The following is a 72,089-nucleotide window of genomic DNA, read 5'->3' as shown; positions in this document are numbered from 1 at the left end:
TTGTGTGAGAGATTATTGAGGTACAATAATTGTCTAGTAGAGCAATCGAAATATAAATTAACTTCCAACGGACCCAATAAGTTTTACTGATATCACAATAATATTTTCAGCTATTTGAATAAAACTTTGTCTATAAGATTACCAATTTATATAAATTACTTTAATTTTTACGCCCAAAACGTCCTATCAAACTATTGCTCCACTCCAAGAGACAAAAGGCTTCGTGTTTATAAGCATGAATTAACGCGTAATTATTGTTTAAATAAAAATAATTTTAATTATTACGGTTAATGTGAAATTATATATAAATAATTTAGTAAATATATGAAATATATGGGATAATACAATAATTTGAAAATTAATTTATTTGTTGAGATATGGACAGTATTGCCATTTAAAAAACGATATATATAAAGATAGAATATAGAAAAAAGATATTTGTTAAGTGCGAACTTATGGTCTTACTAATTTTTTAAACAATCGAAGTTCATTAGTTTAAATAATTAAATATACATTGATGGCATATAAATAATATGAAAACATTAATTTACGTACCCTTTCATAATATTTCTTAAATTACATTTTTCCTAACTATACATGTTATTGTTTCTTTGGGTTTAATAAGTATGTCTCTTGGTAGACGAATATTTATTCGTGTAACAGATCAATTGTGTTCATATTTACAATAAAAAGTAGTATTTTTAACATAAAAAAATAATATTTTTTTATTGATGACTCAAATAGAACATATGTCCCACAAAATTGACTCATGAGATCGTCTCACAATAATTTTTATATTAATTAATTGTTTTTGCGTATGAGATTAATAATGAAATGAATGGATTTTAACAGTCACAAAGCATAATTTAGGTAATACGAAAATATTTAAATTTCAATATAAAACAGAAAGAGCATAAAGAATATGATAATCATATTATAAAAAATATAAATATATGTTTGCTAAAATGTTTAATTGGCTAAAATTTTAACCTAATAATAAATAGAAAACGAATCAAATTGACTGTTGATTCCAGCTTTGGGGACTGAATTAATTGTCACATGGGCTACTTATAGGAGACATTAAAGCAATATGGAAAATATAATTTATATTTTAATATATTATTCATTTATATATATATGAAAATAAAAATAATATGTGGATAACGATTACCATATGATATATACTACTAACCTTTATTGAGCTCCACTTATTTTGAAGATATTTACTCGAATATGGATATAGACTATACTTAAAAAATAATATATTATATTATATATAATTTATAAAATAGTTTTTTTTATTATAATTAATTTTCAAACCTATCCATTCTTCCAATAACAGACCAAAAGGTGATTCTCAAACATTTAAAAAAAAAATCTAAATGTTTCTTGTTTGGCTAGGCATTATTTTAATGTCATTCTGTAAAGGCCTTTTTCATACAACTATTTAGTATAATAATAATTGAGTAGCTCTTTTGTGAGACGGTCTCACGAATCTTTATCTGTGAACGAGTTAACCTTACCGATATTCACAATAAAAAGTAATACTCTTAGCATAAAAAGTAATACTTTTTCAGGGATGACCCAAATAAAAGATTCGTCTAATAAAATACGACCCGTAAGATCGTCCCACACAAGTTTGTATCATAATTAATAATAATTATTATTATTAGGAAATACTTGATTAATCAATAGAATTGATTATCATAGATTTCACACAATTTATTTGAGTTCAGACGTGTTAGTTCATGGTCATAAATTCACCTAAAAATCAATATATGCAACTTTTTTTTATTTATTGATTTCATTATAATAACTAATTAAAAAAACAATTTCAAATCCAAGATGGGGTTATTTTTTATTTTTTTTGTCAAACATTAAAATGAAATTTTAAATCTATGGATTAAAATTCAATTCCGATTTCTAATCCAAATCCCATTTTTTATTCATCAAAACATAGTTTTAGAAATTCATGTATGTCACATTTCCAACACAACAAATTATCATTATAGAATTGTTTATTGATTTATAAAGTTTTTGGCTATGTGCAATGCACCTAATGTTAGTTAATGTCGAAAGTGAAACCTAGCAATGCACGGGCGATTCGATATGGGCGTAGACAGCAACAACTCCCTCTTTGTTATATATATATATATATATATCTTATCAAAAATATAAACCATATATATGTATAATGAAAATATTATAAAATTGTTTTGCTGACATATTATAGATTTTGGTCATTTAATTAATCAAGTTTATTTTTTTATGTTAATAAATTGTTTTTAAAGAAATGATGTTATGATATCGAATATGTGTGCAATATTCGACAATATGTAAATACTAATATCTGCATCACTTTAATTCAAAAATATTTTATGCCTTAATAATTAGTATTATGTCTATATTTGTTTTGGTAAAAACTTGTGTGAGACGGTCTCACGGGTCGTATTTGTGAGACGGATCTCTTATTTGGGTCATCCATGAAAAAATATTACTTTTTATGCTAAGAGTATTACTTTTTATTGTGAATATCTGTAGAGTTGACTCGTCTCACAGATTAAAATCCGTGAGACGGTCTCACATGAGATCCTCTATTATATGCATGTGACTGTTAACTAAATTTTTTTATTTAAATAAATACATATATGCGTTTACCTGAAATTAAAGTAATAATTTCGAATAGGAGATGTGATATGGTTTTTAAAATTATTTATTGTTGCAGCTTAAATAATACAAAGAAAACGTTCTTAAGAAGACTTTTTTTCCAGCTAATCACATCTGGAAAAGTGCGATTTTGTTTGTCTTAGTTATTCTTAAATAAACATATTCGGAATCAAATATCATCCTCGTAATCGTTACTTGATACACCTTTTGGTTTTGAAAAAAAGCAAATCAAGAAGATTTTCGAAGAAATCACTTTATATATATATATACACACACAGTTTTAATATGTTGCATACCCACTATCGTACACACTTATGTAAATACCGATAAGGAGTCACTCACCTATTAGATGCATCGGTGCTCAAATAACGTAACGATTATATGTGTGTAAAAATAAATTTATAATGAATTTCATGGTAATAAACATAAGTTTGTTGTTTAATTTTGCCTACTGAAGAAAGAATTAGAAAAAGAAAACAAAAAAAAAAAAATTGATTATATAACAAATGAGTAGATCTTTTGTGAGACGGTCCCACGAATCTTTATCTGTGAGACGGATCAACCCTACCGATATTCACAATAAAAATAATACTCTTAGCATAAAAATAATATTTTTTCATGGATGACACAAATAAGAGATCTGTATCACAAAATACGACATGTGAGACCGTCTCACACAAGTTTTTGCCCACATGATTAGCTAACAAAAAAAAAATTCAAATTGTCAAGAGTTATTCCCCAAATTTGGTCACATTTTATCCCGCCAAGAAGTTAAAATCAAATCCATGTTGGAACTATAAAAAATTGTTGATTTTTAGTGTTATGTGTGTGTGTGTGTGTGTGTGTTTTGAATGGAAAATGATCGTGGCACAAGGTAGTTCATATTTTTGTGTGCTTACGATTAATGGAGCATTGTTGAAAATAAAATATAAGGCCAAGTCACTTTCTAATCTGAGATGTATAAGTAATTTTAAATAATTTTGGAAGATTGCATTCCAACTGTACACAATAAAAAGGTTGTCTTTGACCTATTGGGACTTGGATTTTGGACCAATTCGGCCTTTTTTTTTTCCTTTCTCAATTAAATGATTTAAAGCAACACGCAGACTCATCTAAATCACTTAAAATGTACATCCATATTTATATTTATCACACTGTTTTTTATTGATTATAAAACAATATGATAAATATATATATATATATATATGTATGTAAATCTATAGTGGATATGAGTAAACGAGATAATTGAACGAAATATCTTTGTTAAATTCTTTTCGAGTTAATATTTCTCTGTGTAACGTATTTGAATATTTCAGTATCTCAGTGAATACGCAAGTTGTGTCTGTGAAAATTTTCGTTTACCTAATACCCCATTTATAACAGACTTGAGCATTTTAATGCCACTGATATATTTTTGTCAGCATGTATACTCATGTTTCTATGAGCAATGGCGGAGTCGGGAATATAACTTTGCTCGGGTTAGAATTTTTAACTCTATAATCTTTTAATATTTTAAATTGATTTACCCGATCTAATATCACATTAATATAAAATTATACAAAATTTACTTACAAATTCTCGAACAAGAAATTGGGCCACCAAGACGAGCCACATGAGCCAGAATTTTAAATACTATAATATTTTAAATTGATTTACCCGGCCTAATATCAAATTAATCTAAATTTTAAACACATATTAATTTGGCCACCCGGGCTTTTGAGAAAATTACTCCAAAAACCCATCAACATTTTTTCGTTTATTTCATTCTTTTTTTCGCGTTCAATATATGATTAGTTGACGTGATTAAATCGAAACAATTGTGAAAAACTTTGATTTATAATAGAAAAAAGAGAATTTTTGGAAATTAATTGACTAAGACGTTGAAAACTTCAAATTCTCATTGAGCTAATATCGTTACAAATTGGGGTATGTTGGGGTTAGTTTAATATATTAGCTAATTAATTCCAAAAAATGCTCATCTTCTACTATAAATCAAAGCTTCTCACAATTGTTTCGATTTAATTGCGTCAAATGTTCATATATTGAACGTGAAAAAAGAATGAAAAACACGAAAAACGTAGATTGATATATAAATTAATTTTCTCATAGAGATAAGGGTCTACATGCTCAAGAAATATAACAAAATGAATAAAATGCTAAAATCCTTTACAGACGGGGTATAAGCTCAATAATAATTTTCACAAGAGTATTGACACAATTTGTATATTAACAGATGGACTGAAATACTCAAATCCATTACTCAAAGAGTATTATCTCAACGAGAATTTCGTGAAGGTATTTGACACAATTATCTCGTTTTCAAACTACTATACAACTTAAAATATAAAATTTTTATTATTATCATCATCTCCCACCTTTGATAATGCAACCACTACTCAATGTTTCTATATGACATAAACACGTATAAGGGTGTTGAAAAATGAATTTAATTATTTAGTTAATATTTTTTTGGAGGAACGATTTAAAAAAAAAAAAAAATTGAAGAGACTTGAGATTGAGAGGATATTGACATGCAGGACAAATCTTATCCTATTTTTTTTATTTTATTTGATAAATTCATGGTAAGTCTTCCATTTGCAAACTAGCATATGTATTGCTTCGTATTTTTAACATTTGATTGATTAATGGGCCAAAACGATAAATATTGGCCCATTGAATCATGAACCGCAGTTGTGAAGCTTCCATAACTCAAATACTGGTCAGTTAATAAATCTACGAAGTCCAAAAAAAAAATGCAGCAAAGATTCCCAGCACCATCCGAGACTGGTGTTTATCTTCTCGTCGAGCGCCGAACCATCGTGAGAGACACCCTTCAGTGAGGCCGCGACGCTGTTGTGCGGTGGCTTAACAATATCACATCTGATTATGCGATTATGTGATATTATTATTGAAATTAATGCATGTCTTTTCTACCAACACATGTGCTAGGCATATGCAGAAATGAGAAAATATGTTCTCATTCCACAACTCTAAATGTGTTTTATGGATCGACTTTGACGACACTACATTCAAAATATCGGGATCGTCTCTATTGCATAACCCAACATGAGATTGGCAGTAATGAGTAGCTCATCAAGGACCTCGCTATATCAAGCGAAGTGCGATTTCTTTCTCCATCAACACCATTCTGCTGAGAGGTACCATATGTACTTAGTTGGTACAAAATATCATGCTCTAGAAAATAATCTTTGAACTCAATAAACGTACTCGCTACCTCAATTGGATAGAAGACACTTTAAAGATCAGCATAGTTGCCTTTCGGTTTCCGCATGAAATTCCTCGAACTTTCCAAAAGTTTCGGATTTTCTATGCACAAGATAAACGTATTCATACTTTAATCATCAATGAAAGCGACAAAATATTCATAACCACATATGATATCAAACTAACATAATTATGATGTTGAAATTCGTTGATAGATCCATCTCGATAATTTCAGTTACTGTGGTAAAATAAGGCACAACTAATAGTGTTTTATATCATTACATTATCCAAGTATATTGATTTTTCATCTTTGTATTATACAATTTTCATCATCTCATCTACGAGTCAAGCGATGCCTAAAGTTACAACCTCGCGAAACCTTGGCCATGGACTACCCGAGAAGCACATCGGATTGCAAAATTCATTACGAGAAACCCCAGGTGAAAGAACCATTTAAGCCCATTAAAGGCCTAATTCAGATTTTACAAAATTACTAGTCAAACTCTTGAGCAAAGGTGTAATGCCCAAGAATTTTGTTATCGTAATCTTAAATAATTTGTTGATAATTGAGGTGATTATAGATTGAACGGATCAGACCAGGAAAGCCGAAAAGAAGAATTGAAGTTATGTGCGAGGAAGGAGGTTCGCGCATATGCGCGACCCCGCCAGGCGCATAAGCGCGAGATAGGCAGAGCACCTCGCGCATATGCGCGACATTGACCGACACATATGCGCGAGGGTGGCCGAGACATATTGTCTATGCGCCGAGACATATTGTCTCGCGCATATGTGCGAGACGTGTTGCTTAAAGGAGTTAGCCACCTAACCTTACATGCATGATATATATATAATTGTTGCCATTCCTTCAACAAATTCAGAGAGAAAAAGAACGAGACTTCAGGGGAATATATCAAATTCTTTGATAGGGAAATTGATTTACGAAGAATCCAACCGTCTGATTTTTAATCCGACTTCAGTACTGAGTTTCTATCGACGAGAGCTTCAACTGGACATTGAGTATGGACATATTTGAATTCGAGACTTCGACTTCGTCAGACCGAGAAGAGAAAGGTATAAATCAATGTTGATCCGGGATTGCACAACTCGAGTTTGATTTAACTTGAGCTTCCCAAAATCACATAATGAATTGCCATTGCCTCGATATGTTGCAATGTTTGAGATTGATATGCTTATTCTATTGATTTATAGTTAAGCATATGTTATGTGAGGAGTCATGGGCGGATATGCCTAGTCCTTGCGCTAATGTGCCTGATATTTGGCGGATATGCCAATTGGCAGGATATGCCAAGTCTGTGGCGGATATGCCAGGACACCGGACGTTTGGTCGTATCGATGTTGCCTAGAAGTAGAGCAACTCCTATTGTCGAGATTCGATATGGACAGGACCAAAGTCCGTAAATAAGAACGTACTGCCACCTCGATCGGGAGAGTAGGTGGGAGATTGTTGCGTTCTTATTTAGATCGGGATCCCTAGATTAGGACCGAGTCGAGTCAGAGAGTATGAGTCAGAGTTTGATTTACAGATTAGAGATAGTCGAGTCTGAGATGACGAGTCCATAGTTTATTTACAGCTTTATATCGATTTATGTTTTTCAGATTTGATACATGCTATTGATGTCTGTTTCATGCTTTTATATCTGTTTATATGATTGTATGTATACATGATTTATACTGAGATGTATTTCTCACTGGAGTTATCCGGATGTTGTGTCTGTATGTGTGCATGACAACAGGTGGGACAGGATCAGGAAGATGATGAGAGATTACGGTTAGCGTGGAGATCCGGGCTCAGAGGTAGAATATGATTCGGCACTTGATGTAAAGTTGTTGAACCCTAGTTTGAGCTAAAGAGATGTTGTACAAGACTTGTACTTTTATGTTGACATGTATATCAGATTAAATACATTACGTTTCCGCACTTGCATTTTAGAAAAAACAAATTTATGTCCCACACTACTTAATTGTTATATTGAATCTTAATAATGATTAAGAAAATGAGTTAGCGTCCGGGTCCCACAAAAAGTACCTCAAATTTGAAAAGAGGTCGGGACAATACGAATACACGAGCCACCTCAGAGTATCTAACATCGAAATTCAATCTTTTTACTTATTTATTTTTTATTGGATAGAATGGAGCAACACCATGCATGTTGCAGCTACATTTGTGAGGCATATTGGAAAAGTGCAGATAGATTTGTGTTTTTCTTTTCAACCTTTTATATTGTTAAAAGGATAGATAAACATGTTAACCGCAACAATTTGGTTGCAAAATGGCACAAAAACTTCATGACAAACTCAACAGAGAAACGAGTTTAGGCTACCTTAGACTTGAGTTGCATTATCATTACAAACTAAACTTTTGATAAAAATATAAACGCTCGATCCTATTATTGGTATCAGAGTCAAATTTACGTGTTCGATTCTCATAAGTTGCAAAGTAATACAATTACTGAGAGGGGATTTGTTGATGAACGACAATTCAAGTCCATGTTGTACAAGTGATCAAAACACAATATTTAAAATGAAACATACTAGATATATATAATATTTTAGTATAGAAAGCGCTCGATCCTACATAATCCATCGATGATGTGAAATAGTTAGAGAATTGTTCAATAACAAGTGTTGTGATCATATATTGTTATGGCATGTGAACAACGTTTTTATTATTATAAACAAAGCGCAGCACTCTACCTCATCCCCAAAGAAAACAAGTGTAGTTCCACCCATACCTCAATAAATGGTAATGTTTAATTAAGTGGAGGATGATGACTATATATAATATGTTTTAAGAGCTAAAATTTATAACTTTAATAATTAATTAATTAAATTTTAAAAATAAATGTTGGAGGGGCAGCTGATTTTAATCGTTTTTAGTATCTGTAAACTATAAGTTAGCTAAATACTCTTGATTTAGCAGAGGACCTTTTTTAATTGACCAAACTTTCTTTCATCTTGTAAAAAAAAATAAAAAAAATTCAGTTCCATTATATATATATATATATATATATATATATATATATATATATATATATCTTTTATGTTATCAAATTTCAATCTCAAACTGCTATAATTGTTTGGTTATTTTTTCCCAATTTTAATCTTTCTTCTAACGTACTTTTGATGTGACACTTATGCAGCGGTGATGTGGTACTGAAGTGTGCAGTCTCACGTCAGTACTCTAATCGATAAAAAAAAGACTAAATTGCCAAAATTGAAAAATATATATGATAAAAATTGAAATTAGATAACATAGATGATTAAAATTGAGAAAAAAAACTTATAAGGCAAAAAAATTACAAAATTTTCAATTCTATATTTTAATTTTGATTCCTCTACCTAAAAGATTTTTATGTCCCTAGTCCTATTTTCTTCTCTATATGTTAAACAAAACATAAATAAAAATATTTTGAATTATTTATAATTCCAAAAAAATATTTATATATTATTCATGCTGTAACAACTATAAAGCTCTGTCTATCTAACCAAATAGACTCCTTCAAAAAGTCCTCATTCTTTCACCAACTTTCTTCCTCCATCGAAGGCCCGATTCACATTCTTTAATGTATCTTCATCCATCTCTGTTCAAAATCCTCAAAATTAACAAAACCCAAAAAAGAAAAAGAAAAAGAAAAAAAAAAACCCTTCAATAAATATTCTTAATTTTTACAATGAAAAGTTGCTGCAGATTATTGATTCTACCAGTTCTGGTTTTCGTTCTTCTTTCTGCGCTTTGCAATGGCTCAAGACCAGCAAAAAATGGATTCGAAATCAGACCTAAAGCTCAAGATTCAGGCCATTTCTTGAACTTCATGCCCAAGAAATGGATACCAGTTTCCGGTCCCTCAAGAAAACACAACGATCTTGGCTTGCAGAGCTGGAGATTCCCATGAAGACTGAGGATTTGCATGTGAAAACATAAGGCGACTGAAATGGCTCCTTTTTTTTTGGTAATTTATTTAGAATTCAAGAAGAGCTAATCAATTATTTCTTAGTGAAGATTGTATATATACATATATAATATAGAATTGCTTACTGTTTTTGGGCTGTGTGTTTTGGTTTTGAATTGATGTATTTTTGTCCAATCCATTTTTCCTCGTGGAGTTGAAGTGTTGAACCAAGTACCATTTTACGATGATAGTTGTGATAATTGTAGCATAATATTTTTAAGAATATCGTATTAATTATAGCATAAATTTCAATTCCTGAATTCAGATTAAATTCCATCCATGTGTGTGTGCATGCATATTATAAAACAGTGGCATATTTGAAAATTTTTACTTGAAATTAAGTCCTCACTAAGTTAGGAGAAAGTTTGATAAAATTAGCAAGTAGTTATTTTATTTGTTATATTAATAAGTTTTTGTGATGATCATGTTACACTTGATATATTATTGATTTTGCATAACTTTAATAAAAATTATTTAGATACATGGATATGTTAATATTACTTGTACATAAATATTTTAAAATTAATTGAATCCAATTATTTATTATTATTATTATTATTATTATTATTTATTTTGGTATGCCCTGGTATATAATTTATAAGAACTTCTAAATAAAAGATATCAACGTATTCATTTTTTTCAGGAAAAAAGATATCATTGTACTGTGGGTGAAATTTTTTGTATGATGTAAATTATGTTGGGTGCAATGATTGTCTCTGCTTGGTAGAGCAATCAAATCGTGGTGCTTGAGCTGTTGTGCGGTTTAAAAGATTTGAGTTGCACCATTACCACTAGCTATAGCTTTTGGTAAAGCGACAAACGCTCGATCCTACAATTGGTATCAGAGGCAAGGTCACGGGTTCGATTCCCATTGATTGCAAAGAGTGCAATTATTGGGAGGGAGATTGTTGAGTGCAATAATTATCCTTGTTTGGTAGAGTAATCGAATCGCGGTGCTTGAGTTGTTGTGCAGTTTAAAAGATTTGAGTTGCACCATTACCACTAGCTATAGTTTTTGGTAAAACGGCAAACGCTCGATCCTACAAATTAAAAAGAGACTACTTGTCATATATTTATTGTAGAAATTATGCATTGTTATTATTATAATAATAATAATTATTATTATTATTTGGTTTTTATTGAATTAGTTGGAGAAGGGAAGAGGAAATATACTGTAGATTGCTTGATCAATCATTCGAATTCATGTACAATGATTTCTATCATGTGACATCTTCCATCAATAAAACTGTACATAGCTATATTTATTGCAGGTAAGGTGATATTTTATTTTCTGAGCACATAATTTGTTTTCTTTTTCCGTGAAATTTTGTTATTATATACTTTAAATATGAATATGAATATGAAGTAAGAGACTGTTAATTTCAAATAAAATTTTATAAATTTTTTAAAATCAATTTCGATTATTAAACTCATTAATGGGTTTAATTTAGATGTACCTAATCAACTTAGTATTTTTAAAGCTGAATAAGTTTCAATTTTCATTTGTAATTTTTATACAAATATATATTAATTAATTGTGGTTTCATAGCAATTTCAGAAGGATTTGGATATATTCATTTACTGACACAAAAATAGGAACAGCCCTAATACATCTAAACTCTATCCGCACACAGTAAAATAAGAATTTTATAATATATATTTTAAAAAATAAATAAATTGTTCAAATATATCATAATTTAATACATAAAAATGATTTCAATGACAATGGGTATATTTATTATGGTTCAATATTTTTCCCACACAATTATATTATAACAATGATATATTCTGAACAGTAGATTAAAGAGAGATACTACCGATGATGAATATTATGCCACTTGTTACTAAAGTGGTGATTTGTTGGTTGGAATAATCGTTTTTTAGTAGATCAGTCGAAACATGATATTTGAATTATTGTACGTTTAAAAGATTTGAGTTATATTGTTATCACTGACTATAACTTTTCGTAAAACGACAAACGTCCAACAAAAAAACGAATTTTTTATCTTCGTAATTAAGTGCGTAAGAGATTACATCCATATCGTTGGGTGCAATAATTGTCTCTACTTGGTAGAGCGATCGAACCGTGGTGCTTGTGCTGCTGTGTGGTTTAAAAGATTTGAGTTGCACCATTACTACCAGCTATAGTTTTTGGTAAAGCGACAAGCACTCGGTCCTACACATATATCTAGCTTCACGAAGTAATTAAAATGAAAGTAATTTGCCAGGTAGGATGATCTCAAGATAGCCCGAAAACGGTGAATAATTACATCAAACATTTGTGATAATCGGTTTAACAAGCATCACCATGTTTGTTTAGAAGTTAAATACAGTATGATCTCGCATGATATAAAACCGAATTTTGAGCTCGAATTTGGCTCGTTATTTTCAAGTTTAATTAAATTCAAGTCGAACCGAGCCAAGATTTGAAGTTTTAGTTCAAGCTAGCAAGGTAATTCAGATTTTAAAAATATGATAATATAAGAAATATCTTGCAAAAATTATTAATAAAACTCAAAATTTGGCAACCACTTGAATGGTTATTTATTATTTGGACCTCTAATTTGAGGCTAACATTAATCTTCCGATCACTTTGTTATATGAATATCCCATTTAAATTTAATAAAGACAGTGCAGGTTACAGAGAATACGAGAAGTAGGTCCATTTCAAATAGAAGAGAAAACGACATTTCGAAGAATTGAAACTATATAATTTTTTTTAAAAAAAATTAAAATGAAAGCTATCAAATTTTTAAATTGAAAAAATGAGAGAAAATAATATATAATTATACTCTAAGTAATAGTGTGCGTGTGTCTATATATATTAATATACATAATTGTTTGGTGCAATAATTATCCCTGTTTGGTAGAGCGATCGAACCGTAGTGCTTGAGCTGCTGTGCGGTTTAAAAAGATTTGAGTTGCACCATTACCGCTAGCTATAACTTTTGGTAAAACGGCAAGCGCTCGGTCCTACAATTGGTATCAGAGCCAATGTCGGGTTCGATTCCCATTGATTGCAAAGAGTGCAATTATTGGGAGGGAGATTGTTGGGTGCAATAATTGTCCCTGCTTGGTAGAGCGATCGAACCGTGGTGCTTGAGCTGCTGTGCGGTTTAAAAAGATTTGAGTTGCACCATTACTGCTAGCTATAGCTTTTGGTAAAGCGGCAAGCGCTCGGTCCTACAATAATAAACATTCATTATGGATATTTGTGTGACATCGATTGAAGTGACATCTATCTATCAGATAACGACAATTACAACAAATGGATCACATGTGCTTTTTCTTTTTTACAACTTAAATTGACCTGAATACGTGGACATCCAATCGTGTTATATATCTATCTCTCGACTCGACCCGAACATAATTGGAGCATCACCCTTCAGTCATACGGGCCTCTCCCATTTAAAAATACCTGATGACTTGCCAATCAATACTTATGTAGCCCCGAGTAATGAAAAGTAATTGAAATATATGAATGTTAGGTTGTATTTGGATTGATTGATTGATTTGTTTTGGATGAAACTTGTTAACTCGATACAATGACCTGAATTTAATTTCATTCAAACAAACCAAGATATTTGCAATACTTGGTTTCAAATATATTAATCCAAGCACATCCATGTCAAACACTAGATTGTATTCTACAGATAAGGAAAGTATCTCATAGATGAGATAATATTTATTGACTAAAGTGTTGGGTGCAATAATTGTCCTTGCTTGGTGGTGATACCCCCATAAGGAACCGGGTCATGGATGACCTGGGATATTAATTAGACCGCCCGAATCGGAGTCAACACACCGGGCACTTCTCCTCTTCCCAGGCAGTCATCATAGGCCGGGCTTTCATACAAGTACCCGGGTAACCTACTACCCGGGCCACCTTGAGAATTGCACCACACTCGAGTATGATTGATACAAGCCGTCTAATCTGTCAGAACTACTTGGACTTGGAGTGTCCTAGAAGTCCTCTGAAGCTAGTATGGGCAACCGACTTACCATACTTAGTAGGTGGCACGAGAATCGAGGTACCTACCCCATTTTCTACTATAAATAGCAGGTATTAATGTCATTTAATGATTCTGAAATCTTTGAACTCTAAAGCACTTAAATATTTTCTCTCAAATATTGCTTGTGTTCATCTGAAAACCTGCTGACTTTAGCATCGGAGTGGCCACGTCAGACACCCCTCCAGCGCCCATTCACAAGTTCTTTTCATTGTTTGCAGGTGCTATCACAGCCGTTATCTTCACTCAAAATTCCCAAACAATATAAATTGTTGATTTGATCCGTTGGAGCTCCTAACCCGGCTCACCCATTGCAGCGAGATCACGTCATTGGCGCCGTCTGTGGGAAATCGAGATTTAGACGTTGATATGGCTCGTACAACAAGAACTAACCAAGATAATTCTCGGGCCCAGGAGGATGGAGGGCAGACTTCGAGACAAGGTGGTGTTAATAACACCGGACCAAATCTCATTACCATGACCCCGGAGGAGCTGAAAAAAATTGTATCCGATGCAATAAAACAAGCTAGGGCCAGAAAAGAAGTTTCTCAGCATGTTACACCACCCGAAGATAAACAGAAGCATGAGCAGGAGCAGGAGATGAGGGAGGAGGAGGAGAGACAAGAGGCCGAGGAGTCCAGTGCCGGGTCCAAATCTCCGACTGTGGCAGAGAAGTTGCTGGAGCTGAGACAAAAGATGAAGGTCCTGGAAGGACATTTGGAGAGCCGGAGCACTTCCCGGGCAATCGCCAAAGGATGCACATTTGCTGATATTATTGTCCAGGAACCTCTTCCCGGAAATTTCAAGTCTGTCAAAGTGAAAGATTATGATGGTAACGCAGACCCGGAGGAGCATCTAGCCAGGTTTGAGAATATGGCCATGCTGCACTGTTACACTGATCGAATCAAGTGTAAGGTGTTCCTGACAACATTGGTGGATTCGGCTCAAAGATGGTTTGAGGGTTTGGCTCCTCAAAGTATTAGTTCTTTCAAAGACTTCTAAAAGGTGTTTTCACACCATTTCAGCAGCAGTAAAAAGTATAAAAAGACTGCTTTCAGTCTCTTTGAAGTTAAGCAGAGCTCGGAAGAGAGTTTGAGGGCTTACATCAAAAGATTTAATAGAGTGGCTCTTGACGTTCCTACTTGCGCCACCGAGACAAAGACGACTGCATTCACCCAAGGTTTGAGGGAGGGTGAATTTTTCAAGTCATTGACCAAGAAAGTGCCCGGGGACTTCGAGGATTTATTATCCCGGGCAAAAAAATACATCAATATGGAGGAAGCTCAGAAGTAGAAGAGATGGGCTGTGAGGAAGGAAAGAGGAGACCGGGTATCTAAGCCCGAGGAGAAGGGACAGAGAAGGGGCAATCCAGGGCATTTTTCTCACCATGTACCCCTAAAGATTGCCCGAGAAAGGGAGATACAAGAATGCAGTAGAGATCTGGCCCCATATTATCAACTATCCCGGCCCGAGAAGAGAGGATTCTGCACACTCCACAAAGTATGCTACCACAACACCGAGGACTGTAAAACATTGAAGGGAGACTATGCCCTGCCTCCCGCCACGGGACCCAGTCAAGCCAACAAGAGACCAAGATTGCTTCCTTGGATATCTCGGCAGCCAGGATCTAGTGCTCGGGGAGGAGATGTAAGGGGCAATGTAAGGAATGAGCCCGGGAGAAGGAGGGATCCCGAGCCCGAGAGAAAGAAGAATTCGCCCCTGCCATGGGGTTAATCAAAATTATTTCTGGAGGATCCACTGATGGTGACTCTAACCGGGCGAGGAAATTCAAGAGTAGGAGGGACTGCATGGAGGTGGAAGGGATGAGGGGAAATGAGGCGGTGATCAGTTTTGGCCCGGAAGATTTAAAGGGGTGAATCTACCCCACAATGATGCCCTGGTGATCCAAGCCCGGGTGGCAAATTATGACATTTTGAGGGTCTTTATTGACTCGGGAAGCTCTGTAAAAGTAATTTTTAAAGATGCCTTTGTGCAGATGGATTTGCAGGGTTATCATTTGGAATCTGTGGAAACCGCACTTTTTGGTTTTGCTGGCCATGTGGTTTACCCTGAAGGGGATATTGTCCTACCACTAACTCTGGGCTCCCAAGACCTCAAAAAGACGGTGATGACTTCTTTCACTGTGGTGGACTCCCCATCCTCGTACAACATCATTCTTGGGAGGCCGGCTATGAATGAATTGAGAGCCGTGACATCCACCTACTACCAAAAGATCAAGTTTTCTGTGGGAGCCCGGGTTGGAGAAGTCCGGGGAGATCAACCTTCTTCCCAGAAATGCTATGTGGAGGCAGTCCGGGCTGACCAGAGCAAAACCAGGAGGGAAGGGAAGAAAACGAGATTTGATGAAGGGGGAGGAAGAGTAGTGGAGAAGGGAGATGTTCATTTTGTGGCTGAAGAGGAGCAGGAGATGATATAGGTCGGACCAGGGCAGCAAATCCGGGTGGCTCGGGATCTCAGTACATCCACCCGGGTTAGTCTGATCAATTGTTTAAAAGCTAATATTCATGTGTTTGCCTGATCCCAACAGGAGTTGATAGGGATCTCACCCCTGATATCGGAGCATCAATTGAATATTCTCCCGGGATCTCACCCGATAAAGCAGAAGAAGAGACACTTTGGTCTTGAAAAGGACAAAGTTATTGATGAACAGGTGAAGGAGCTGCTGAAGGCCGGCCACATTCGAGAAATTCAATTTCCTACATGGCTTTCAAATGTGGTGCTGATACCTAAGTCCACCGGGAAGCGGAGAATGTGTGTAGATTTCCGCGACCTCAACAAGGCTTGCCCTAAAGACCATTACCCCCTGCCCAGGATTGACCAACTGGTGGATTCCACATCGGGCTTTGAACTGCTGAGTTTCATGGATGCTTACCAGGGATATCATCAAATTCCTTTGGCAAAAAATGATCAAGATAAAGCCAGCTTCATCACCTCGGGAGGTACATTTTGCTATATTGTAATGCCTTTCGGGTTAAAGAATGCAGGGGCTACTTACCAGCGTCTCATGAACAGAGTATTTGAGAAACAACTGGGTCGGAATGTGGAGGTATACGTGGATGACATCCTGGGCAAGTCTAAAGAGGTTGCAAATTTCATTATTGATCTGGAATAGACCTTTGCCACTCTAATGCATTACGGGATAAAGCCCAACCCTGCCAAATGCATTTTTGGTGTCAAGAGTGGCAAGTTTTTGGGTATCATAGTGACCGACCGGGGGATTGAGGTAAATAAGGAAAAAGTCAAATCCGTGTTGTTCATGCCATCTCCCCGATCTGTCAAAGAGGTACAGAAGCTGACCGGGAGGATTGCTTCCTTGTCTCGATTTATATCCCGGTCAGCACATAGGAGTTATCTCTTTTTTCAGGTTCTAAGGAAGGCCCAACAATTAGGGTGAGATGAAAAATGTGAACAGGCCTTCAAGGACTTGAAGATTCACTTTGCAGAGCTCCCTGTATTGGTGAAGCCGGAGCTTCGGGGAAAAGCTATTCGTTTATCTGTCTACTACGAAGTGTGCTGTCAGCTCGGTTCTAATAAAAGAAGAAGGCTCTGATCAAAAGCCTGTCTACTATGTCAGCCATGCTCTCAGAGGCCTCGAGATCCGTCATAGTGAAATAGAGAAGATTGCTTTAGCCTTGATCATGACTATCGGAAGCTACGACCTTACTTCATGTCACATCAAATCATTGTTCTTAACAATAGTCCTCTTGGCAGAATCATGACTCATTCAGAAGTATCCGGACGGATGATCAAGTGGACACGTAGAGTTGGGAGAATACGACATTGAATACAAATCTCGGGTTGCCATCAAAGCACAAGCCTTATCAGATTTCTTATCCGAGATGATTCAACCCGCAGAAGAAGAAGTATGGAGAGTATTTGTGGATGGGGCGTCTAGCCTTGCGGGTTGTGGGGTAGGGGTTGTAATAATATCTCCCCTGGGAGAAAAGATTAAATTGGCATTAAGTATTGATTCCCGGGTAACCAATAATGAGGCCGAGTATGAAGCTGTCCTCACCGGTATCCGAGCTGCCTGGGAAGTTGGAGCTTCCCAGATTATCCTGTATTCTGATTCACAGCTCATCACTCAACAGATAAAAGGTGTTTATGAAGCTAAGGATGACATGATGCTCAAATATTTACAGCTCATTCGAGCCCAAGCAGAAATCTTTGCTGATTGGAGTATTGAACAAATACCCCGGGAGGAGAATGGCGAGGCAGACGCTCTGGAAAAAATGGCTGTTTCTTTATCAGAAGTTAGCACACGGGAAGTCTTGCATGTTTCTCGGCTGATCCTCTCCACCGAGGAAGAAATATTACCAGTACCCGAGGACTCCTGGATGACACCTCTGATTAAGTTCATTATGAATAATGAACTACCCGACGACAAAGCTCAAGCTCAAAAGATTAAGAGATAAGCTCCCAGGTTTGTTCTCTTAAATAATATTTTGTACAGGAGATCATTCAAGGGACCTCTTTTGAAATGCTTATCGGAGAAGGAGGTGGATTATGTCCTCCGAGAGATTCATGAAGGGGGTTGTGCTGAGCACCTCAGAGGAATATCTCTAGTCCGGAAGACAATGCTTGCCGGGTTCTGTGGCCAACTCTTAGTCAAGATTCTGCTCGGGTGGTCCAGGCTTGTGAGAACTGTCAACATCATTCAAATTTTCGACACAAACCGGCCACTCTCATGAAGCCTATTTGGGCATCTTGCCCCTTTGATCAGTGGGGCATGGATATTGTAGGCCCTTTCTCAATTGCCCGGGCTCAGAAGAAATTCTTGCTAGTAGCTGTTGATTATTTTTCCAAGTGGGTAGAAGCTGAGCCCTTGGCTAAAATCACTGAGCAGGAAGTTTTAAAATTTTTGTGGAAGAACATTGTTTGCCGGTTTGGAGTGCCCAGAAGACTGATATCGGACAATGGAAGACAGTTTTAGGGCAAAGAAATTACGTCGTGGTGCCGGGAAATAAAGATCACTCAATCTTTCACCTCTGTTGCCTATCCTCAAGCTAATGGCCAAACAGAAGTTGTCAATAGAATTATTGTACAAGCACTGAAAACAAGGCTACAAGGCAAAGGAAAAGATTGGGTAGAAGAAATACCCAGTGTTCTCAGGGCTTACAGAACTACTCCTCGGACACCTACTCAAGAAACTCCTTTCAACTTGGTATATGGTTCTAAAGCAGTCCTTTCAGTTGAGATCGGACAAACTTCTTCCCGGGTAGAATCTTACCCAGATAATAATGACCAAAGCCGAGCCATGGAATTGGACTTGGTAGAAGAAAAAAGAGACCGAGCATTCATTCGAATAGAGGCATACAGGAGCCGGGTTATGAAATCATATAACAGAAAGGTCCGGATCCGAGACTTCCAAGTAGGGGATCTAGTCATGAAGAAAGTCAACCCTGCTGGGGATGTTGGGAAGCTGTCAGCTCGGTGGGAAGGACCTTATAAAATCACCCGGAGAGTCAGCTCGGGATCTTTTTATTTAGAAGATGTTCAAGGACATTCTCTCAAAAGGTGTTGGAATGTATTTAATTTAAAAAAGTACTATGTATGACAGATGTAATCATTTGATGAAGAAATAAATAAAAGATATATTTTCTCAGAGAGTGTTATGAATGTTTCTGTTATCTTATCCCGGGAGGTACTAGGCCCCGGTTATGAAAAGCCCAGGGCACTACACCCTGGCTATGGGAACCACACCTCAACCATTCCCAAGTCCCAGGACATGTTCTCCGGCCCAAGGCTCCGTACCTTGGTTCTTAAAAAGCCAGGGCACTACACCCTGGCTCGGGGAACCACACCTCGACCATTCCCAAGTCTTGGGACATGTTTCCAGGCCCAAGGCTCCGTACCTTGGTTCTTAAAAAGCCCAGGGCACTACACCCTGGCTCGGGGAACCACACCTCGACCATTCCCAAGTCCCAGAACATATTCCCCTGCCCTAAGGCTCCGTACCTTGGTTCTAAATAAGCCCAGGGCACTACACCCTGGCTCGGGGCACCACACCTCGACCATTCCCAAGTCCTGGGACATGCTCCCCGGCCCAAGATTTCATACTCTGGCCAACTCATACGATGCAAAGTCTGTGCCTCTACATAAAGGGTTTATATCTCGAACATCAATTAGAGTACAAGGATTATAATGCAGATTCAAAAGCTTAGCAGCCCGGCCACTTACTGAAGTTCCCGGTTATTTCTCGACACTTAGAAATCTTTTAATTTATTGAAATATAAATATTATGATTATGTTAGAAGACCGGGTATATGGTAGGTTGTTATTACAATAAGAATGAAAGGAAAGTAAGATTTCATTGATAAAGAGCCCGAAGGCAGAAAAGTACAAATTACTAGAAAAGAACAAAAATTACAATCCTACTCTAAGTCTACTGAAGTGGGTTGTCCCCGGCCTCTTCGGGAGCCTTCTCGGCCTCCTTATCAGCAGCATCGTCCTTGGGAAGGGAGTTGATGGCTTTGTCTATGTACGGGAAAGCCCTCCCTGCCTGCCGGGATAAGGCCTTCTTCCTCAAACTGCTCCCGACACTTCTCAAAGCCGAATTTGAAATAGTTATATGACCTATCTTCAACAGCCGCTTGGAATTCCGCAGATTGAAGGAAGACAGTCCTCCATTCCTCTTGAGTCAGTTGCAGGAGCCTTAGCCTATCCTCGGCAGCAATATCTCGGTGCTGCTAGACGCTGGCTTCATCCTCGAGGAAATTGACCCGGGATTCGAGAAGGGAAATTCTCATTTGAAGAGCCTTTTCCGGGGCTAAGCCTTCATCTCGGGCAATATTCGAAGAGGCCAGCTGCTGATTGGCCATGTCCAAAGAGGCTCGGAGCTCTGCATTTTTTTCTTGGTGGGCCTGAGTAGCCTGGGCCAGCTCTCCTTGCATTTTAGCAAAAAGGTCTTGACTGGCCTTGGCTTGTTTACCCTTCTTTGTGGCCACCGCAGCCACCTCTTCAAAGACTGACACCAGCATTTGAGCGGCCTGTGAAAATATATATATATATATATATATATATATATAGACATATACATATACAAAGAAGGAGAAAAATGAGAACTTACAGAGAGAAGTCGGTTTGAGCCTTCCAGAAATCTACCACTCACAAAAGTACTCTTTAGAAAAGCCTCCTCGGAAGGGATTAGTATCTTCTTGAGGCGCTTAATGCCGGTGGCAGTAGCTCCCTCAAAAAAGATATTAGCCTGGGAAAGCTGATCGGTTGGAGGGAGCTCTTGGCCAGGTTCTTCATTGGACTGTTGGCGGAAGTGAGGAGATGGGGCAGATCAGGAGGTGCCCTGGCCACCCTCGGGAAGGTCTTCAAGAATGACCAGCTCAGGGCCCGCAGTAGCTTTTCGTTTCCTCTGACTGAGAGGAATGAGATCTTCAGATTCCTCCGAGGTCTCAGTCATCACCCGGGAAGTGTTATCCCGGGGAGGATCCTCCCGGGCAGCTTCAGCTCTCCGGGCTGCCGCCTCTGCAGCCCGTTGCTTCTCTTCTTCAGCAGCTGCTCTGCGAGCCGCCATTTCTTTATCACGAGCCGCCTTCTCAGTTGCTCGCTTCCTAGCAAAAGCTACCTGCATCTCGGAGTTATTTGCATAAAGAGGAGACATGGTTATGACAAAAATAAAGATAAAATCAGAGATCAAGGAGATAGAGAAGAGAAAAGAGTACCGGGTTGAGGGCCCGAGCCCGCAACCTCGTCAATCACCCGGTCCAAGTGGTCCTCAGCCCGGGAGCTCAACACATAGGCCACTAAATTTTCGTCTGAGATAAGGGCGGAAGAAGAATACTTGCGCCCCTTCACCAAGGTTTGACTCATGAGGAAAGGCTCCTCAAATTTGTAGGATTGGGGAAGGGCAGGTTGTTGGGGAAGGGAAGGGAGAAACCCGGTCAGACAGGGAAAAGGACCCGGGAGTTGGATATAAAAAAATTTTCCTTTCCATCCCTTTTGAGAGGAAGGGATGTCATCAAGGAATCGGACGTTTAGCCGGGCAGTCAGGGAAAATGCATTATCCCCAAGCCGGCAAGAAAAGTAATAATGAAGGATGAGAGGGGTGATGAGAAGGTTATTCATTTTGAAAAGGACATAAGCCGAAGCCATAATCCTGAAAGAGTTGGGATGAAGTTGGTTAACTGGTACGCCAAAAAACTTGGCGACCGCAATTTAAAAAGGAGGGACAGAAAATCGGATACCATTCCTAACTTGGTCCCGAAAGAAAGTAGTGTACCCGGGAGGAGGGTTATTGGCTCTATCGGAGGGCCCGGGTATCATAATGGAAAAGGTGGAGGGAATGGAACCCAAGACTCGAATTTTCTCGTCCGCCCCCGAGTGCAAAGTGATGCTCAAAGAGGAGAACCAAGGAGTGCCCGAGACCTCGGTTGCAGGAGGACTCAGAGCTCGGGCTTAACCCTTACCCTTGCTCTTGCTCTTGGCAAGAGCTCGGGAGTGGCTAGAAGTGGAAGGTTTAGAAGAAAAAGGTTTGGTTTGATGGGCCACTGGATTTTTAGAAGGCTGAGTAATGGAACGTCGAGGGGGAGATGGGGAAGAATCGGAGCGAAGTGCGGAGGATTCAGCACTAGGTGAGCCTCGCACATTCGCTCCTGATGTAGAATAAGTTGAATTAGACATATTTTGATGAAGAAAAACTTACAAGTGGGGAGGAGAAAAGCGGTGGAAGATCGCCGGAGATAGATGATTTTGCGTAAACGGAGTTTCGAGAAAAAATTCGCAAGAGCTTCGCTGCAATTTTGAATTTGAAAGTGATTTTAAGGAAATAGGTGGAGCTAATATATATAGGCGGTGAGAAAAATCTCGGCCGTTGATCTGTATACACGTGGACGATTGAGATTCACCACGTAAATTGAAATGGGCAGATGAAAGGACGTATGAGGATATCGATGAGACATGATCATTATTGCCTTGGAATATGAAACGATTTTCGGACAGTATAAATGCTAAAGCATGGGTAATAATGACACCCTTTGGACTACCCGAGAATACTAATCGTCACTACATTTGAAGCCCGGGAGATATGAGGCCCCGACACCATTTATTAAGCCCGGAAGATATGATGATTTATGAAACCCGGGAGATATGAGGCACCGGCACCATTTATTAAGCCAGGAAGATATGAGGCCCCAGCACCATTTATTAAGCCCAGGAGAAGTAAGGTCCCGACGCCTTATTCAAAACTCGGGTTGTATCAGACCTCGGTATCCCACTTCCTCTATGGGATATTGAATCCCCCGATGCTCTTACACATGCTGAAATTATGTTTTTACAAAAGTACAAGTATGATTGATCGGGACAACGAGTCAGACTCTAGCCCGACTATTTTAGGGATGGGTGGTGATACCCCCATAAGGAACCGGGTCATGGATGACCCGTGATATTAATTAGACCGCCTCGAATCGGAGTCAACACACCGGACACTTCTCCTCTTCCCGGGCAGTCATCATAGCCCGGGCTTTCATACAAGTACCCGGCAACCTACTACCCAGGCCACCTTGAGAATTGCACCACACTCGAGTATGATTGATACAAGCCGTCTAATTTGTCAGAACTACTTGGACTTGGAGTGTCCTAGAAGTCCTCTGAAGCTAGTATGGGCAACCGACTTACCATACTTAGTAGGTGGCACGAGAATCGAGGTACCTACCCCATTTTCTACTATAAATAGTAGGTATTGATGTCATTTAATGATTCTGAAATCTTTGAACTCTAAAGCACTTAAATATTTTCTCTCAAATATTGTTTGTGTTCATCTGAAAACCTGCTGATTTTAGCATCAGAGTGGCCACGTCGGACACCCCTCCGGTGCTCATTCACGAGTTCTTTTCATTGTTTGCAGGTGCTATCACCGCCGTTATCTTCACTCAAAATTCCCAAACACTATAAATTGTTGATTTGATCCGTTGGAGCTCCTAACCCGGCACACCCATTACAACGGGATCACATCACTTGGTAGAGCGATCGAACCGTGATGCTTGAGCTGCTGTGCGGTTTAAAAGATTTGAGTTGCACCATTACTACTAGCTATAAGCTTTTGATAAAGCGGCAATTGCTTAGTCCTACATAAAGGAAACATGAGATTGTCAACCAAAATTGAGAAAGGATCAATTGCTTAGTCTCGCAGTGCATTCAATCGCAAACCTGAAGTCCTTGTTCTTAGTGAGCAATAACAATTTTTTGTTTGAGAATAAACTATTTAGTTAATGTTTTTCGGAAGTGTTGATGTACTGAGTACAAGTGGATGTGCATTAGCATTTTCTTAGGAGATAACTAAGGGCGTGTATTCAATTTAGTAGATGACGACTTTTATAGAGTTTAAAAGTCTAGAAATATTCAAAATGAATTAATCATAAAATTTTAAGAATACGTAAACTATTACCTGCATCACAAAGCAAATCGAGAAAATACTTTGATCCTCGATTTAGTGTTTGCTCGATAAAAGTTACAAAAAAACTAGAACATTTGACTAGTAATAATATTACTTACCTTGAGATTTTGAGAATAATCGCTTTTTGAAGGTTTTGAACCATGTGAGTCTAATTGAATCTATGATCTTTGATAAATGATGTCAATAAATAATAAAGCCCCTAGAAATGTATTTGTTAATTGTTTCACATCGGTTGGATAAATAATCTTGGAGTTGTATATATGGGCTTGGACAATCATCCCCCCTTAAGCTAGCTTTTGGGGTTGAGTTAAGTCCAAGTTCCAATCTTAACATGGTATCAGAGCCAGGGTTCCACCGTTATGTGTTGGACTGCCTATAATTAGGCCACCCGTTCTGTCCATAATTGGGTCATTGTAAACTCCATGCTCCAGATGTTCATTCCTGGGCGTGAGAGGGGTGTGTTAATTATCTCACATCGGTTGGATAAATAACCTGGGAGTTGTATATATGGGCTTGGACAATCCTCCCCCCTTAAGAGCTAGCTTTTGGAGTTAAGTTAAGTCCTAGTTCCAATCTTAACAGTATTAAATTGGGTTCAAGCCCCTAGAAAGGTATTATACAATGGATAAATTTTGTTTATATCTACATATAAAATTTTGTATTGAGCGAATGAAAGAATCTGTATGCAATCGAACCATTAATATTGACAAAAATAACAGTTTAAAATTCACCATTGATTAAGGAAATTATCCGCTTAGAAAAACCAAAATGCCGCATCACAATGAGGAGGAAAGAAGATTGATAATTTTGTTGGGCAAAGCAAGGTATTAGCCGAAGATAATTCGTCCAAAATGGTACGCTGACTTTTAATTTTCATTTATTTTAGTTCGATTTTAAAAGTTAGTGCACCAAAAAAAATTTTGGAAACTTAGCGGATTAAAACAAAAAATTGAACAAGTTAGTGGACCAAAAAATTTATTTTCTATCTGAAACTATCTGCTTCAACTTAGCTATCGCATTCTCATTGATTTTCTTAGTTTGCTTGGTGACTACATATCAGTCGTTCATTGTATGAATCATTCATACATCGCCCGGACGCCGATCTCCCAAAATCTCGACCGGTCTCTACTGCCTAGATTGTGGGTGACTGACTACATTCCTTGTGATTGCTTGTACTAAGATGACCGACTGAATCGTTTTACTATTGTAAGCGGCAACAGGGTCATACTTGTGATTTTTTTTTATTTTTTTATTTTTGTTTTTTTGCTTGAGTCAAATTTAAAAAATTGGACCTTCAAACAATAAGTTTCGTTCAATTTTTTATTTTTCATTGACGACTTCTTTTTAAAATTAAAACTATTTGTGATTTGAAATTCATTGTCGAGTGGATTTGCCCAAATAAATCGATGGATTTGTTATTATTAATTTGAAATCTCTTACTTCAAATTTATCAATTAAAATATGACCTTAACATTTTTGGTCGCTCACAATATGTGTGTAGAGTGATGATAAGGATCTGAGGGTAATATAATTTTTTCCTCGACATCATTTAAGTTCCTTTAACCTCAAATAAAAGTTATGACATTAATATCTTAATTTAGTAAATTTATTTTAAATTTATATGATAATGATACAAAAATATATACAAAATATTCAATTCGAGAGCTTGTTATGATTGTGTCTCGAACTCGAACTCGAACTCAGAACTCGTTTCCTGGTGCCACTATAAGCCATCGACAAAAAAGAGCTAAATATTGAATACGAAGAACATCTGAAAAAGGAAATGGTATAACCTCAAACTCACATGTGTCATTGACATCTTTAATATAATTATTGGTTTTAATTTTAATTTTCATCAACACAAACACACATAGAATCAGATTAGTATTATGTATTTTTGAAGCGTGATATCAATGATGTTTTCAAAATTTTCGAAAACTTCAAGCCTCGTAAGTATTTACTCTTACTATATATCTTCATGTAATGGCCTCTTAATTTCTCCCAAAGGTACCTCGGCTGGGATTCACAAAAATCATTCATTATTAATTTATATATGTTATATTATTCCAAAAAATACATTAAACCTCATGCTCTTCATATATGCTCTCAAAAAAATAAAAATAAATAACCATCTATATTTGTTTCACATATATTAAAAATATCACTTTTAGTTATTACAAAAACAAATAAACAGATTTAAATAAAGATGATTACATTTTTTGTATTATAATTTACTTTTCTTTCGTTTTTGATTTAATATTGAATTGTATTTTTAGTATTATAATTTACATGTTTTTTTGGTTCTCGGTAAATTTGTATTTTTTTTTAAAAGAACGAGAAAAATATTTGAATAAAAAAATCAGTAAAGTGCAAAAAGTAGGATAACAGAGTTTGTCCATATACTACTCCAAGAATCAGCAATATCCTCTCTCGCTATATATATATAGATATAGATATATATATATATATATATATAATAGAGACATACACAAAGAAATAAAGAGAGATGGAGAATAATGTACATTTTGCTCATGAGCACCCACTCATCTTCAAGGAATCAGAGGAAATTCGGCATCGCTGCAATGCATGTGGGCTGTATGTGTTGTCGAGTCCCTGTTACATGTGCACCATTCAAGGTTGCAATTTTTATCTCCACCAAGCTTGCGCACAACTCCCCCCCGAATCGCACCATTATTTCCACAATGGTCAACTTTATTTTCCCGTTGCAAAACATGCTCTCGTTTTACTTGCAAAGCCGCGTGATGAGAACTGTTTTTGCGGTAAATGTGGGAAATTGTGCGAGAATTTCATCTACCACTGCTCCGAATGCGAGTTTGTACTCCATCCTCTATGTGGGTTTCCCTTGGATATCCAAATAAAACACACGAGCCACCCCCAACATCCATTGGTAATTGTGTGCAAGGAGGCTCTGTTGTTTTGTGACGTTTGTGGGAGAAAACATGAGGGTTATTTCTTCTCATGTCAAAAATGCAATTTTTGGATTCACCATGATTGTGCCTTGTTACCCAGCTTTGTAGGAGTCCAAAACCACGAGCACTATCTCTCCCTCGTCTATTCTGCTGCCTCCTTGCTTGACTTTTATTTTAGAAGCAGCGTGTGTCTAATTTGTTCGAAAATGACGATTAGTGAATTCGGGCTTTATTATTGTTTAACGTGTGGAGTTAGCAGTCATGTGGATTGTGCAATATCACAGATGAAGGACCCAGGTAACTAAATTTACTTGTATATTTTAATTGTTTCCTATGTATGAATGAATATGGTATGACAAAAGCAACATATATATAAATAATTTCTATGACTAAATCCTGCATGCAGGTGAGATATTTCATCTACCGACTTTGTCGAATCGATGCTTTTCCGAGTTCGATGATTCGTTCATTAGCAAAGGAGAGGGCTATACAGGAGAGAAATTCTCCCAACATGTTAGAAAAATACCACGCCCATTCTTTGGTCTTGATCGATGAAGAAGACATTGCACAAGAAGCAGTTTGCAACGCATGCATTCACCCTATTTCACCTCCATATTATAGATGTAGCGCCCGTTCTGAATGCAATTTTCTCCTCCACAAATTTTGTGTGGATTTGCCTCTTTCTATCAAAGATTCGATTTACACATCAACCACTGGCAGCCTGGTTTCCCCGAGATCGGATGAATTCCTTTCTTTGTTTGAGTGTAGTAGTTGCAACAGGTACTGCAACGGATTCGGATACTCATACAGTGAACACGACTCCGTAGTCGACGATCTTGCATGTTCCTTTTCTCCGAGAGTCATCGAGCATGATTCACACAAGCAACATCCTCTTGTTCTAACTTATCCAGGTACCAAATATGACCAATTGGGTATCGTGCTGTGGTAAATCATGTCGGTATGTATACCACTGTGGTGTGTGTAATTTCATGATACATATTGATTGTGCTCGTCTGCCTAAAATAGTCACCCATAAATTCGACAAACATCCCCTCACTCTAACATTTGCATCTTCTTCCCAAGACCAAAATATGGATCACTTGTGCGAATTCTGCGAAGAAGCCATTGATTCCAAGTATTGGTTCTATCATTGTGCCGAATGTGACCAATCGTTTCATGTCGACTGTATTCCTTCAGAGGGGAAATTTTCAAAAATCAAGTTTGGTGGCACCGTGGAAGTGCCTTGTCACGAAAATCATCCATTGACCTTAACGAGGATGATGAATCTCGGCAGCCAAACCTGTGGGTATACATATTGCCACGAAATTATTGTAGGCTTCAAAGATGGAATGGCTCTACACTGCCAAGACTGTGATTTTTGGATCCATTTCGACTGTGGATGTCGATCCTGCGGTGGAAAGGTTTCACATCCCTATCGAAACTTCCTAATGAAATCTTGATTAAATATGTTTTGTTTGTTTAAATTAGTCTTAATTTCCAGTTGTTCAAACGTCTTCAATCTCTCTTCTTTTACCAGCAATTGTATATATAATAGGTTCGTCTTTGTCTTGAGTGTTTCAACTCTAATATTGGATAAGATTTTGCTGCCCATCCAATGAAGTAGAAGTGGGGAATGTTTAATGAAATTTTTAATAAATTTCACCTTAAAAATATATATGATGTTTATTTATGAAATTTTAAAGAATCATCACCAACACACCAAAAAGTTAGCAACTAATTCAGTGATCCAAATCCAATATTGTCAATATTATTATTGAAGCCACACCTGAAATTACAAATATAACCCCCACGACTTATTTATTACAAAACAAATAATATCAACGAAAAGTAATCATCCATCCCTCCCATTCTGCAACCTCAACAATAATAAATCATTCCTTTCCAGCAATTTTACAACAGGTGAATCTATGTTACACCAGAAGTAGAATTCTTGATGTGTTTGTATAAGATGATCGGTCGATCATCTCATTGCAAAATAAAAAAAAAATTATGGACCTCATTATCTTATACGAAACAAGAACCGGAAGATCTACTTTTGATGTAACATAGGCTCATCCTTTTAGAACATATGGGATGGATCGACTTAAAATATATCACAACGACTCAAAAAAATAACTATTTGAGATTTGAAATATATTGTCAAGTTGATTTTCTCGAAAAAAAAACAAAAAAAACAAAACCAATGAATTTGTTGTTATGAATTTATCTCTTGATTCAGATTCGCCATTCTAAATGCAACATTAACATTTTTTGATCGATCACAGTGCGTGTAAAGTATCAAATCGAGGATTTGAGAATCATATTCTTTTTTTCAACATCATTTAAGTTCCTTAATATGTTACATGTTTCAAGCTTAAAAGTATTGATAGTAAATAAAAAGATTGTGTCGTGCATCTTCAAATAACATTAATATCTTAATTTAACAAATTTATTTTAGAATATATGAAAATGAAACAGAAATAAATATAAAATAACTTCGTGAGATTGTTACGATTAAATCTTGAATCTAGAACTCGTTTTGAATGTGAGATCTTGGTGCCAAATGGACTACAAGTCATCGACGAAAAAGGTAGCAAAATATTGAACACGCTGAAAATTTGAAAAAAGAAATGGTATAACCTTAAACTCCCATGCGCCATTGACATCCCTGATACAATTATAAGTTTAATTTTAATTTTCATCAACACACATATATAGAATCAGATTAGTATTCTGTATTTGATCAATATTTCATTTAGGAATGTGTATATATATATATATATATTATATACATATAAAAGTGTGGATAGTAGAAAAGTTTTCTTATTGTGAACGGACATTGTTACCCTTCACATGTTTACTTATTTTCATTATTATGTAACATACGTGATAATTTCACATTTAGTCTATTAATTAATAATTAATACTAATTAACCACATTTTATTGTTATGATTTTGTGATTTTGACTTTCTTCTCCATGTTCTTAAATGTTTGAGCTAATTTAAAAAAAAACAAACTCTTAAATTTACTTAATATTAATATCAATTATTTTTTTCATTATAATAATTTTCTTGTACTTTCATTTAAATTCTAACTTAAATTAATTATGGTGCTATTTCACAATCATTTGAATACATTCAATGAATTATTAAAAATAAATTTTAATTTAATTAGATTTTTAAAAAAACTTCAAAAAAATTATATATATATATATATATTGTTTTTAATTAACAAAAAAAAAAAGAAAAAAGTTGAAAAAGTTAAGCACAATATGAATCTAATGGATTGATAACATTTTAATAATAATCGATTGAATTGAAAAATATTATTATAATTAAGTAATTATATTTTATTATAATTTAAATTTAGTAACTTTTTAATGTCCAATATATATAGAATTCATCAGTAGTGTACATGATTTTATTTTTCAAACGATAATAAGAAAAATCTTAAAATATAAATATATAATGAAAACAAATTCAAATTTTCTGTTAATAGCTTCTTTTCCTATTGTGAACGGACATAATTATTTTTTACATGTTTACTTATTTTTATTATTAAGTAACATATGTGGTATTTTCATATTTAATCTATTAATTAATAATTAATACTAATTAACCACATTTTATGGTTATAATTTTATGATTTTAACTTTCTTCACTTGTCTTTCTTTTATTCTAATAATATTTAATTAAGTCATATTTCATTTTTAAAAAAATTATTTCATTATATATATATACATATATATGTGTGTACGATAGAAAAATTTTCTAATTGTTGTAAATAAGCGTGAGAAATAAAGTTGAGTTATATTTATATTTTAATTTATATGTAGCAAATAAGTCATCTTCATGTTCTTAACTTTTTGAGCTACTTTTTAAAAAACATATTATTAAATTTACTTAATATCAATATAAATTATTTTTTCCATTTAATAATTTTCTTAGACTTTCATTTAAATTCTAAATTAAATTAATTACGTTATTTATTGTTCTATTTCACTATCATTTGAATACATTCAATTAATTATTAGAAACAAATTTTAATATAATTATATTTTAAGAAAAAACTTCAAAAAATTATACATATGAAGAACCCATGACAAAGTATCTGAGTGTTTTGAACGAAGAGTCATTCAAATAAATTTTAAATTAAATATTGACAAATGAAAAAATAAAAAAAATTAAAATAACCATTATTGCTTTTAAATTAAATAAAATGATTTGAATTGAAAATAAAATTATATTTAATCAAAATTTTAAATTTATTTTGTCAAACTATTAATTTCTAAATGCATTAACAAATATAATATATTATAAACCTAAATTTAATTGTGAATTTAAATAATATTAATAAAAAAATTAATAAATTTGAATCAGAACTACCTATAAAAGTGTGGACAAATGAATCGTTCATCCACATACATCAGATGATATGATACTAGAAAATTATTGTTGTATAGTTGCTAAAATGAGAAAGAAATATATAGAAAATCGATCAATTTTTTCATTATTTTTTTCCCACTAATTTTGATAATAAATAAAATAAATTGAATGATTAATTGTTTTAATTACTCTCATAGATTTATTTTATTTAAGTCTCCCCATATTCATATATTTTCAAATAGTATTCAATCATAACAATAATGTCATGACATTTTATTTGTATTTGTAGAGTTATTTACATACAAGTATATAATGATAATTATATTGACAAAAAGGTAATCAAACATTAAATGAAAAAATCAATAAACACTTAATTTGAACAAAAAAAAAATAATTTGAGTTTATTCACATATGTTATCACATATGATACTTTTTCAGCTTATTTTTCTTAAAAAAATCAATTATGGCATCTATTATATGACGGAAAAAAAATAGAGTCAAAATACATATATAAAATTAATATGAAATTGTTTTAAAAAATGACACAAATGAGTCAAAAAGGAGTAACAACAAGATATTCATACAAATAATTCTTAATATAACGTTACCATAACTAAATTGGAAGTTATGTTGGTGTAGAGTAAGGCTCTTGTGAGACGATCTCACGAATTTTTATCTGTGAGACGGGTCAGTCCTACTGATATTCACAATAAAAAATAATATTCTTAGCATAAAAAGTAATATTTTTTCATGGATGACCTAAATAAGAAATTCGACCCACGAAATTGATCCGTGAGACAGTTTCACAAGAGTTCTTGCGGTTGGTGTAATGAGAATTACCAGTTGTGCAAATAATATATACAAATTAGAATTTAAATGAGAAGGAGAAAATAGTCTATAATTAATTTTCTATATTTTATGTTAAAATTTTAAATTTCTTTTTTTGTGATGCTATTGAATTTGTATTGAGGAATAGATAATTTTATCTATTTACAAGTGTAAAACAATTAATTTATGACAATTATAATATCACTTAAATTAATATGATATAATAAAATTTAAAATATGAAAAAAAGTTAGACCATTATAAATATGACATTAGCATCATTCATCTGGAATCTCTAAAATATTTCTTGGTATCATGAGTCGCAATTTGGCCATCCTGATTAATAATTAATAAGAATTGATTATCTTTCCATTGTTATCACTATCTCATTATTATTTATTATTTGATGTCCTCGTCATTTTGTAATGTTAAATTTTATTGTTTTAAATTAACAAAAAAAGAAGAAAAAGTTGAAGAAGTTAGGCACGATGTGAATCTAATTTATTGATAATCTTATAATAATAATCAATTGAATTGGAAAATATTATTATACTTAACTAATTATAATTTATTCTAATTCATATTTATTAACTTTTTAATGTCCAATATATATAGAATTCATTAGTAGTGTACATAATTTATTTTTCAAACAAGAGACATCTTAAAATATAAATATATAGTGAAATCGAATTCAAATTTTCTGTTAATAGCTTCGAACTTTAGCAAGTATAATTCTTAAAAAATAAGAGGATAATGATTATGAAGATACATGACATTGAATATTAATTTAGAGTGGTTGTATTTTTTTCTTTTTTATGAGATAGAATAATGATATTTCAATTATTAATTTAAGAAAATGAATCTTCATTTAATAAAATTGTTGGAAATGAAATTTTCTTAATTCACTATTTTAAGCAAATATATCTAGGGCATAAAAGGGGTTAGGGATGACAACGTTTCCCACAGGTTTGGGACCCTGCGGGGAAAACCCGAAACGAGGATGAGATCCCCGATTTTTTCGGGTTGGTGTTCGGGATCAGGTATTTTTTATTTAAAATCTTCAAAGTACTTCGGGGCGGATATGAGCTTACTATCCCCATCTCCGAACTCGCCCCGCCCCGCCCCATTGTCATCCTTAGAAGGGGTGAATGGAGTATTTATTTATTTTATTTTCAATTCTTGTGTTTAAATATAAATACAATTTGTCTCCATAGGCTTTCTTCAGCTAATGTAATGTTTTATTATTATTTTATATAATTTATAGACTAACAAAATGTAGGTTTGTAAAAGATTTCGAATTTACGATATTTACGTGTTTATAGTTTAGAATATAACCTAAAATGAAAAATTGTTGTCACATGTTCTTAATTATTCCAAAATTATAAGTACTATTTTAGATTTTCAAGATGTAATTTTTACATTTTAGGAATATATTTATCAATTAATTGAAGTAATGAGTAGATAAATATCAACATGATATACTAAAATGTTTTCTTCCAATCTTATATTGCTTAATTAATTAAAATATATTCATATAATTCTAGTTACACTCTTATATTGCTTAATCAATTCAAATTCTTTCATATCATTGTATTTGTATTGTTATGTTAGTTCAATTTAGTACTTAATCTGATAAATCATTATTCCAAATTCTTATAATTTGTTTTGATCTATCTTTTTTCGAACGAAATATTGTTTGATGGATTGTATCAGGTTATGCAAAGATTAAAAGTATTTTTATTATTACTTTATTTTTTAGTTATTTAGAATATGGATTCACGTGCGGATGCACGTGCTTTTATGCTAGTTAAAAAAAAAGTATGTACAAGTATGCCTAGCTAATCCTCAAAACTTCTGGACATGCAAAACATTGACATATATTTACTTGAGTGAAGCCTTAAAACCAACATCTCAATTCGGATTAGACACTAACCGAGCTTCGCTTCCAAATCATCAAAAATTAGCTCGAAAACTTCTGCGAAAAGAAATGGACTGATGCCACAAAAATCACGAGCATACTAAAAGATACTGCTGCTCTGCGGTAGAATGAAGCACATAAATCTCCCGAAGAAAGATATATTATTCGTCTACGCCTTAGAATCTTTACCTTTCTTCAGCAAATCATATTTCAATTCTCCATACCCATGGAACTCGTTCAGTGCATCAGCTATAGTCTTGTTAGAATCCTGAGTGCAATTTTTCAAGGTTGGAACTTTGTCGGGAAAAAGAGCTGTCACGGTGAAGAGGCGGTGCATTCTGGAGCATATGAACAAGAGTGTCAACCTGTGACTCTTTAGCTGGTACGTCTCGCTCTGAGGAATGAAATGATCCTGATCTGGTAAGACACATTGCATATCAGGTTGATTTCAAGACAATGCAAATAAAGTAGGACTACTTAAATTTAAAATTAAGCTATTGAAGAATCAAGATATTTAATATAACTGGTCTCTAGTGCGTTCATGAAGCACAGAGTGTCACATAATCTTCATCAATGAGGTCGGCGAAGGAAGACATGTGGATCCCCCCCTCCTCTTATTGTACAATACATAGTTAAATGTGTGAAATGTTAAATGCTTACGGTCCCTAACGGGGTGAAACTATTTACTTAGAGAACTCAGATTTACTTAGAGAACTCAGATTTACTTAGAGAACTCAGATTAAGATAAAAATTATATGATTTTTCTTATACAAGCCGCAATTCGATATTTTATATCCATCAGTGACAGCACATCTGCAACTAACAACCCCACTAATATGTGACCTACGAGGCAGGTATGATATGGAAAGAACGTTCAAAACACGTAGCAGTTGAGCATCTCATAGTTGCTCTCGTATTGTTATAATGGCAAAGACGTAAAGTTGGTTCTACAAAGTAAGATTGATGAGACGAAGGTCTTTGAAACAACAATGTCATGATAACAAGGGTTGGAAATTTGTTCTCCCATTAAGAAAGCCTTTCTTGTTGAGAAAGTACCAAGATCTTTTTATGTTGCATGGACAAGCTACAAAGGCAAAAAAGATTATTCTGCTGTTTCTGGGGACGAAGTATCCGCATGTCACTTCAATATTTCTTGGGCAGAAAGAATGCAGCAAGCTGTTGAAAGAGGCAGGGTAGAAATTAAAAGTCTACGGGATAACTCTATCACGAAATCTAAGACTATCACGAAATCTAAGAACAAATTAAGATACACGCCAGAGAGAGTGTCTTCTCTTCAAGTTTCACATCACATACTAAGATATGGCAATTACCACGATTCAGTCTTGACAGAAAACAAGATGACAAGACATTAATCCTGAAAATTATCTCCAAATCAGCTAAGCGCCATTGACTTCTAACTATTAGACCAATCAAGTAAGCAAAATGATTACCTGGAACCAACATTTAGTTTGGCATCATTATCTAGAACAAATGGCCCGAAAAACTCTGAATCATCATAACCGCCCCAAAAAGTTAACCTACTAGAGCTTCTAGAGATTAATTTTGACGGTGAGCTATTTGATGACGGTTTCTCATCAGATATCTTCCTGAGTTCATCCTTCATGAAAGGTAACTGAAAAAAGCAACATCATTGTTTAAAATGATTTGGGGGAACAGGGGACCATAAAACTATGATCACCGTATATACCTTGTCAAATGTTGACATGGAGTGATAATCACTTGCACCCGCATCTTGCTTAGAAACACGGGTTTGAGAAGCTACATTACGAGGCAAAGGAAAATCTGTACAAGTTCGATACTCCTCATGACTTGGATTCTTCGAATGATTTGCTTCTTGCTTAGAAACAGGGAATGGGGCATGAGACTTTGAATATGGGCCATAACTCCAGCTATGACGCCTACCAAACGCACGTGTAAATGGGGAGCTTTGTGATTCAGGAAAAGATGGAAACCATCTACGTGGTTCGGCCATTGGACTGCCAACATATTCGGGTATGAACTGTGGCAATATAGGGGTTGAAGGTTCGGAACTTACATCCAAGAACGACTTACAATACGACACCGGAAGACAAATCCGACCACGAGAAGTATCAACAGGACTAAAAACAAACTGTTGCATATCAGCCTCTTGTCCACGGGTAAATCATAAATGGCTCAACAAAAGATGAAACACGATGGTCAGGATTATACAATCGAATTCGGGATGAAGAAATAAGATCATGAAACAACTTATAAGCAGGCAAAAGCCTAACAGTCGCATACAACGATCTAAACAACAACAAAGATTTCTTGTACAAAACATGAGAGCTAGTACAAGTGGATCTCCTACTCCCAGATACGCCACTTCCTTTACCACCACAGCCCTTCTTACTTTCATAGTGTATAACCCAGTACCTCTCAATAATCTTTTCACACCCAAATCCATAACTTCTCAAATCATAAGAGCAAGGCTCTTTCCTAGAGACATTCCTCCCAAGACCACCCCATTTTGGTGAAGAACTCAAGGGGTCCCGCCTCTTTATCAGAACATCAACAATCACAGGTTCAAGATTGCTCTGCCGCCAAAAGTCTATGTTTTCAAAAGCAGCAGGGCAATCCCTAAGAGCCAAATTAAACCACTTACCCCTCTGCCGAAAACTCGAGGAGGAAGAAGATGATGATGATGGAGAAGGAGACGATAAAATCTGTTCGCCACTATAATTACGAGACGGAACATAAGGGCGCCGAGATTCCAGTATCACGTGAAGGCTTTTAGCAAAAAATTCAGTAATAATCTGCTCCATTTTCGCAGGCTCCGACGGAGCGTTCCCATGAGAAGAAGCCATGGATAATCACCTCTCCCAACCAAAACAAAAAAAATTCTAAACTTTCGCAAAACAAAATAAACCCAGAATTCAAAACGTTAAATTTCACTCGAAACTCAAACAACATCAACAACCCGGCAATGAATATGCAAATAATCGAATTCCCTCAACAGAACTTCCCAGAAAAACGTGAAATTGAGCTTCAAAAATACTAGAGTAAGCATAAATAAATAATTGTATACCAGTGTATGCATAGAAGAAGGGGGAGGAAGAACTATTTCATAGTGCTTGGCTTGCAAGGAATTGCAAAGGTATTTTCTTTGATATTCCTCTATAGCTTATACATATATATTGGAAATTTGGAGCCGGGATCTTATTAAAAAAAGATTGTGTTGGCGAGCTAGGGATGAGCAGTGTATATCGATCTGCTCGGAGCCGTAGATTCCAAGTCTCCCTTCTTTCAAAAGCAGGCTCAGTTTTGGGGCAGATCATAACTTTAAAGTGGTTAGTCTCATCTTAAATACCGGTAATTGGAATGAAAATCTTGTTCGTCCGATTTCTCCTTTGCATGAACCAGAAGCCATTTTGGAATAGGGATATTCCGTTGAATCGACGGGGTTGTGAGGATATTAGGCATTGGCAAGAGAGGCCGAATGGTTTATACACCGTCAAATTTGGATATTCTATGGAGATGAAGAATTTTACTCCACCACCTTTTCAATCTTCATGGTGGAAACTCATTTGGCACCTCCATATCCGATCCCTACTAAAATTAAGATCTTCATGTGGAGAGCTTCTGAGGATTTCGTACCTACTGCAACAAACTTGGCTAGGCATCATGTTCCGTCAAACGACATCTCCCTGGTATATATGTAATTTGAATTATGCCATGCACTACCAGTCACTGTATATTGTTCTAGGAATATTTGGAAAAACGCCTATATTTTGGAGTTACTTGAAGGGATGTTGTTTGAATTCTTTTGTGGATTGTGGGTTTTTACTTTCAATGGTGGTTGAATTCTAGATATGTTAATGGTGATACATAAAAATTTATATGTAATTTTACTCGAAAAAAAAGTTCACAACTACGGAACTACCTAAATGAAATACAAGAAAACTTTATACAGTCGCTAATATGCTAAATATTAATTTTCTTATATCATTCGCATCTCTGCCACAACTCTGTTAAATCATAAAAATTCCTATACGACAGTTTCATAATTCAATTTTGTGATACGAATATTTTATTTGAGTTAATCATGAAAAAAATATCATTTTTTATGTCGAAAATATTACTTTTTATTGTAAATATGAGTAGAGTTGACTCGTCTCACAAAAAAAAAAAAGTGAAACGGTTTCACAAAAATCTTATTGTATGCATCCGACAACTGATTAATTACATTAAATATAGAGGTCCAAAATTAACTAACTCGTCTACTTAAACACACACATGTTGAGTGATTTTTTTAAATAAAAAAACATGTTGAGTGATTTTTTTTAAAAAAAAATCATAAATTAACCAATAACATGACATGTTTCAAAATATCACGGATCGTTGGAATCGATGGTTCACATTGAGCAAGAAACATGGGATCTACGGTTCATTCGATTGGAAAAAAAAAAATTGGCTCGATTTGACCCATCGACCTATCCTCACTCTCAGGTTAAATTTCTTAGGTCATTGCTATGCTAGTTTAATTATTTCTTGATGTAAATTTTGAATTAATTACTGGGCAATGTCATTAAAGATTTAAATAATATCAAAATTCATTTAATAAAATGATGGTTAATCTATGTTACACCAAGAGTGACATATACATTTGACGATTCAAAAACTAACATTTGATCGTATCATGAAAAAAAATACTCTAAATATAACATAAAATAATATCTCAGATGATTTTTCATGGTAAGTGGTCCAAGTCATCCCACTCATGTTAAAAGTTAAAAGGAGATTCCTTGAATTCTCATTGGTTTGTACGGACAAGTACCAACATGATCACAAATTCAGAAAAAAAAATAAAAATACATGCAATGCACCAAGGAATATACATCATATACTATATCGTTTATAATAAACTTAAAATTTCTCGGGATCATATCAACGCAAGTACGATTGCACAATGAGTTCTTATAACATTTAATCCGTGTTCAAGTCTCTTAATTTAAATTGTTGTTATAATTTCAACATATCCTTATTCAATCATGCGAGATGAGATTGAGGATGAGTCGTTATTGATACTTACGAGACGCCAAACAATGTTCGACATACCTACTAGACAAAAGAAAATTTTTAAAATATAACTTTGATCGAACTAAATTAATTTCTTCGAGTGTATTTGAGTGTTGTAAAGATATATTTATAGTAGGCTCAAAGATATCGACATTTCATAGTACAATCGCACTGTTAACAATGGAGATAATAAAGGCAAAAGGGCAAAGGGGAAGATACTTACGGAATCGGTAGGAAGAGGGAAAATGGTTTGTTCGTTCCGATCATTAAAATAAATCATTTATTCTGTTTTCGATGCGAATGAATATTCTCATAGTTTATTTTCTATATTTATAAAATATTTCTATTATATATCTTACATATATAAAAAAATCTAAATAATAATCATGAAAATAATAATATTATCAAATAAATCATTAAAATTTATAAATATAAAATAAGATAATAGTGGCAGAATTTGGGATATTAAAGTTGTGCTTGATCGATGGAACTCATTTGGTTGGATTAAATTCAAAGTGAATTCAAATTTACTTGATAAATTAAACATTTTCAATATTAGTTACGATGGATTTCAAATAAATTTAAGATAGATATTTTGAAATTCAATAATTGTTCCTGCAAAGAGAAAAAAATCGAAAAGTCGTGCTTAGGGTCTTGTATGATTTTAAATATTAGAGTTACAGCGTCACCAACATCTATAATTTTTAATAAAACGACAAGTGCTCAATGATACAATTGATATAAGAGCCAATGTTTCGTGTTCGATTTTCATTGATTATTTGAAGTATGATTATTGAGAGAATGATTATTGGAATGAACAATTATCACTATATGTACTTAAAGCGACAAGTATTCGATCTTATATGAATGAATAAATCTGAACACATCATAGACAAACTTCGTTTCCACTTTCCACCTAGATGTGATTTTGAAAAACTAGTGTTTTGGTTGTCATGGAAAAGACAAGTAATTGAGCACCCCTCTAGTTTTTGGTTGTCATAGTCAAGCATCCCAATGATAAAAAGTGAGGCAAAGGTAGATAATTTTTTTTCCTTTCTTAAAACTATTTGGTTGAGGTGTGTGTGTTTTTTTGAAGAAAGTATTGAATTATGGAATATCCACACTTTCAAGATATTGGTGTTCTTCGTTGATTGGCAAAGAAAATTTGCAAAATATTTCAAGTCCCACCACCATTGCCCACAGACGCCATTCTCCAATGTTGAGAAAGAAACTAAACGAGATGTCTAACTAATGTTTAAGCGACACGAAAATCTGTTTAACGGTAACCAAGTAAAAAGATACCGTGCTAAGTGATCTGCACACTTAGAAAGCAAAGAACGTTAATGAGTTTTTAGAATATAGTGTGATAGCAGATATGTTACTAATACTCAGGATCACATAAACAGTTTTCACTATTATATCAGTTTCTAGCATTATGCTAACACTACGTGATTTTAAAAAAAATAAATAAAAACAATAACCAATTTACTCCGCAACTCGGGAATATTTTGGATTAAAGAATAAAATAGACATATTACAGGAGGGAAATTGCAATATCTCAATAATTCATTAAAAGAAAAAGTTATTCGCTCTTGGGAGTCTCAAAGCCAATGTTCAAATGACAAGCTACACCGCAAGAGGGTTCGGTCGACCCTACCCCTGCGGGCACTGCCTGCAGGGGTCGATCCAACGGCTCGTATTTTTTCAAGCCAATTTTTTTTTTTTTTTTTTACATGGAGGTGGGCCCGGATCACTCATGTGGAGTGATCCGGGCCGTTCATTGCCCGTGCAGGCACTGCCTGCACGGGTAGGATGAAACAAACCCCGCAAGAGTGGGTTGGACCCATTTTGATTGGACAAACCATATTGCGTTATACAAAAATTAGTGGAGTTCCAAATACTGTGAGTTCAATAATTAGCATTCAAAAAGCTTTGGGAAGAGAATGAAATCAAGTCCAAGAATATTCTCAAGAAAATGAGTTTAATTCAATGTTTGCATAAATAATACTATGCATATTGTAAACTTTTGTATATTTATATTGATATAAATCCTCTTGTTCTTAGAGCCATATCGAGCTCGAGTTGAATTAAAATCCAGTCGAGTTGGATTTAATTATCGAGTAAAACTAAGCTCATCCGTCATGTTTATTCTCCATTAGCAAAGATACAATGTCTCACGATCTATTTTCGTGATATGAATCAACTCAATCCATACTTAAAGTGAAAAGTAATATTTTTAGTGGGTCAGGTTGGATATTAACCTCACAAAATTGACCGGTGAGACTGTCTCGTTGGAGTTTTGTGAAGATACAATATCAACTTTATAAAATTATTTATAATTAAATATTAAGCAACCATTTCACTTCTTTCTTATAAATGCCCTCTAGAGCACCACCTATTAAAGGGAGTCCCAACAACTAAATTCCAATGCTCTAGAAAACAAAAGAAATGGCTCCAATCCCTAGTGCAATTTCCTCCTATTCAACCTTCGTGAAACAAGAATTCATCCAAGATTTCCATTCAAGAAAATTGTTACCACACACTCCTTTGTACCTCTCCCCACCACCATCGCCTTCCCCGACGACAACCCTCGATCCGACAAACCCGAGAGACAGCAACTCCTTCGATGCAAATGTTATCATGGTCCTCTCAGTCCTATTATGTGCCTTAATTTGCTCGTTGGGACTAAATTCAATCATAAAATTTGCCCTCAGATGCTCGAGCTTAGTTTCCTCCGAGTTAAACCATCATGCCAGTGCAACGACAGCGGCTCGGGTAGCCAACACGGGGATCAAGAAAAGGGCTCTCAAGACATTCCCTACGATAAGCTACACAAGTGAAGTTATGCTGCCAGGTTTGGACACAGAGTGTGCCATTTGCCTATCGGATTTCGGGCCCGGCGAACGTGTCAGGGTTTTACCTAAGTGCAACCACGGGTTTCATGTCAGCTGCATAGATACATGGCTGAACTCACACTCCTCGTGCCCTACTTGTAGGCAGTGTCTCATTGAAACATGCCATAAAATTGTGGGGTGTGATCTAGCCACAAGTAGCATGTCGCGGGCGATACCGGAAACTCCACAGCAAGAAGTTGCCATGATCAGTGAGTCTCTACAACCTGAAGGTTTCATAAGAAATCATGAATCTTGAAAATGAATATTATATTAGGATTCTGTAGATTTTGTTACTTCTAGTAGTTGAGGTTGATTAAACAACTTTTAAGGATTTTTAGGAAAACCACTTTAAATTTTAGTAAGGCAGTTTTCGTTAGGAAAAAAATTAGTTTTAAATTATGCAAGTGTAAATAATGGGTCTTTATTTTCTCTTGGTGTTATGATTGGAAAATTCATAATTAATAAAGCAAACTAAGGGTGTAATGAATCGAAATCGAGTTGAACTCGTGAAAATAGAAGCTCGAGCTCGGCTAGCGATTCGGAGCTTATGATCATCTCCTAGCTAGTTTTGATTGAGCTCAAGTCGAATTGGCTCATTTGGGGACTGGTTCGATCCATTTTATACTGTAAGAGCAAATCAAAGTCAAAAGTCAAAACACACCGATCGAATTAACTTTGTCATTAAGAATAAAAATAAACATAATTTTTACAAAAGAATGAAAGCAAAAATAGCTTAATTGATACACAATCAATATAAAAATTCAATTTTATCGTTAGCATGAATTGCTTTTAATTCCAATTATCATTAATAAATCCAATTATGTACATATTTTTATTTTCAAGCTTATTTTATTAATTACACTTTTTTACAAATATAATATATTATGATTAATAATTGTCAACTCAAATATATAACAAAAAAATATTTGATAAAATGAAATAAAACAAATTGTTGTGAAAAAGTAAAAATTTATGGTAAAAAGTAAAAATCTCAAACTCTCAAAATTTACCAAACTACACACTTTATAATATTTTTCTCTCTACTCAATTGTGATTTTCTTCACAAATGAGAGATCTATTTATAGGAAATCTTTACAAATAATCCAAAAATAAAATACATCATTACCTACATCATCACACACTAATTTTCAATATTTACAACTCTTATTTTCAACATTCAAATATTCAACATTCAAATATTCAATACACACATTTTAAATATTATTTTCCAATACTCCCCCTTGTGATGATGATCATGATACGATGATGTCTTCATTACGTGTTTTTGTACTGCCTCGTTAAAAATCTTACTTGGAAAAACCCATTGGGATAAAAACCATAGTAAGGGAAAAAGAGTGCAGTCACGTAAACTCTCCCTGATGTTGACATGAACAATTCTTCACAAATTTCGTAGATTGCGCATCCCAATATTATATATGTGCTTTCTGAATATTGACGTATGAAGTGCCTTTGTGAAGAGATCTGATGAGTTTTCACTTGATTGAATGTGACGAACATCAATATATCTATTCTTCTCAAGCTCCTTGGTGAATGCGAAGAACTTAGGAGAAATATGTTTAGTTCTGTCGCTTTTTATGTATCCTTCTTTCATTTGAGCAACACATGCAGCATTATCTTCATATAGTATCACAGGCTTCTCATCAGATGATAATCCGCATGAAATTTGGATATGTTGGGTCATTGATTTTAACCACACACATTCACGACTTGCTTCATGTAGTGCAATAATCTCGGCATGATTTGATGAAGTTGTTACGAGCGTTTGTTTCTGAGAACGCCAAGATATTGCAGTGCCTCCACGAGTAAATACATATCCAGTTTGGGAACGTGCCTTGTGTGGATCAAATAAGTATCCAGCATCAGCATAATCAATTATACTTGGATTAGCATCTTTTGAATACAAAAGTCCCAAGTCTGTCGTTCCTCGTAGATAACGGAATATATGTTTAATTCCGTTCCAGTGTCTCTTTGTTGGATATGTGTTAAATCTTGCCAACAGATTCACGGCAAAAGATATATCAGGCATTGTACAATTTGTAAGGTACATAAGGGCACCGATGGCACTTAGATATGGTACTTCTGGACCAAGAATATCTTCATCATCTTCACATGGACGGAATGGATCCTTTTCTATGTTTAATGATCTAACAACCATTGGAGTACTTAAAGGATTTGCTTTATCCATATTAAAACGTTTAAGGATCTTTTCTGTATAATTTGTCTGGTGAACAAACATTCCACATTCTTTTTGTTCAATTTGTAAACCCAGACAATACTTGGTTTTTCCAAGATCCTTCATTTCAAATTCTTCCTTCAAGTATGACACAACTTCTTGAATTTCTTTATTCGTTCCAATGATGTTTAAATCATCAACATATACAGCAATAATTACGCATCCGGATGTTGTTTTCTTAATGAAAACACAAGGGCATATCGAATTATTTACATATCCCTTTTTCATCAAGTGATCACTTAGTCGATTATACCACATTCGACCTGATTGCTTTAACTCATATAATGATCTTTGTAATTTCACAGAATAACATTCCATGGGTTTTGAACTTTGTGCTTCAGGCATCTTAAATCCTTCAAGGATTTTCATATATATATTACTATCAAGTGATCCATATAAGTAAGCTGTAACAACATCCATAAGACGCATTTCTAAATTTTCAGATACCGCCAAGCTAATCAAATACCGAAACGTAATTGCATCCATCACAGGAGACTACGTTTCTTCATAATCAATTCCAGGCCTTTGAGAAAAACCTTGTGCAACAAGTCGAGCTTTATATCTTACTATTTCATTTTTCTCATTTCGCTTTCGAATAAAAACCCATTTGTATCCAACAGGTTTTACACCTTCAGGTGTAAGGACTATAGGTCCAAAAACATTACGTTTAGCGAATTTAATTCAACCTGGATGGCATCTTTCCATTTTATCCAATCCTGCCGATTTTTACATTCACCAAAAGATTTTGGTTCATGATCTTCGTTATCATTTGTGATGTCGATTGCCACATTATAAGAAAATATATCATCAATTTCATCTATATCTTTTCGGTTCCATATTTTTCCAGTATTAATATAATTGATAGAGATTTCATGATTCTCGTCAGTTTGTGGTTCTGACAGAACATTTTCATCATCATGTGTTTCTTCAGGAACATCATTCTCTATTTTGTGATCATCATGTGTTTCTTCAGAAACGTCATTCTTTATTTTGTGATCATCGTGTTTCTCTATGAATTTTCTTTTTCGAGGATTTTTATCCTTGGAACCGACTGACCTTCCACGCTTCAGGCGTTTAATGACATCATGAGTATCTTCCATTTGTTTCTTTGGAATTTCAATTCGAGCAGGGGCATTTGCAGCATGTATATATGATTTAGTTACCCCTTTTGTGTCTGCAAATGCATCTGGTATTTGATTTGCTATTCTTTGCAAGTGTACAATTTGTTGTACATCTTTTTCACATTGTTTTGTTCTTGGATCCAGATGTAACAATGATGATACATACCATGTAATTTCCTTTTCGATATGTTTCTGTTCTCCCCCTAACATTGGGAAGATTTCCTCATTAAAATGACAATCAGCAAAACGTGCTGTGAACACGTCGCCTGTCTGAGGTTCAAGATATCGAATGATTGATGGACTATCATAACCGATATAAATTCCAACCTTTCTTTGAGGTCCCATTTTCTTTCGTTGCGGTGGTGCAATAGGCACATACACCATACATCCAAAAATTCTCAGATGAGAAATGTCTGGTTCTTTACAAAATGCAAGCTGCAATGGGGAGTATTTATGATATGCACTTGGTCTGATGCAAATTAATGAAGCAGCGTGTAAAATTGCATGTCCCCATATAGAAATAGGGAGCTTTGTTTTCATAATCATTGGTCTAGCAATCATTTGCAGACGTTTAATCAATGATTCAGCCAATCCATTCTGTGTATGTACATGAGCAACATGATGCTCAACAATGATTCCCATAGACATACAATAATCATTGAAAGTTTGGGAAGTAAATTCACCAGCATTATCAAGTCTAATTTTCTTGATTGTATAATCGGGAAATTGATTCCTCAATTTTATTATTTGAGCAAGTAATCTTGCAAATGCAACATTTCGAGTTGATAATAAACATACATGTGACCATCTGCTGGAGGCATCAATCAATACCATAAAGTATCTGAATGGTCCACATGGTGGATGGATTGGTCCACAAATATCACCCTGAATACGTTCAAGAAACATTGGTGATTCAGTTTGGATTTTGACTGGTGATGGTCTTATAATAAGTTTTCCAAGAGAACATGCTTTACATTGAAACTTATTATTCTGAAAGATCTTCTGGTCTTTCAGTGGATGACCATGTGTATTTTCTATAATTCTTCGCATCATTGTTGAACCAGGATGTCCCAATCGATCATGCCAATTGGTTAATATCGAAGAATTATCAACTACCATGTTTGATTCAATGGGACTTATATGTGTATAATGCAATCCAGTAGGGAGCATTGGTAGTTTTTCAATCACATATTTCTTTCCTGATTTATATGTGATAAAACACATATATTTCTCATTCCCTTCATTCATTGTTTGAGTATCATAACCATGGAAATATATATCATTAAAACTCAACAAATTTCTTTTCGATTGTGGTGAATATAAAGCATCATTGATCAAAAATTTTGTACCATTAGGTAACAAAAATTGTGCTTTACCACATCCTTTAATCAAGTCTACAGGACCTGATATTGTATTCACCGTTGTTTTTGTTGGTTTTAGTTCCAAGAAATATCTTTTATCTCGGAGGATAGTGTGCGTTGTACCACTATCGGGTATGCAAACTTCAGCTTTGCTCATAGCATTTTTCATATTTGAACTTCAAAAAAATATGCAATGAAATAAATTACTTGCAATATATATTTAAATATAACACAAATCATAATTATACAATAAAACATTATTCTATGAATACATGAAAAATAGATTATTGTACATTTATATTCTACCATTATATTGTTCATTTTCAGAGAAATCGTTGAGAAAATCTGCAGCATCAATATTGTTCATTTCTATCCCACCAACATATTGATCATTTCCAGAGAAATCATTCATAAAATCACCAGCATCAAAATGAGTTGAATCACTCAAACGGTCACTGCGTTCAGTGAAGTTGGTCTCCTTTTCTTTCCCCTTTAATGATTCTTTATAAAGTTTACAAAGGTGCTCAGGGGCTCGACAAACTTTGGACCAATGTCCTGGAGTACCACATCTGTAACAAGAACTTTCATATCTTTTTAAGTGCTTCTCATTAACACTTGTATTCTCATGATGCCTTTTCTGTAGATGGTTTGGGACGTTCTTTTGAGATGAGTTATAAAAATAACTATCTCGATTATTTTCAAAACCACGGCCTTGACCACGACCACGGCCAATTCCACGTCCACGTCCACGTCCACGTCCACGACCTCGACCTCGACCTCGACCAAAACCTTGTCTTTGAATTTGATTTTGGTTTTCAGGTTTAAATTCATTTTTACTTACAGCATTTACTTCTGGAAATGCTGTTGATCCAGTGGGTCGGGACTGATGATTTCTCATTAATAGCTCGTTGTTTTTTTCCGCCACAAGAACACAGGCGATGAGTTCAGAATATCTCGCGAATCCACGTACTCTATATTGTTGCTGTAGAGTAATATTTGATGTATGAAACGTGGAAAATGTTTTTTCAAGCATATCAGATTCTGTGACCTCATGTCCACAAAATTTTAATTGCGAGATTATTCTATACATCGCCGAATTGTAATCACTGACTTTTTTAAAGTCTTGGAATCTCAATGTATTCCATTCATCCCGGGCGGTCGGAAGTATAACTTCTCTTATATGTTCGAATCTTTCTTTTAATCCCTTCCACAAAGCCATGAGATTTTTTTCAGTCAGATGTTCACATTTCAATCCATCGTCGAGATGTCGACGCAAAAATATCATGGCTCTTGCCTTTTCTTGTGACGTGCATATGCCATTTTCTTTAATGGTCTCGCTTAGACCCAATGACTCAAGATGCATTTCTACATCTAGAGTCCATGGCATATAATTTTTTCCCGTGATGTCGAGCGCAACAAATTCGAGCTTTGTTAAATTTGACATGATGGTACTAAAAAAAATTACGATGCATTTTATTAGTTAATAATTATTGCAATACAAAGTAACGGATAAACAACAAGTACAAGTATTTGTAAAAATAAAGAAAACGCACGAGGAGGATATTCTCCGATAAATACAAGACTCGTGAGTATGACAACCAAAATAATTAAAAATATCCTTGAGAAAGCCATCTTCTTTTTTCTTCGAAAAATTTGATGATGAATAATTTTTAGAGAAGAAGAGAAAGTTGGAGTGATGGAATGTGTTTGTGAGATCATATTTATAGGGCAAAAACTAGCCGTTTTTTACCATTTATGACCGTTGGGGTACAAAAAAAATAAAGGTATGTATTTGTATAATTTTATGGTAATAATATGATATATATAATATTAGACATGTTTAAATAATTATGTATATCATATCATAATATTATAATGAGTATCATAATTTATTTTGTTTAAAAACCTTATAGGCTTTTATACTTGTCGTATCCCTTACCGGGAGTGTGGGATGTCGTCTTAACATCCTCCCAGGATTTATAACAAGTTTATGAAAAATTTATTTTTATTATTTCTAATAATAACATTATATTGTATATTAAATAAATACACAATAAATAAATAACAGTAAATAAATATAATTATTTTTGTTACCTTTTTCTTCTGTTTGGAGCTTGGAAAAGTATGTAGGACTTTTAGAGCTTCGTGCTGATAACATGTTGTGAAAAAGTAAAAATTTATGGTAAAAAGTAAAAATCTCAAACTCTCAAAATTTACCAAACTACACACTTTATAATATTTTTCTCTCTACTCAATTGTGATTTTCTTCACAAATGAGAGATCTATTTATAGGAAATCTTTACAAATAATCCAAAAATAAAATACATCATTACCTACATCATCACACACTAATTTTCAATATTTACAACTCTTATTTTCAACATTCAAATATTCAACATTCAAATATTCAATACACACATTTTAAATATTATTTTCCAATACAAATATCTGTTTACATTAGCTCGGATGTGATGTTTTCGACTATCGAACCAAACATAATAACTCATTTTAACTTTTCAAAATTTCGGTATTGATTCGTCATAATTTGAAAAAGTGTGTAACAAGAAATTTATAGATCACGAAAGACAAATTTCTTGAGAAAAACCAATGAATGACACATGCAGTCGAAACTTCGATTTGGAAACATATGCAAAATCTCATTAATTGTCTAATTTTTTATGACTCGGAAACTTTTTACGCTTGATTTAGAAATTTTTAGTAATTTCATGACTTTTCAAACTCGTATCTTAATTTAAATACAAATATAAATATTTTTTTATTATATTTTTCGACAGTATATTTTGAAAAAATATATTATATTTGAGTATATAATATATCTATTGGTATAGATTTGTATTAATTAATAATTATATTATTTCTATATAAAGAGAGCTATAGTTATCTATAATAATATTATTTTTAAATAATTATATATATATATATATATATTACAATTTTACTAATAAAAATAATTTCTAAAAATAAAATTTGTATTTATTTTAATTTTAGAACATTAATTGGATTTTAAAAAATTCATTGAAGGGTAAAATTGTATTTTTAGTTAGATTGTGTATTAATCGAGTCATTTATTATAGTTAATACATATCAATTTATTAATTTATCAATAATTTGTATACCAAAATGATTTTTTATCGATAATAATAATAGATTAGGTCTTTCATAAGACGGTCACACGGATCTTTAATATATTTGGCATAAAAAGTAATATTTTTTCATAAATGACACATATAGAATATCCGCTTCACAAAATTGACCTGTGAGACCGTCTCACATGAGTTTTTGTGATAATAATATTAATATGTAAACTCCCGTGAAACGATATCACAGATAAATTTTGTGAAACAGATCTTAAATTTGATCTGATTCTTAAAAAATTATTAATTTTTATATTAAAAATAATAAGATTTGATTCATGAGAAATTATTAAATTTTATGATAAAAATATTATTACTTATTTTAATTACAAATTAAATTAACTTGTCTCAAAAATAGATTTATGAAATATATACTCTAATATAGTTTAAACGAATTCAAAATTCAAACCTCACGATTCATTCTACCTATAAATATCACTTGTGGTCTCTGCGATGTCACTTCATTTCCTCCTTTGGCGTTCACACCGAGGCAGGCGACGCTGCTGCGGAAGAGAGCCAAGAAAAACTCGGATAATTATTTTAAAAGAAACCATTCGCCTCATCGGCGTTTGGATTTGCATTAAATCTAAATTTCTCTTGCTCTCTTCCCCAATTCCTCTCCAAATCCAGGTAATTATGGTCGTTTTTTCTGTTTTTGTTTTCGTTTTTCGAGTTGATTGAATTTGTTCTTGTTCTTTTTTTTGGCATCGGTCATCTTAAGGGTAGTTCTGGATTTGAGCTGTGTGAATAGATCTCTACGATTTCTTGCTAGATTTTGTTATTTGAAAAGTTGTCGTTTGTGATTTTTAAGATACTTGTGTGATTTAATCCGATTTGCTGTTCCTAGTGCAATATATTTGTTGATCTATCTGTTTTGGCTTTAGATCTGATCCTTTTTCCGTTTATTCTTGTTTGTTTTGTCTTGAAAATTATCAAGTTGGATGAATTTTCTCTGTGTGAGTGGATGTGGTTGACTAAAGCATATTTTACTTTAAATTCGTATGCTTTCATGGATATCAGGTTACTTTGTGGACAAACATACGTTGTATCTGCTTGGTTCGTGCTTGATTCGGTGATTTTGACCTACTGTGTTGATTGAATTGTTTGTTTGTTGCAGTTGTAAAAAATGGCCGATGGTGAGGATATTCAGCCCCTTGTCTGCGATAATGGAACTGGAATGGTGAAGGTTCGTGTGTAATCCAAAATGCCATCGAAGCCCTTTTAATTTTGAATCTGTTCTATCATTAGTTTAGACTATTATTGCTAGTTGATGTTTTAAATTCAGGCTGGATTTGCTGGTGATGACGCTCCTAGGGCGGTTTTTCCAAGTATTGTGGGACGACCTCGACACACCGGTGTCATGGTCGGTATGGGGCAAAAGGATGCCTATGTGGGTGATGAAGCTCAGTCCAAAAGAGGTATCTTGACCTTGAAATATCCTATTGAGCACTGGAATTGTCAGCAACTGGGATGACATGGAGAAGATATGGCATCATACGTTCTATAATGAACTTCGTGTTGCTCCGGAGGAACACCCAGTGCTTTTAACTGAGGCACCCCTCAACCCTAAGGCCAATAGAGAGAAGATGACTCAAATCATGTTTGAGACCTTTAATGTTCCTGCAATGTATGTAGCTATCCAGGCCGTGCTGTCTCTTTATGCCAGTGGTCGTACAACCGGTGGGTATAAAGATTTGAATATGAATTTTGTCCACACATATAATGTGCAAATCTTTAGCTCTTTTCTGCCAATTTGTTTTGTTGAGCAGGTATTGTACTGGATTCTGGTGATGGTGTGAGCCACACAGTGCCAATCTACGAGGGATATGCTCTACCACATGCCATCCTTCGTCTGGACCTTGCCGGTCGTGACCTCACGGATTACCTTATGAAGATCCTCACTGAAAGAGGCTACATGTTCACCACTTCTGCTGAACGGGAAATTGTCCGTGACATGAAGGAGAAGCTTGCTTACGTTGCTCTTGACTATGAGCAAGAATACGAAGCTGCCAGGAGTAGCTCTTCTGTTGAGAAGAACTATGAGTTGCCGGATGGACAGGTTATCACAATTGGAGCTGAGAGGTTCCGCTGCCCTGAAGTCCTCTTCCAGCCTTCTTTGATTGGAATGGAATCTGCTGGAATTCACGAGACCACCTATAACTCCATCATGAAGTGTGATGTCGATATAAGGAAGGATCTCTATGGTAACATCGTCCTCAGTGGTGGCTCCACTATGTTCGCTGGTATTGCAGACCGTATGAGCAAGGAAATCACTGCCTTGGCCCCGAGCAGTATGAAGATCAAGGTTGTTGCACCACCAGAGAGAAAGTACAGTGTGTGGATTGGAGGATCCATTCTTGCATCCCTGAGCACTTTCCAACAGGTCACTCATCTTCTCCTATATCTTTTGAAATAAATATTTTAATTATCCGTTAAAACACGGAGAATGTTTTATATAAATTGTTATTGATGCACGTGGTTGTGCTTAAACAGATGTGGATTTCTAAGAGCGAATACGACGAGTCCGGTCCGTCTATTGTCCACAGAAAATGCTTCTAAGGCTTTATGAAGCATTTATGGTGAGTTCCATTTTAAACAGTTTTTTATTTGGTTCTTCGTGTTCTCTTTCAAGCATATTCAATTTGAACAAAGTTTTGAGGTGCGGTTGTTAAAAGAGGATACTTTGTTATGACGGGTTCACTTATCTCAGGTCTCATAGTTCTTGTTCTTGCTATTTTGTCGGTGATGAACATGCAATGACCTTCATGTGTTGTAGAAATATTTATTGTCCTTAAGAAGTGTCCCTTGTGGAGGTCATTTGTAGAGCGAGTGATATTGATGTTGTCTGTTGTTCTTTTCTATCATTTCCTATATATGTTGTATGAGAATTTTTGAATCTTATCTTCAGTTTGAAGAAGTTATTTTTATTCTTGAAAACTTTCTTCTACTACTTTTGGATAAATTGTTGATCCTACCTATCTATCTTTGTGGACAAAATTTTCCTAGTTTTTTTGAGGTCAGGTATTCATTTTATTATCGGCTTTGTGTTTGCAATGGCAATGTCATCTTATCTTGTTCTTAAGGGTCGCTATACATAGTTCCTCTACATTTTTCTGCTTATTGCCTTCCTGCCACACATTTTATTAACTTCGCGGCATTTTTCAAATTTTCTACTACTTTCGATGTATGGTTTTATATATTGTGGTTTCTTTTCTTTTATTTCTTTATTTTTCATTTTTTCAATTATCAGTAGCAATAATTTCGGATTGATTTCACGATATTTTAAAGACGACTTGTTCTAGAAATTGTTGTCTCTTGGAGCCCCAAGCTTGATCGGTAAATATACATAAATTTTTATATGATAATAATAAGATCAATGCGTTGCACTTATATGCAACCTTTGGGGTTTACTTTGAAGATTTGTTCTTCCCGACTGTCGGGATATTGTAGTCGCTCTATATTCAATGGGTCGCAATTCATGTGAAATAATGTGTGTCCGCAAGAAAAAACACTTGGAACTTTACTTTTAGTTAGTTCTAAATAATGATAATATATATGTCTACCGCATATTAACCAAGCACGGCCCATTGGTTTCAAAAATTGTTCTACTATCGAGTTTCGTATAGTTGATTGATCCATATGTAAAAAAAATTAAAATTAAATATAATATTATGAACAAATATCATCCGGTTTTATGTGGTTAAATAACACAACATTTGTTTATTTCCTTTTGGATTTCTGTAATAAAATTAAATAATTTTGTAGGACAGGAAGTAAAGTATGTCGTTTTACCCAATGTTATAAAACATCTCAACGGTACAACGATAATATTTTAAACCGTACAAGAATATAAGCATCATGTTTTGATTATTATATCAAAAAGAAGGTAATTATTGCATCTGATTATTCATTTCCCACTAAATTATAAATGATACTATTTTATAATCAATGAGAATCAAATTTGTGACATTGGTTATGATATCAATTACTAGATCAAGCGTTCATCGTTTTACAAAATGTTATTGTTAGTGTTAATGGTGTAAATTTAATATTTTAAACTGTATATTACGTTTCAATTGATCTAACAAGCATAGATAATTATTACATCTAAAATATTTAATTATTATTTATTAAAAATTCATTTGTCATTAAAAAAAAAAAAACCTTTTCCATGATATAATAACTTTAAACTCAAAGTCCATCTCCCACTCCATGTGTAAACTGTCATTGTTGAAAGACAACTTTGATTATATTGTGACAGATGGAGACATGGAGTTGTCAAAATATGTTAGGTTCATTTTACCATATAAAATAGATAGAATGAGTTGCAATTTCTTAACTCGCCAAAATAGCGAACCGTTCACCCTGCCTCATAATTTGATAGTGTCCGAGCCGACTATCTTCACCACAGTAAATAAATGAGTTGAGTTAACAATTTCTTGTCATCGACATGCTCCACTTGCCCGTTTCATAGTAGTAAATATGATCTGTGATTGTCAAGTGAATCAATATTAAACAATATTTGAAGCTTCCCTCTCTTACCCATGACTCTGAGTTTGTACAAAGATTTTTAAAGGACAAAGCTCGGAAAATTTGCTTTATGAAACCAAGATTTAGATATATCTAGATAAACCACAACAAAACATGAGATGTCATATGTGAAACATTAATTAGCCATCCATTTCCTTATCAACCTAGTGTTGTTACATGTGCAACTTAATATTGTAACAAATTATAGGATAATGGAATTATATCAACCATGTATGATATCGGATTGGATTTGTCGAATTGAGAGTGTAACTCAATCTGAAATTTAAACCGTATTGAACTGAATCGAGACTTAATTAGAATTAATTTTTTTATTTTCTCCAACCATTATCGATATAGAGAAGTTATTTATGAAACAAAATGATAAAAAAAAATTAAATATATTATTGAATCAGATTCAAGCGGAACATAATAAAATGGTTGTTGATAACAATCCAATCCAATTCTCTATCAATCTCATGACGAGTGCCCATTGAGACACTATGAGTGCGTATATACAAAATTTAATATAAAATTACTATAGTTATATATGAGATATAAATTTAATAAAAAAGGTTTTTATAAGATTTTTATTAAATAAATAATAATAAATTTGTAATTCAAGAAAAACAGGTATTTTTTATTAATAAAAAAACCATTCAAGCAAGTTCCATATCCAATTCCTTTTTTATCCAAGTAATGTATAAACACAATCTTTATAAATGGATAATGTCCGACCCTTGCAAGGTTTAGCCCATTTGTTAATTATTAAGCACTAGTGTCTGTTGTCGTCATGACATGTAACTCGTCTAACACGAAAAGTATCAAGTTTGGGATGAAACTTCGGATTTGAAACCAAGTTAATATAATCCCATACTCCAACTAAAAAGACATTAAAATTCGTCGTTAAGTTGATTTGGGTTGCCAGAATTGCCCAAAACACACGATAGACTAGAGAAATGAAACCCTAAGATCTTAATACAACTCTGAGGGGTCATTAAAATATATATGATTTCTCACCATTTTGTTTGAATTGAATTGAATATGATTTTTCAATTGAGTCAAAGAGAGTGAACTTAAGGATATTTTAGTATTTTTCACTCTTACTTTTTAAAAGAAAAAATGACACCAACTTATTTGAAATAACTGAAACTCGAATCCAGGCGCAATTTTGTAAGAACCCGTCTCAGCACCAAGTTAGTTCATCAACATTTAATATTTTATGGAAAAAAAACATATAAAACCCATAAAATTCTCGGGTGAAGTTTTTGATGACTGAATCAAGTTTGAGTCTAATTTTTATCACTAGGTCGAATTTTTATCACTGGATCGAGTTTGAGACTAATTTTTTGTCACTATGTTGAGTTCGAGTTGAATTTAAGTTGTGTTTTTCGTTTGGGTAGAGTTCAAGTTTAGTTTTTATATTTTGGTTGAGCACGAGAGCACGAGTTGAATTTTTCTTTTGGATATATTTATCTTGATTTTATATATTTGAATTGAGTTTTATTTTAATTTGAATTTAAAATAGACAAAATCGTTTTTTTTTTTTAAATATCAATCCCTTTTATTGAATTAGATGAACTGCATATTCGCTCGTTCTCCCCAACTCTAAGCAATAAATAAACCCCATAAATCTGGACAGAATTTAGTGCTTTACATTCGTATTCCTGGGCGAACGTTGAAATGCTGAGAAGACGAGTGATCTCGCTTCTATCAACCTCAATCCGCGCCGCTCAGAAAGATTTCCCAAAACCCATCTCGGTATCTTCTCCTTTCGTGTCCCAGCATCGCGATTTCCATCAGTCCTGCAAATTCCCGTGGGATGGTTTGAAGCCAAGTTTTCATTTTCACCATGCGCGGGCTTACATTAGTTTGTTAGCGTTGAATGATCTGAGGGATAATCCTGGAGCACGAAAGCAGAAGACCGGGAAGGGTCGGGGAAGGGGAAGACAGCTGGTCGGGGGCATAAGGGTCAAAAGGCTCGTGGTACGATGAAGTTTGGGTTTGAAGGTGGCCAAACGCCCCTCCGCCGTCGTGTCCCCAAGGGTGGATCTAAGAATCCCTTCGGCCTTACAGTTCAGGTACTTGTTTATTGGCTTGCGTTGTATGAATGAACTTGTTTTAAACTCTGTAATGAACTTGTTTTAAACTCTGTGTGTCAGTATTGGCGACTAAAAGATCTCTTTTATTCAATAATCTAATGGTTAATTCCTGCTAAAGTCCTTTGCCAATGTTTGCCTGTACTTACTTATTTTACGCGTTAAGTTCACGGTTGCACATTTACTTTCTCGTGTACGTGTTACTTGTAATTTTTTCCCTTGATGATTAGTGTCTTACCATTTAGAGTTTGTACAGTGAGTTCTTCGTGGAAAAACAAATGGTCAGTTTTGATCATGGAAATGGAAATATTAAAGAGAGGTTTGTGGATAAAAGAACAAATTCTCTCAAAATATAATCTCATAGTTTTTCGTTTTCTCACACGTGAGTATGGCTGTTGTATGCTTCATTTTTTTTCGCCATAAGAGGTGCAAAATAGGGAAGGCTTGCCTTTTTTCTGTTAAGTAGTTGTGAAGTTTCGTTGGTCTTTGTATAGAAGTTTAGTCAGATATCTTTTTTTTGTAGTTTCATGAGCATTTTTTGGAAATTATATCAGATCTTTATTTTTTATAGTTAACTGGCTTTTTTGGGCCCTCAGTTTTCCCCATTCTTTTAGCTTGTCTAGTTTGTGGATTTAAGAGTCTCCTCCTCTGATAACATTTGCAATTGCATGATGAAATATGTGTTGGCCGTGCTTTGCTCATTTAGGGGAATAAATGCATTCATGCCAATGCTAGTTAATCTGGACAAGTAAATTTACCTTTTTATTCGATTTTCTATATTGGTGCATCCTAACCCATGTTCAGTTCCTTAATATAAACGACGTTGACATGGCTTATGCACTTTTACGTCTTGTGAAATTTTTGTTGATTGATGGTCCTGCTACATATATTGAACATTAAGGCACAATACAGGTTTGGCACTTGATACAATTGTAATTCCAATAAATGGAGGTCTGAGCTATGCGGTTATGCTAGTATTTATAAGTCGCTAGTATTTATAAGTCTTGTTGTCATCTGCTCTTCAAATTATTGCAGACACTATATGTTCAGTCCTAGAACTTTTTGGTTTGACCAAGTCCGATGAAGAATGAGCAAACTGACTTTTTTTTTATTATCAATATAAATTATAATATTATATAAATGATGATTTCTCATGGCAAGTGAGCCGATGCACCCTTCGACTCAGCTCACCTCAATCTTTATCGTTCTTAAGATTGTTTGAGCTTGAGCATTGATGGTAGCTTTTAGGCAATTCACAGAGACTTTGTTATAGTATGGCCACTCGACGAACTCTATTGATAATCATGCACACACGAAAGTAAACAGCACAAGACAAATGGTTTACGTGGTTCGGCCTTGATAAGCCTACATCCACGGGAAGAAAGATGACAAGTTCTTTATTGAATGATCAGGGAGGATTTACAAAAAAAATACAGCAATGATGAATCACACTCTAGAACATATCAATCAAGCCTTAATTCCTCGATCTCTTCTTCTGTCGTGTTCTTTACCCTCACCACTCTTCTGTATATTTTTTTCATCTGAGATCTTTCAGCCGAGAGTTCCCTTTTATAGGCAACCGTTTTCACCTGTGTTTCATTCTCCACAGCTTATCCAACTCCCCAAAGCAACTGCTTTCAACTTCCTCAACTGATTGATCCCTTCAGTGAGCCAAAGTCTATGGTTTCTTTTAAACTCCCATTGACTTGTATGTAGCATTACTTTGAGAGACACCCCGACTCTATCTCAACAATCTCCACCTTGTCTCACAAAGAGCGTGTCCTCTTGCTTCCATCTCCCCTAAGGGATTAGTATACTGTCACCAGATTTACTAAGTTCAAGCATTGCTTGAACTTAGCTTGTGGCAGCCCTTTGGTTAGCATATCCGCTGGATTATCATGCGTTGAAATCTTTTCAACCTTGACATTCCCCCCTGCAATGACATCCTGTATAAAATGTAACTTTACATCAATATGTTTGCACCGTTCATGATATACAAGATGTTTGGTTAGGTGAATGGCACTTTGGCTATCACAATGTACTGATACACTTTCTTGCACTATTCCAAGTTCAGTCAGTATTCCTTTAAGCCACAATGCCTCCTTTACTCCTTCAGTTAGAGCTATATATTCAGCTTCGGTAGTGGACAGAGCCACAACAGACTGTAAAGAGGCTTTCCAGCTTATAGCTGTTCCATATAAGGTGAAAATGATTCCAGTCATGGACTTCCTTGTATCCAAATTTCCAGCATAGTCAGAGTCAACAAAACCAGTTAAGGGATGGGTTACTTCAACCATTTTCTTAAACAGTAAACCTAGATCTTGCTTGTCCTTCAAGTATCTCATGATCCACTTCAAGGCTTCCCAATGTGAACATCCAGGATTAGCCATAAATCTTGATACCACACTCAAAGCATATGACAAATCTGGCCTAGAACAAACCATACCATACATCAGGCTTCCCACCCCACTTGCATACGGTACCTTTTCCATGATGTTCTTTTCTGTATCCTCAGTAGGTGACTGGTCACTTGACAGCTTGTAATGATGTCCCAATGGAGTAGTAACTGCCTTGGCTTCATGCATTCTGAACCTGTGGAGCACCTTCTTGATATATGCGCTTTGATGAAGGAAAAGTGTTCCCTTTTTTCGATCTCTAATAATTTCCATTCCAAGTATCCTCTGAGCATTCATATCGAATTCAGAATTCAGTGACTCTTTGAGTGCTTGAAGATCACTCTTGTTCCTGCTTGCAATCAGCATGTCATCCACATATATTAACAAGAAAATACTTGGTTGCGAGCCATCACCTTTCATGTATATACAGCTGTCAAACTTGCTTCTGGTGAAGTGTTTCTGTATCATGAACTCGTCAAATCTCTTGTACCATTGTCTGGGACTCTGTTTAAGGCCATATAAGGATTTTCTCAACAAACACACCTTCCCTTTTTCCTCTCCGCTTGAGTATCCTTCGGGCTGTTCCATGAATATGGTTTCCTCAAGTTTCCCATGGAGAAACGCAGTTTTGACATCCAATTGCTCCATTTCTAAGTCCAGTTGAGTGACAAGAGCTAACATGAGTCTAATAGAGCCATGTTTGACCACTGGAGAGTAAATGTCATTGAAATCAATTCCCTCTAGTTGTGTGTACCCCTTTGCCACTAACATGGCTTTATATCTTAGATTAGAGTTGACTGAACCACCTTCTTTTAATTTAAAAATCCATCTACACCCTACTACTCTTTGCCCTTTAGGTTTATCAACAAGGTCCCATGTATGATTTTTCTTTAGTGATTCCATTTCCTCATCCATTGCCTTCGTCCACTTATTTCTGTCTTTGCATGTCATAGCTTCCTGAAATGACACAGGTTCAGTGGACTCCACCTGTTCAACTATGTTGAGTGCATAAGAAATCATGTCAGCTTGTGCATACTTTTGAGGTGGTTTGATTTCCCTTCGTGGTCTATCTCTGGCTAACAAGTACTGATTTCCCTCTGTTCCAGATTCAGTTTCTTGAACTTGATCCATTTCAACTTGTTCAAGACCATTTTGATCCAAGGAAGTTTTCATAGGGTCCACACTGTTTTCCATTTCGACATGGGAGTTAGGTGTGGGGCTCACTAATGTGGAACTACATTCTTTTTGAAGAGTGTATCCCATCTTGTCTTCATCAAATGTAATATCCCTTGTGTTGAAGCACCTTGGGCCAGTTCGCTCTAAGTTCCACACTTTGTAGCCTTTAACTCCTGGGGGGTAACCAATGAATATGCACCTTAGTGCTCTAGCTTCAAGCTTATCTTGTTTGACATGAGCATGTGCCAAACATCCAAACACTTTTAGATTTGAGTAATCAGTCGGCTTGCCATACCAGTACTCCATGGGTGTCTTGTGCTTCAAGGCGTTGGATGGGCATCTGTTGATTAAGTAGCTGGCAGTGGTTACAGCTTCTCCCCAGAAGCTTTTTGGCAATCCAGAATTCAATAACATGGACCTTACTCTTTCAAGTAGGGTCCTATTCATTCGTTCTGCTAGACCGTTCTGTTGTGGTGTTCCAGGAGTGGACTTGTGCCTGACAATTCCTTTCTCTCGGCAGTACATATTGAAAATCTCGGAGCAGTATTCAAGGCCATTGTCTGTTCTTAAATGTTTTAGCCTTTTATTCAACTGATTCTCAATCAGTATGACCCACTCCTTGAACCTTGGGAAGGCTTCATCTTTTGTTTTCAGGACATAGACCCACAGACGCCTTGAATAGTCATCCACTATGGTCATAAAATACCTTCCCCCACCATGTGTGACTGTACTTGAAGGCCCCCACACATCAGAGTGCACATATTCAAATTGTCGGGTGGTTGTATGGTTTCCTGGTCCAAAGCTTACTCGCTTTGATTTCCCAAGGATGCAGTACTCACAAGTTTCCAAACCCTGAATCTTGTCTCCACATAAAAGGTTCTGTTTGGCCAATTCATGGAGGCCTTTTTCACTGACATGACCAAGTCTCAAATGCCATAGTTTTGTCTTCATGTCTCAGTTTTCAATGTTGGCTGCTCCACCTAGGACTGTATTCCCTGAGAGGATGTATAATGAATTCTTTCTTACAGCTCTCATAACTACCAGAGACCCTTTGAGAATTTTCATGTTTCCATTATCTGATTTGAAGGAATATCCATTGGACTCAAGAGTGCCTAACGATATAAGATTCCTCTTGAGTTCAGGGACATACCTGACTTGTTGCAAGATTCTATCAGCACCATCATGCATCCTTAGTCTTACGGTTCCAATCCCTTTTACCCTACATGACTTGTTATTACCCAACACAACCAAGCCTGAATCTGATTTATGTATTGATTCGAACCAATATTTTGTTGGAGACATGTGAAATGTGCACCCTGAGTCCAGTATCCATTCATTCGTTGTATCTTGGTCTACAATAGCAAGAGCCTCTGCTGATCCATACCCATCAGAAGTCACTGAAGCCTCACCATCATCTTTTGTTCTGTCAGGGCCCTTATTCTTTCGTTCTGGGCATTCACGTTTGAAGTGCCCTTCTTTATGACATATATAGCACTTGAATCTTGTATGGCTCTTCGATCTTGACCATCCCCTCTTGCCTTTGTATTGGCGTTTTTCATTCCTTCCCCGAGTGTTCAAACTTTCACCCTGTGCTTGCTGACCTTGAGTCTGATTTCTCCTCTGTAACTCCTTTGATTTAATGGCAGATTGGACCTCCTCAAGAGTGATGGATTGTTCCATTCCATACAATAAGGTATCTCTAAAATGCTCGTAAATCCTTGGTAGGGAGTTCAGCAGTATCAAAGCCTTATCCTCTTCTTCTAATTTTACTTAGATATTTTCAAGATCATCAAGAATCTTGATAAATTCATCCATTTGGTCCGAGATTCCCTTGCCATCTTCGATTTTAAACGAGTACAATCTTTGTTTCATGTACAGACGATTGGCAAGAGACTGTCATGTACAACTTCTCAAGTTTTCCCCACATCCCAGCAGTTGTGGTTTCTTTTGAGACCTCCCGAAGAGGTTTATCACCCAAGCATAGAATTAAGGCACTTAGTGCCTTGGAGGCATTGATCATCCTCTCTTTCGAGTCTTTTTGTGATGATTCTTCTTCCTTCAGCGATTCGACAAGGCCTTGCTGAATCAAGATGGCTCGCATCTTGATTTTCCATAACCCAAAATCATTATTACCTGTGAATTTTTCAATGTCGAATTTCATTGATCCCATTTTCTTGATTTGTCGATCAATGGTGGATTAGCTTCCCACAGACGGCGCCACTTGATGGTAGCTTTTAGGCAATTCACATAGACTTTGTTATAGTATGGCCACTCGACGAACTCTATTGATAATCATGCACACACGAAAGTAAACAGCACAAGACAAATGGTTTACGTGGTTCGGCCTTGATAAGCCTACATCCACGGGAAGAAAGATGACAAGTTCTTTATTGAATGATCAGGGAGGATTTACAAAAAAAAATACAGCAATGATGAATCACACTCTAGAACATATCAATCAAGCCTTAATTCCTTGATCTCTTCTTCTGTCGTGTTCTTTACCCTCACCACTCTTCTGTATATTTTTTTCATCTGAGATCTTTCAGCCGAGAGTTCCCTTTTATAGGCAACCGTTTTCACCTGTGTTTCATTCTCCACAGCTTATCCAACTCCCCAAAGCAACTGCTTTCAACTTCCTCAACTGATTGATCCCTTCAGTGAGCCAAAGTCTATGGTTTCTTTTAAACTCCCATTGACTTGTACGTAGCATCACTTTGAGAGACACCCCGACTCTATCTCAACAAGCATAATGGAGCTTTTAAGGTTTCCTGAGCTCTTGCTCAATTTTAGTTTCTCAAGAGCTCACGTGATGAATTATTTTGAATATTTTTAGAGTTAATAATATATATATATATATATTTATTTAATGTTATTTTAATTTGCATTTGAAGTTTTTGAATGCATGTATTTTGAGGTTGCAAATTTGTTCATAAAAAAAGGTGAGCCCAAGATGAGCTTGTGAGCGGAGTTTATGAGACAAAACTCGAGCTTCCTCAAGATCGGGCTCGTTTTTTTGGGTTATACTTGACTCTTATAAACCTTTAGTTGAACGCCATTCCTTATTCTTCAATCCTATGGGTTTTCATTGAATACAATGGTCTGGTTGACAAGCTTGTTCCTCCCTCTCTATTGTTGCCCCAAGAGGTTTTTTGTTCAATAAAAGCATGCACTCAACCAGAATATGATACAACTCTCTCCTTCTGTGACATTCATTAAGAAAATTCGTTCTTCGTGATTTTTCTTTTGCAGAAAAAATTGTTGCTTTTCAAGTGAATGTAATTATATTTTTATGATTGTGACAGCCGGTTGGTTTAGGGAAAATTGCAAAGTTGATAAATTCTGGAAAGATCGATTCCTCAGAGTTGATCACAATGAAAACTCTCAAGGTACATGTATTAGTTTTGCACGTATCTTCTTGCCCCACTTTATTTCCTGCTTTGTCTGATAACCTTCTGTTTTCTTTACAAAAGGATGATGGAGCGATAGGGAAGCAAATCGAAGATGGTGTTAGACTGATGGCTCGTGGTGCTGAATATATTCAGTGGCCCATCCATCTTGAGGTCATGTTCTTATTCTCGCTACCTTTGCTTCTCAAAGTTTCTCAAATTGGGGATGCGAGCTCTACTGAAACCTGAGTGGTTTGAGAAGAAGGGCAGGTTGCTTCCGAGAGCAGCAAGGCCGGCCTCCCCCAAAACAGAAAGATAAAGTCCATAGCATTGGTCGGTTGCCTGCTCCAACCAAGCCGATCCCTTTTACAACGGAAGAGAAAGAGGCCATGGCTGCTTAAACTGAACTGTAAAGCATCGCGGAGTAATGATATAAAATATTTATCATCTGGGCTGTGAATGATATGTTCAACTAAAAAAGTTATAATCTTCACAAATTATTATTTATCACTTTGGATTAATATAAGAAATATTACTATGACGCACTTAAAAAAAAACACAATATCCGATAAATGATCAATTGAACATATTATATTAAAACACATTTAAAACACATTGAATGATACTCGAGATAACATGGTCACCTGACTTTTAAAAAAAAAAAACTTTAAGCAAGTTAACTATCTCACAAATTATTTAATATTTTTTTTTGAAATACAAATTATTTAATATTAGTCCACTTAAATCCATGATTAGTAAAAGTAAGAGAAATATTATCCTTCAAAAGTTGAACCTAGTAATTAAATCTTGGAAACTAATCATATTCAAAAAAAATAAAAAATCTTGGAAATTAGTAAAAATTTGAGAGGTGGGGGAGGAATAATTTTGCAACATTTATTTCAAAACCTAACCACAAACCCTTGTCCCCAAAGAAAGAATCAACAGAATTCTGTGAGTTCCATGGAGCTATAAGATAGAGAACTCTTCTTCCCTCTCTGTAAAGATCATAGTTTTGTTTCGGAAATCGACCGATCGAGGTTCGTGGACTCCCGATTCTTATTTGGTTCCATTTGTCTCTCAAACCCATGAGCTACTAATCTCATTCCACAAGAATTAACCCCCCGCGAGATGAATACTTTGTTCCCTTTGATATGATTTATCCTTGTTGGGTGTGCCGTATTTCCAAATTACGTGTTCTGATACGGAGAACATGTTGAAAATTAACGTCATCGTTTACTTGAACTTGTCTGCTTGAGTTCTTGAGCTGAATAAAAAAAAGTACTCAATTTTGGATAACATGAAAAACATAGAGGTATGAAGCATATGTTTCGCTTTTCATCTTAGAAATAGATTGTATTATTCAAAGTATCCATGTTCAAGATCCACATTTTTTCTGATAATTTAGTTTTGCCCCTGTTGTTACAATGAGGCTTGCAAGAGTCTTCTGGTAAATTCTTTTTATGTCACTAATATCAATGCTTTACGTTCATGAGGTATCCAGCTTGATATCTTAGAAGGTGCTTGATTATGATGCCATCCGTTAAATATTGTGTTTTTCCCTGCAGCTGAGTAGCATTCTGTTCTGAACTTTGTGAATTTTGTGGGTCGGTGTGGACGAACATGTTTGCGACAGCAATTAGGTATGTTGCAAAGAAATCAAAGCCAAAGATGAAGCCAATAGAACTCAAGACTCCCCCAGAGCAAACTACAAACAATCACAAGGGTCATTTTTGACATCTTGAAGGAACATGGTCCACTAACTATTGCCGACACATGGGAGCATGTTAAGGTATTGTCTCGATGATGATTCTGATTCCGATATAAACGAAAAATAGGAAAAAGTAACGCACTTTCCTCTGTATCTTTTACATTAAAATCTTATTGGATTGGTTCTTCAGGAAATTTAGTTTTTGTTGCCACCTGGTGCTTAACATAATAAAACTAGGTGTACCAGTTAAATCTAAATCATTCAATAATGGAATTAATTCAATAATGGAATTAATTGTATGTATGTATGTATGTATGTATGTGTGTGTGTGTGTGTATCAAACAGGCGTTTGATCGTGGCTTATAACATCTGAACACCATGAATGATGTAGTTTATGGGTTACATTGTGGTGGTGATCGGATTAATCGCGTCTTCAGTAAATATTGGAGTATATTATTTACTGTAGGCTGTATAATTATGGGTATTGAATTTTGTTGAATGTAAGTTTTGTGTAAGATAGAATGATGCTATTACTGTTCTAGCAGGAAGTTGGTTTGAGGGGATTGAATAACAAGAGGCACATGAAGATAGTGTTGAGATGGATGAGGGAAAGGCAAAAAGTTAGGCTACTGTGCAACCATATTGGGCCTAACAAGCAATTTCTCTACACTACCTGGTTTACAAAACCTAATATCAAGCAGAGTAGACCTCCTGGAACGGGCACTTCAACTTCAATATCTAAGTCGTCATAATTTTATTCAAGGAAAATGGAGGAAGATGTGGTTCATTAGATAAAAGTATATATACAGCATTTCAGGTTGTGACCGCCTTTAGGTTTGTAGCAGATTGTTTGAACAGGTTAAAGCTTCTGGCGGGTGGTCGGAATGTTGTAAACTTGGCTATACTTATTATGCTCAAGGGACGATGTGCGAATAAAGCTTCTGTTCTGTTAACTTACTTACTAACCCTCTCTGCACAGGACCGCTCACCTTTGGAGAAGATACGTGCTTTCTTGGATTGCATGTGTTGCAATAAGTGGACACTTAAAGATGAAAATAAAGTGTTTATATTTAGTAATTAGATAAAATTTAAATAGGACTGATTGTCAAAGTATCAAATAATTACACAAAATTGCAGTTGTATATTCTTCTTAATGTGATTAATCAAACACTTTCAACATGAAGACAAATTTCTCCGTAAACTATAACACTAATAACTATCTTTCATAATTTGTTGGATGTTTAGGGAATTGAAATGTAAAAGGAGGATGAAATTATTTTCAAATATCATTTATTTATAAGAATAGGTCTCTTGTGAGACGGTTTCACGAATCTTTATCTATTAGACATGTGAACTTTGTCGATATTCACAATAAAAAGTAATATTCTTAACATAAAAAATAATATTTCTTCATGGATGACTGAAATAAGGCCATCCACAGTAAGAAAGATATTTCCTTCAAATATTTCTCTACTCAAATATCTCATATTTCACAATCAAATATCACACCAACCAAATATTTATGGGTTACATTGTCACTTTAATTAATATTTTATTTTCATTTAAATAAAATCATTTAATTACTTTAATTACTTTTATCTATAATTTATCAAAATTCAACGTTCTTGATTGATCAAAGAAAAACGTTATGCAAATTCCATTCAATCATCCATTTATAATTCACAAAATAATTAAATAAATATTAAAAAAAAGTGGGGGAAAAAAAAAGCAGCTCGACTCAAGCTCTCTTCACCACCCAAGCTCTTCACTCAAAGTGTGTGAGCTTGGGTCTCCAAGTGAAGAGCTTGGGTCGAGCTTGACCAAAAAAAAAATTCGACCCAAAAAAGAGCTCGACTCAAAGACCCAAAAAACAAGCGCGTCTCAATCACGCTGGCTTGAAGAAATTAAAAAAAATTGCAATATCCGATTACTATAACCGGTTATTGTTGTGGCACGCAAATCAATGATGTGCAGTGGTGAATATTTAGATTGAGAGGATATTTGGATGACATGACTTGGATTATATTTACCGTTGTGGATGCCCTAAGAGATCTGTCTCACAAAATACTACACGTGAGACCGTCTTACACAAAGTTTTACTATTTCCAAACAAGAAATGATATTTGTAAATGTTTTTCAACCAACCATAAAAAATGGAATTTAAATTCCAAATCCATGTCTATTTTGTTTCCAAATACAGCGCGAGAGAACAAAAAAAAAAAAACACACACACACACACAAAATACAATAATTTATCAAAACATAAAAAAGAAAGAGCAAGAATCGTGTGATATCCGTGGTTTGATATTTGATATAATTTATTTTATTTAATGGATAGTGATTTGGAGAAATTTAATGGTTAAATGGATATGTATAGTTTTAATTATGACTTTTGATTGTGCATAGGTATGATCGAGCTAGAACCCATACACCTCAGAACTTTCAGCTGTCACCTGCATCCATTCAGCCGAATCAAAATAAGGAGCAAGGAAGAATTCCAGGAAATGAAGACGAGTCGATCGATGGAAGAGATTTGAAGCGTTTATCCTTATTCTAAACTTTCGGTTTTGTTTTTTGATTTAATTAATTATATTTTCTATCGAAAAACGTTGTCAAACAATTTTTAGTCTTTCAAATTACGAATAACGATTTATTTTTATCAAGATTAGAAGATCTGTGGTTTGAAAATGTGATTTGATTCTCAGTATCAATGTTTTCAAAGTTCTATCACATTTGAATGATTTGCATACCATAATTGATATTGGGAGATTAAATTATAATATGATATAACAATAATGTATGCTATGGATTTATATTGAGATCCAAAGATGAATCCAATATATATATATATATATATGTATATATATATATATATATATATGTATATATATATATATATATATATGTATATATATGATAACAAGTTGTCTAAAAGGCGCCACCTACGATCACTCAGGTGATGAGCGGTCGTCCACTGTCTCAATTTTTAGAAAGACGATGTCTCTGGACGCTATTAAAAAAATCGGCCGTTTAGGCTTTCTAGTAACCGCTTAGGTTGCTCAAAATCCACTTTCATTCAATTTGTATAGGATAAAGAGTAGGAATATATATTTGATTTTGAGTTTGAATTCGATATAGAAGAATTATTGGAAAAATATAAAGATGAAGAAGAAAAACTGAATATTTAGGTAAAAAATATAAAATGTATCGCCTAGGCGTAAGGCAGTGGATGATTGCAATGATGAACCAAAACTTTGATAATTTTCTCCCAATTAAATTTTTTTTTGCCACATTTAATCGTTTTGGTTGGAATTTGAGTATTTTATTTTAGTTTATTTACATTGTTTGTTCTAATTTCACATGTTAAATATAGCTTAATTTTACTTGGTACTTGACACTTATTCCCGGTGGAAAAACCTTTATTTTTCTATCTATATTAAAACTTGATACAGTATATTTACAGATTGTTTCGTGCTGTCATATTTAATTGACATATTTGTATTTATGTTATTATTTTTGAATTTAAAGAAAAGAACGATCACAAAGTGCTAAAGGCCTTATTTCATGATGTCAATCTCAGTCACTAAACCATCATAATTCAAAGTTACACGAATAAGTCTCTTGTGAGACGGTCTCACGAATCTTTATATGTGAAACGAGTCAACCCTACTGATATTCACAATAAAAAATAATACTCTTAGCATAAAAAATATTACCTTTTCATGGATGACCCAAATAAGAAATCCGTCTCACAAAATACGATCGTGAGACCTTCTCACACAAGTTTTTGCCAAATCACACGTTATTTGAAATCCACAAGTGGAAATCCTTGCATTGTGACAGTTTTAGAAAGCCAAAAAAATATATTTAAGCCATAACCAATTTATTCATTTGGAAATAAAAAATTCCTTCATCAGCAATTGAAAAACTTATTTCTCGTCTTCTTTGAATCATTGACCCTCGGTTAGGAGACAAGTTGTAAGGACAGTGTATCATATTATCGTAAATTCTATGTGATTTTCGATAATGCATGAAATTATCATGTGATTATGTATTTGATGTATATCATGACAATGAACTGAGAAAATGAATATTGAATATGAATTGACGTTGTAAGAGCTCGAAGTGGAGAAGCCGGACGCCAATCTAGTACAAAAAAATTAATGTTTGTACAGAACGTGTGGCGCCCGGGCGGTAGAAAGTGACCGCCCGAGCGCCAGGGTATATGAAAGGTGTGTTCGGGCATAATACTTCCCGCCCGAGCGGTAGTTTGCGACCGCCCGAGCGCGATGTAAATGATATTCTCGGACAGAACATGCCGCGCCCGAGCGGTGATTTGTGACCGCCCAAGCGCGGTACAAGTGAATTTCGGGGGCAGAGTGTCTCGCGCTCGGGCGCGAGAATTCTACCGCCCGAGCGCGAGAGGCGGTGGGATAAGAATAAATTCTTCTCTTTCTTTCCTCCGTCAGTTAATTTCAACAACTTCGAGGGAATTCGAGAGATTTCGATTTTCTTTCGTCCGAATCGACTTTGAAACGCTGTCTAAACGCGAAACAAATTATATATTTGTGAGCTTCTTACTGAGGTAATTTTCTTCTAGTTCCAACAGCTCTAAATATCAAAGTGCTAGAATAGCATGTATTTGAAGTTGAAATTCCTGTATGTAGTAGAATAACCGACAAGAAACTCATATTCGAAGTCGAAATTAAATTATGATATGATTTTGATTTGTTATGAATTTTTGAAGTTTCAAATGATATTTGAAACTCTTATTAAGGATTTTGGATTATGTTATTGATTGGAATGAGTATGTTATTGATGTAGATAAAGTATTATACCGATATCTTCAGGCTACATCAACTGAAAACGAAGAATTGAGGTATGTTGCGACCGGGTAACATACGACAGATATCTGTATTATATGATATATGTCGGATTGATTTGATTGATTGGAATGAGAATACGTGTCTATATGCCTTATTTGTTGATTGATGTGGCATACATGACATAGTGATTGGAATATCGATGTATAAAATAAATGTTTTGTTAACACACATCGTTTTATGCATACATCGATACATGACATGCACGTTGAGCTATGATCCTTGGATACCCTGATATGATTTGATTGGATTCTGGGGTTTGTGAACACAATGCTATGTTTGGTATTATATGGCCCTTAAAGCATAGACATTTGTGGCCCCGATGATTGGATATGAGATTTGGGATTTGATGGCGCTTTGTCGACGCTATCATACGAGAATCTCTTATTTAGGCCGGTGTGCCAGCTCGAGCATTGATTTAATAGCGATTCGTTTGATTCTGACATGTGCTCAGTGGATGGGCATTTGACCTGATACCTCTACGACAAACATGCATTGCATATCATATATCATTGTTTAGATATCTGTGGTATATATGATTGATTGTTCCATACGGAGCTTTTCTCACCCCCAAGGGGGGCTGTTGTTGTCTTTGTGTGTAGACAATGGCAGGTACTTCAGGATATCAGGAGACCGGAGAGGGTACTTCTGGAAGGAGTCACAGTTTGGGTTGAGGTTTCATGTTTATGTCTTGTTCCCAGTATATGTATATGTATATGTATATGTATCTATATATCGGGGCATGTCCCGAGGATATGAGATGTTTCTATGTGATTAGTTTTGATTACGTGTGGGCATGTATTATGATATGAGATAAAATACTATTTTTAGCATTCAAATTACAGGAGAGTTGTTTTGGGCTCGTTGTAAAGAAATTTTAAAGTCGTTTTTCGCTGTAATTAATTAACCCTAATCTGATTGTATTGTAATAACGATTAGGAGCTAAGGGCCCTACACAGTATGGTATCAGAGCATAGCTGGGAATGCTCGATTGAGTCTTGTGTACACTTGAATAGGCACAAATGAATTGTGCACATGTGTTTGATTTATTTGTATTACTTGCTCTTATTTGATTTGATTTGAGTAAGTATCTGATGAGATTGATAATATGAGATGATGATTTGTAATATTCATCTTTTGATTTGTAGATGGATCCCACGAATGAAATTGCGAGTAGCAGTACTGAGAGAATAGTGGGATAATTTGAAGGATTGTCCATGGATGTAGTGATGGCTCGATTCCAGGATTTGAAACCACCGAGGTTCTTTGGCACTGAGAGTGCAGAAAGAGCTGAAGCTTGGTTGAAGGATATCGAGCACTTGTTCAATATTGTTGAGTATTCCAAGGCTCGGAGACTGAAACTTGCCTTGTATCAGCTGAAAGACCGAGCAAAATCTTGGTGGGAAGCCGCTGAGATTGGATTGAAGGAAGTCGGGATTGAAGTCACATGGGATGTCTTCAAGGCCCAGTTTTTGGAGCAGTATTCCCCTCCTTCGTATTATACTGTCCAGGAGAATGAATTTAATAGTCTGCAGCAGGGAACGATGACTGTTGCGGAATATGCTTCGAAGTTTTCTACTCTGTTGAAGTATGCACCTCACGTAGCTGGGAATGCAAAAGTAAAATATAACAGGTTTGTGAATGGATTGCATCCCACTTTATATATTTTTGTTGTTTCTGGATTGCCTACCAGCTACGCAGAGGCAGTTGAA

General features: G+C 35.0%; 4 protein-coding genes, 1 long non-coding RNA gene and 2 pseudogenes across 5 annotated transcripts; 6 read left to right on the top strand and 1 right to left on the bottom strand.

Moving 5' to 3' along the window:
• The first annotated feature begins 17,733 nt into the window (after positions 1-17,733).
• Positions 17,734-18,309, top strand: LOC142550276 (uncharacterized). Its single transcript, XM_075659508.1, has one exon. It carries the CDS (start codon positions 17,734-17,736, stop codon positions 18,307-18,309), a length of 576 nt encoding a protein of 191 aa, XP_075515623.1.
• An 8,479-nt stretch (positions 18,310-26,788) lies between these two features.
• LOC142550275 (uncharacterized) lies at positions 26,789-28,855 on the top strand. The gene is made up of 3 exons (XM_075659506.1): positions 26,789-27,526; positions 27,636-27,781; positions 28,141-28,855. The coding sequence occupies exons 1-3, from the start codon at positions 26,806-26,808 to the stop codon at positions 28,687-28,689; spliced, it is 1,416 nt and encodes a 471-aa protein (XP_075515621.1). The 5' UTR covers positions 26,789-26,805; the 3' UTR covers positions 28,690-28,855.
• Positions 28,856-34,251: 5,396 nt separating this feature from the next.
• Positions 34,252-38,126, bottom strand: LOC142549541 (autophagy-related protein 13b-like). The gene is given in 6 exon segments (XM_075658530.1): positions 34,252-34,477; positions 34,549-34,776; positions 35,691-35,734; positions 35,811-35,992; positions 36,068-36,529; positions 36,531-38,126. Coding segments are annotated over 6 exon segments (1,620 nt in total). The 5' UTR covers positions 37,206-38,126; the 3' UTR covers positions 34,252-34,448.
• Positions 38,127-41,244: 3,118 nt separating this feature from the next.
• Positions 41,245-42,799, top strand: LOC142548227 (RING-H2 finger protein ATL78-like). Its single transcript, XM_075656542.1, has one exon. The coding sequence runs from the start codon at positions 41,866-41,868 to the stop codon at positions 42,565-42,567; it is 702 nt and encodes a 233-aa protein (XP_075512657.1). The 5' UTR covers positions 41,245-41,865; the 3' UTR covers positions 42,568-42,799.
• A 7,845-nt stretch (positions 42,800-50,644) lies between these two features.
• LOC142549540 (actin-7-like) lies at positions 50,645-53,129 on the top strand (annotated as a pseudogene).
• A 3,186-nt stretch (positions 53,130-56,315) lies between these two features.
• On the top strand, positions 56,316-64,310 carry LOC142548226 (uncharacterized; annotated as a pseudogene).
• Positions 64,311-64,656: 346 nt separating this feature from the next.
• LOC142548225 (uncharacterized) lies at positions 64,657-66,447 on the top strand. The gene is made up of 3 exons (XR_012820944.1): positions 64,657-64,823; positions 65,352-65,575; positions 66,040-66,447. It is a non-coding gene; the product is annotated as an uncharacterized LOC142548225 (long non-coding RNA).
• Positions 66,448-72,089: the final 5,642 nt, after the last annotated feature.

This window comes from Primulina tabacum, chromosome 6 (assembly GCF_025594145.1).
Source record: "Primulina tabacum isolate GXHZ01 chromosome 6, ASM2559414v2, whole genome shotgun sequence".
NCBI classification, from domain to species: Eukaryota; Viridiplantae; Streptophyta; class Magnoliopsida; order Lamiales; family Gesneriaceae; genus Primulina; species Primulina tabacum.
This window is presented reverse-complemented; position numbering and strand designations above follow the sequence as displayed.

Coding starts and splice junctions, on each gene's coding strand:
- LOC142548227 (XM_075656542.1), top strand. CDS start 41,866: ATGGCTCCAATCCCTAGTGCAATTTCCTCCTATTCAACCTTCGTGAAA.
- LOC142550276 (XM_075659508.1), top strand. CDS start 17,734: ATGATTCAACCCGCAGAAGAAGAAGTATGGAGAGTATTTGTGGATGGG.
- LOC142550275 (XM_075659506.1), top strand. CDS start 26,806: ATGGAGAATAATGTACATTTTGCTCATGAGCACCCACTCATCTTCAAG. Junction 27,527..27,635: donor ATCACAGATGAAGGACCCAG/GTAACTAAATTT, acceptor TCCTGCATGCAG/GTGAGATATTTCATCTACCG. Junction 27,782..28,140: donor CATTCTTTGGTCTTGATCGA/TGAAGAAGACAT, acceptor TAACTTATCCAG/GTACCAAATATGACCAATTG.